General features: G+C 34.4%; 2 protein-coding genes and 1 long non-coding RNA gene across 3 annotated transcripts; 2 read left to right on the forward strand and 1 right to left on the reverse strand.

The window, feature by feature from the left end:
* Positions 1-1735: 1735 nt before the first annotated feature.
* On the reverse strand, positions 1736-36176 carry LOC117322088 (bromodomain-containing protein 3-like). Its single transcript, XM_033876835.1, has 24 exons — positions 35788-36176; positions 29707-29843; positions 29242-29350; positions 28668-28847; positions 27825-27971; positions 27435-27503; positions 26981-27307; positions 26191-26433; positions 25755-25850; positions 24491-24592; positions 20147-20449; positions 18547-18988; positions 16923-17093; positions 16491-16616; positions 15941-16066; positions 10629-10711; positions 8440-8821; positions 7831-7941; positions 7354-7602; positions 7047-7156; positions 6753-6887; positions 6333-6424; positions 5590-5734; positions 1736-5274 (listed from the first exon to the last, which is right to left on the reverse strand). The coding sequence occupies exons 2-24, from the start codon at positions 29724-29726 to the stop codon at positions 5209-5211; spliced, it is 3834 nt and encodes a 1277-aa protein (XP_033732726.1). The 5' UTR covers positions 29727-29843; positions 35788-36176; the 3' UTR covers positions 1736-5208.
* LOC117322090 lies at positions 20587-22765 on the forward strand. Its single transcript, XR_004531455.1, has 2 exons — positions 20587-20878; positions 22492-22765. It is a non-coding gene; the product is annotated as an uncharacterized LOC117322090 (long non-coding RNA).
* Positions 36177-36352: 176 nt separating the features above from the next.
* LOC117322089 (WD repeat-containing protein 5) lies at positions 36353-53141 on the forward strand. Its single transcript, XM_033876836.1, has 14 exons — positions 36353-36484; positions 38155-38317; positions 38938-39034; positions 40188-40261; positions 40823-40912; positions 42951-43040; positions 43217-43300; positions 45604-45659; positions 45857-45903; positions 47070-47145; positions 47748-47781; positions 48087-48161; positions 48627-48714; positions 50985-53141. The coding sequence occupies exons 2-14, from the start codon at positions 38171-38173 to the stop codon at positions 51083-51085; spliced, it is 1059 nt and encodes a 352-aa protein (XP_033732727.1). The 5' UTR covers positions 36353-36484; positions 38155-38170; the 3' UTR covers positions 51086-53141.
* Positions 53142-62830: the final 9689 nt, after the last annotated feature.

Here is a 62830-nt window from a genome sequence, read left to right on the forward strand (position 1 = left end):
AATTTGGTCCGAAACATCCTTGGGGGAAGGGGAACAGATTTTGCATAAATGGTGATTCTGACCCCCGAGGGGCCAAATATGGGAAATAGAGGTAATTCCTCTAAATCTCTACTAGTCATAAAGTTATGAATGGATTTGAACCCAATTTGGTCCGAAACATCCTTGGGGGAAGGGGAAGAGATTTTGCATAAATGGTGATTCTGACCCCCGAGGGGCCAAAGGGGCGGGGCCAAATATGGGAAATAGAGGTAATTCCTCTAAATCGCTACCAGTCATAAAGTTATGAATTGATTTGAACCCAATTTGGTCAGAGATATCTTTGGGAGAAGGGGAACAGATTTTGCATAAAGGGTGGCTCTGACCCCAAAGGGGCCAAAGCGGCGGGGCCCAATAGGGGAAATAAAGGTAATTCCTTTAAATCGCTACTTGTCATAAAGTTATGAATGGATTTGAACCCAATTTGGTCAGAGATATCTTTGGGGGAAGGGGAACAGATTTTGCATAAATGGTGGCTCTGACCCCAAAGGGGCTAAAGGGGCGGGGCCAAATATGGGAAATAGAGGTAATTCCTCTAAATCGCTACTTGTCATAAAGTTATGAATGGATTTGAACCAAATTTTGTCAGAAACATCCTTGGGGGAAGGGGAACAGATTTTGCATAAATGGTGGCTTTGACCCCAAAGGGACCAAAGGGGCGGGGCCCAATAGGGGAAATAGAGGTAATTCCTTTAAATCGCTACTTGTCATGAAGTGATGAATGGATTTGAACCCAATTTGGTCAGAAACATCCTTGGGGGAAGGGGAACAGATTTTGCATAAACGGTGAATCTGATCATAAAGGGCCAAAAGGGCGGGGCCCAATAGGGGGAAATAGAGGTAATTCCTTTAAATCGCTACTTGTCATAAAGTTATGAATGGATTTGAACCCAATTTGGTCAGAAACATCCTTGGGGGAAGGGGAACAGATTTTGCATAAACGGTGAATCTGATCCTAAAGGGGCCAAAAGGGCGGGGCCCAGTGGGGGAAGTAGAGGTAATTCCTTTGAATCGCTACTTGTCATAAAGTTATGAATGGATTTGAACCCAATTTGGTCAGAAACATCCTAAGGGGAACAGATTTTGCATAAATGGTGGCTCTGACCCTAAAGGGGCCAAAAGGGCGGGGCCCAGTGGGGGAAATAGAGATAATTCCTTTGAATCGCTACTAGTCATCAAGTTATGAATGGATTTGAACCCAATTTGGTCAGAAACGGGAACAGATTTTGCATAAATGGTGACTCTGACCCCCGAATGGCCAAAGGGGCAGGACCCAATAGGTGAAATAGAGGTAATTCCTTTAAATCGCTACTAGTCATAAAGTGATGAATGCATGTTCTATAAACAATTCTTGAGGTCTTTCAGACCTTAGAGAGTCTGGACTTCATTAATCTTTAAAGCAGTTCGGATTCCCACGTTATAATCATATATGGCATTGTTAGAGTTTTACAAATAAAACAAATTGAATATGAACATTATTTCGACATTTGGTCTAATCCAACCAGGTCAGCGATACATGCCCCATGGGCCTCTTGTTCTAATAAGGTTAACTGCTCCACAACATATCCAGTATTGCCCAACACTGGGACTGTAGCTTGCCTGAAATACATTCATGTTCAAACGAGAGCTTACATTCTCCTGTCCATCAACATACTGGGGTACATGTACCCTTTAAATATACAACCAGCAAATGCAAAAGCATAGGTCTTGAAGTACTTTATTTTTTTCATGTAATATTGACATGATAATTGATTAATGTGATCAACGATTTGAGATTACAAGCTGCAGCAAAACAATCAACAGCATATGATACACAAGACTGTCATTTGACACAATTCTGCCTCGACAGAACACACAAATATGCAAAGTTATAGATAATACAATCCTGTGACTGAAGATGTTTATACACCAGAATAGTTTGTACTTGAACATCAGAAAGAAAGCATTGGGGGGACTGACTGATTAACCCTGCAAGGTTCCGTTTTCACACAACATACCAGTGTTTTCTTTTTCATTAAAAGTTGGAACAGTGTCAACAGCTGGTACGGTTAATTCATGGAAATATGTTGATAGAGGCTGGACCAGCCAGTGAAAGGAAAACATTTTGGATGACTAAATCTCATGTAGACATATTCAAACTGTTCTTGAATAAAGATAATAAAAGAAAGATACCTTCTGAAGGAAACCATAAGCTGACATGTTAAAGAGTTCAGATATGATTGAATGTATTCTAAAACATTATATATATATTAGCTTGACAAGATCTTTGGTAGGTAGTTACTTCTATACAAACTGCTACATGAGAGAAATCGCGAGACTAAACATCAACTTCTAAAACATTTCTGCATTTAATAAGGAATTGATTGCAAGAGTTGAAACCTTTAATTTGAACAAGTGTTATATGAAGAAAATTGATACTTTAATCCAAAGTTGGAAATATATAAGTTATAAAGCTCTCATAATGTTAAACTACTATTTGGGTCCATATTTTTGTTAATATTTGAGCTCAAAATTTACATACATGGACATTTTCATTGCACACGAGTTCTGATGCTTAGGGTGATTTTAACTACATGTAATGCTATGAAATAAAATTCAATTCTAGACAGAATCACTCAATATGTAATCTTACATTATTATGCTCAAATGCAAGTGGAAATGAATGCATTCTGAACGATGATGAACTCCCACTTACTACATGTTTGGGACTCAAATGGAACGAGTCTTGCAATGTGACCATTGGTGAGAAAGGATTACATGGGTATTTACAATCAGCTGCTGTCAAAAAATATTGGAATAAATTACACAAACAAAATGTACATGTACTGCACCTTTTTTGATTCATTTACACCTAGTGCTATGAATATAATATCTTATGATAATATGAAGATGTTTATGAGATATTTACATCACCACTATGAATAAACAGTCATACCAGATTGACTAAACCACAACTCGCATATAAAAATGATTAAATTGTTAAAAACTTAAACTAAATGAAAGCATGAAAATGTTGCTATAAATCACAAAAGGAAAAAGCAAAATTTCCAAATGTTGGAACAACTTTTAATGAAATAATGATAGGATGATGGCTCTCTCTTTCCACTATATCAACATTTATAAAATGAAACCTTATATAAAGCAGTGCAGTTCTGTAAATCCATATTTAATCATGAAATTAATTCACAGAATGACTGAGCATATTTCATTTGAGACAAGATACAGTTTAAACAGAAACTTGCAGGGATTTTTAACCTTGTTTATTATACCTATGTGGGGAAATGGGGCATAACTGTCTCATAAGTAGAAGCCATGTTAAATCCATGTCTACCTACAACTTGTGTTCAACTGGTTCCAATATTTAGTTTAATAGCACGAGGCCTCAGAAAATGTGCCTACAATTCCTCCAATAAGACTTATTTTGGACAGTCGTATTTCATATCATAGGAAACGTTTACTACATCATTATGACAGTTTAAACAAAACCACATCAAAAACTGAATTTCTTTCAAGAATTAAAACTTATTTTGTCAAAAGTAAATGCCAATTTATGCACAAGATAAAGTAATCCTAGTGAATTTATAATGTATGTGCCATCATTTATTTGGAAAACAGAATTTTGGCTTTAAACTAAGAATGAATAACAGGAACCACTACAAATAATTACGCAACAATTCTCAGAGATCAAGATTTCATATATTAATATTTTCAATCTGTACATAAACATCTCTCTCTGGAGATTTTGAATTCAAACATATCAATGTTCTAAACTTCAAATGATCGAAGTTTAACAACCTAATTAATAAAATCTGTCCATTGATATATAATATTTATTAAGTTTCCTGAACCAGAGGAAATATCTGTTCCCACTTATGCTCAATGAACCAGCCATTCATCTACCACATACATCATACACATATAAAACTTGATGACAACATAAAAATTTACACCAGATATGAATTTTGAAAACCTACAGATTAGTCTGCACTCATTAATTTGAACACTTTCACATTCCATAATAATCTGGATTACATATCTCCCTGATTAATGATTCTGGTTGTGGATTTGTTCTCATAACAATCCCATTCCCAGACATTTTCTTCCAGATGTTTCTTCTTTGGAATGTTAGTGACCAGATTAAACAGTTCAGGACTCTAGTGGATTTAAGAATGCACAACATTCATTTTTTTTGTTTATTTTGTTTTGTGTGGGGAACACAATATGCGTAAATTGTTGCTTGATTTATGTATAATAATGGCAAGATGCCCTTCCCAGAGATTACATTTAATATAATTTATACTGAACGAGTGACAACTTCCTCATCTAATCATGAACGCCTTCAAATGTATTTCATACACAAGACAGTCATGTTTTCTACAGAAGGAACTTGTGTCGCTTTTAGCTTCCCAATGAAAATATACAATAAATGACATACAAAGTTTACGACACACGAGTCTCAGAGTTACAATAGTATAAAGACTTTTATCTACTATTACATACAACATGTGTAATCACACTGAATAAAGTTTAGACTGAACCAGGTTATAAAAGCACCATTCTTGATATCTATCTAGTCTTCAACAAACCACATCACTATAGTATTAATAATGTCCAGTACATCTTTACCAAACCTTCCATTCGTATATACAGCATCAAGATTTACAAGCTGTTTTCTGTTAAAAGGTCATAAAATCATATACGTCTGTTTTGCAGCATAACAATGTTTTGTCCATGTCATAATCAGACAGGCAAAATTTAAACTGCAGACAATTTCTATACAGATTCAGTCTTGTTTCATAGAGAAACTACAATTTCACACACAGGCGTTCAATATTGCTTGTCACGATGGACGGTGCTTAGTTGCCATCATGATTCTTGTTTGATACGTGTTATCACGTTTCCATAATACATTCACTGTCATCAGATCAATCAAGTTCATGTCCATAGTGGCCAATGTCACAGACATCATGGGGCAGTGTTAGAGCCTGTCAAACTGCACAACGTTCAAACACTCTTAATGCACTGTACCACAGAAACCACCAATCTGACTGAGAGAGCTTATTAGCAACCAGTCTGCTTTAAATCTTAAAGCTTGAATCGAGTCTGAAACATGTTGATGATCTCAGCAGCTCACATCATTGTCAAGTGCCAATATTTAGCTAACAGCCATCATCACAGCATTTCCTCAAATGATGCCATTAATTCACTCTGTGCATTCATATCTATCCGATGGGCCATCTGTAATCAAGAAATGAAAATCAATAAGGTTGATTTAAATTTTCAAACTGTGAATATCTATATTCAGATTCCCCCATTAAACAATTAAATATTCCCCCAAGCATAGCTGTAAAATCCAATGTTCTGGGCCTTTTTCCTAGGTTCTCACAATAAGTACACTGTTTTATTACAAATTGTTTGGCAGTTTAGTATACAGTATCAAGCCAACAGTATTGATACAGATAATTACTGACTAATTTAACGATGTTCTGTGTAATAAAAGGGTAGTCCAAAGGTGTTTTTGGTTTTAATTTGCCAAACTTCAGTTCAACTTACAGCCTCTCTTCTTCGCCTTTCCTGTTCCTTCATGCGTTCTCGTTGCTTTGCTGCATTTCGTTCTGCTTCCTTCTGTTTAAGTACCTCCTCATGCAGAGCTTGAGCTCGTCTTGCGTGTGCTAAAGCATCTTCTTCCTCTCGTTCCCTGATAAACAAATAATAATTCAAAAATTGGATAATTGTAGAACATAAATATGTCACTCTCACTGGGATAAATGTTTAATACACAAAACCAGATGTTGTATTAAAACTAGATGTAAGTTAAGTGGAAATATATAGGTCACTGACCTAAATTTCATGCAAAGAGAATGAACTGTAATTCTATTTTGGTTATGGTCATATGATTACAAAAGTAAAAAGACATGTTCTATGATCTTACTTAAGTTAATATTGTTGTCAGGTATGGAGGACATATAAAAGATGAAGATGATAAAGATGGTGTGTTTGTCACTGTTTGCTACATGCTTTTTTTCCTTTAATTTGTGGGAAATCCATTTTGTGCAATGTGTACATGTTTTTAGCAATAAAAAAGCAACAACTTGTTAAGGTCAAGAATAAACGCTTTTCACAATGTATCAATGAAGCTTGAATAAGAACAAGTCCTGTATGGTCATTATGTTCACAAGATTTTTCCCATTGATGATATGTATTTTAAAGTACAAAGAATAACTGACCCCATTACTTCTCATCAAATCATTGATCAATTTGATTAGTACACCTGAAGATTATTGGCAGTAACTCACCTTATTTTTTCTTGTTCCTGACGATGGCGTTCTTTTTCAGCATTGATTTTTTGAATTTTTATTTGTTCTGCTTGCTCTTTAAATGCTCGTTCCTGTCAAAATATTTTATTTATTAATATGTGTTTCAAATGCTTACATGGGAAGAATTTTTTATCTTAAATTATTCCAAGAACAATACATATTCTATAATTTCTTACGATTGAAAATAAAAATTGATGATTTTTTCACTTTTTCTAGCACTGTCAAACAAGTACCAAATTTTGTAGAACAAATATGCTGAAACATGGTTCATACACATTAACTCTGGTAAGACTGGCATAGATAAGGTATAAAATTCAGTCTTTTATGAATATTAACATACATATTTATTTTAAACATACTTTGGTAATAAACTTATGACAAAATGATTTTATTCCATACCCTTTCCTCTTTTTCTTTGGCTTGTTTTTTGAAGATCTCGAAGCTCTGAGATGTATACTTTTTAGATGAGGAGGGTGCAGCTCCCATACTGGCTAGACTTGTCCAAGACCCAGCATTCTTGAGTTTTAACTGGTCCTGTTGATGTTAAAAAATGTTGGAATAATATATGTATTTTTTTGCATTATCAAATGCAATCAATCGCACAGATTTAAAAGCTAAGAAATAAACTTTTGAGTATGGGCAGCGCCCTTTGTCTATGTGCCAAATGAGCTTAAATTTTTTTTTGTCTCTCACCTTTTTAACCTGAGAAAGCATGTTTTTGTCTGGCTTACGACCAGGATCGCCTCCGCCTGGCATTGTGTTATTGCTGCCCACTCCAAATGATATACCCACGCCACTGGCAGCTAAAATGCATAAATAATTCTAATAATTTTATGGAACATATACCTAAATCATGCTTTTTTCAATCAGATGTAATACACATTTCAACAATCCTCTGAGGTTGTGACCAAAAAAATGGTTAAGTATCAATATAAACAGTATTCTATCTTGACATTTGATCTTATGCTTAATATGTTAAAAAATGTTAGACAACACTTACAAATGGTTGCTCCTGGAGGTGCTGGGGGAGCATTCTTTGGTGGACTATGCTTGGGACTGTTGCTTGAATCTTCATCACTAAGGAAAAAGCGAGCCATCTGCTCCGATCCTCGAGACTGTGACCTCTCCATCAACATTGGGGGTGACAGTGGCTTGGAGTCAGGGTATGTCTTCACAGGGGAACTCACAATGATGGGGGGCGACTGTATGGGTGATGGTCGAGATGCTGCTGCTATGTGATTTGCTAATGCTGAAATAACAAGTCAAAGCAATCTTCGACATCTTCTACTTAGACCAGTCCGGAAAATATGTCAAGTTATAAAGTAGCATGCAATAACTAAAATCATTATTTTGATACCAAAAAATAAAGACAAATACAGCAACTGACAATGAGAAATTTGATGAAAATCATAAAAGTTTACTTTAATTACATGGACGAGACAGATCTGCATTACTTTTTGATGTATGGTATACTTACAGACTGGTTTGGAGGCTATGGGTCTTGACAGTGGCTTTGCTGTGGCCATGGCACTAGGTCGACTAGGCTGCTGTGGTAGTGAATGAGTCACTGGTCTGGATGGCGGGGGAACTGTTAATAAAATTTAAGAATTAAGACAGATCAAATTTTCAAAACCAGGAAAGGTACTAAATATCCAATTTTTATTTTGGTTGCAACCAATGTCACAGTCCATACATGAAACAGCAGCTGAGAAATTCTCAAGAAATTTTCTAAAATCAATTTGAGGTTATACTGACCTCATTTTAGTAAGCAACACACCACCTTATTATTCTGTATCTATTTTTCATGTATGATGTCCATACATGAAAGTGATTGAGATATGGTCCTGAAACCTTGTCAACACAGACATGAAAATACCAGCACTATTAGGTATCCCTCTCTTAATGAATGGGTGTATAAAATTATCTTTAAATCAGAGACTCAATATGGTGTTTTATTTATTGTGAATGTAATGTTTTGGAAGAGTTAAGATTGAATACAAGAATTCTTTCTTCAAGAATACTCACAAATAGTAAATGATGCTATCAATGAATTTTTCAATGTTTAAAGGCTTTTATCTAAACCTACCTCTGCCAGGGGAAGCTGGTTTTTGTTGTATGACCGACATCGGCTGACCCACTACTGATGTGGGCTGTACATGAGGTGGGTGTGGTTGATGAGCTATCTGATGCTGTGTAGAAGGGGGGTAGGCTGGTAACTGGAGAGGGTCAGACTTTGTTCCCATTCTGGGAGGCATCTGACCATATCCAGTCTCTGTAGGAAGGGAGGAGAAGTGGTCGTTTGGGGGAAGAGTTTGCTGTCCTGGAGGAACCACAGGAGGCATTGATGGGCGTGTCTGTACCAGTGGGGGCGGAGACTGCAGTTGCTGTGGCTGTTTGGGCGACATCATCCCAGCACCAATAGTAATCTTCACTGGTGGCGACATGGGTCCAGAAGCATTTGGTGGCATCTAGAGAAGTTTGAGATCCATTTTTAGGTCAGATAGATTATTAAAAGACTATCAAGACATCAATTTTCGATCTTCATTTAAAGGAATGAATATTTCTCAAATGAATATGCTACAAAATCTAATTGAATGAGCCCAAAACACAAATTCAAATATTTGGTGTTTTTAGCAAAAAAAAAATAAAATTAATGGAGAAGTACAAACTATAGTCGAACCACACACAATTTAGTTACTTAGATGTGAAATCTGAAAGCTACTTAAATCATATTCCATTACCTTGGAAGGAGTCAATGAACTTTCACCAAATGGCATGACCCCCAGTACGTTCTTAGCTATCTTTTTGAACAATTACAGCAAGGTAGATAACATCCTAGTGATATTTCAAACAAAATTTTCAAAAAAGATAAGAGATCAGTACACTTCAAGCTTATTTGTATACATGGAATTTGTACATCTTCAGTTTGATTTCTAAAATAAAACAAACCAGCAAACATACATGAAGCTTTAACTCTTGCTTTGATGGAAATGCCCAACTCAGAAGTAAAACATATCTACACAACAAAATGTTGTCAGTGATCAATATCATCTGAGGAATACCAGTAATCAGGAGTTACTGAAGTAGTCTTCAACTCATTTAACACAACTTAATATCATGATTGATCAGTCAAAAAAATGAAGGATCTTGGGACAAAAATCAAACAATGAAATAAACAAGAGAATAAGTTTCAATAGCCAAAATCCTGTCGGGGACAACTTTTTATCACGATTATAAAGCTTACCAATTTCATTGCAAGTTCCTAAGAAATTGGTTGAAAATGCAGAATGTATCCAGACAAAAAAATTAAATGGCGAATAAACAAAGGGCGAAACTTTTGCAAGTGTGAAACACAACTGCACATCACAATCATAATGCATACCAAGTTTCAAAGAGATTGGTCAATAAATGTAGACAGAAATCAAACACAAAAACAAGAGGCCCATGGATCTTACAGAAATTTGAGTTTTGAAATTCTAAAGTTAATATAATTAATCCTTTTTTGGCCCAGGGGGTCAGTCAGGGCCAATATTCACGTAGTTTACAATTGGCATCACATACGAATAATTCTAACCAAGTTTGTATTATTTCCATTGGAACAAATAATGCTCAAAAATGTGATTTCCCTGTTTAAACTATTGTAAACTGTATCCCCTCCTTAGGGGGAAATGCGAGACCCCAGGGTCATCAATTTCACAATTTTGGTAAAGGACTTCAGACCTTTCTATCTGGGAGTTGAGAAGATGATTTTACAAGTTTTTGTCAATTTAACCATTTTTGGCCCCGTCCCCAAGGCCCCTGGGGGGGGGGGGGACCATATAATTCACAATTTTGGTCGACCTTTGGCCATGAAAGCTTCCTGCCAAATTTCATTGAATTTGGTCGAGCACTTTTGGATAAGAAGTCGGAAATGTAAATGACAGACAAAATGTGGTTAGAATAGGTCAATTGAGACATTGTCTCAGGTGACCTAATAAACAAAGGGCTACATAAATACCATTCAGGGAAGCACAACTACACGTTATACTGTATACTAAGCTTCAAAGAGATTAGTCAATAAATGTAGATAATCCCGAGTTTTTGCCAGCAGGACTACGCCTACCATTAATACTATCAAATTTGACAGGTGTATAAAAAGTCCCCATGTGACAAGTTATCAAAAGGCAGAGGAGAAAAGGAAATAAAATCACTACTTTGTTTTTGCAACAGCATTCCATAACTTTATATTATTTTGAATGATGTTCAGTGTCTAGGATGATATTGCAATATACGTACCTGTCGCTTATTGAATTTCCCTTTGCCTTGTTTCGGAGTTCCGCCCCTTTTTGAATGACCCTTTGTCCTCTTGGTAGGTGATCCTAAAATAGTGAATATGATTTGCTTCTTGGTAACATGGGCATGGGTTTCCTTCACAACACTGGTTTTCAGGTAGTAATCCAGCTAGTCCACTTCATTGTTTGCTACATTTTTCTGATGTTACTTTTGAAGAATTGAACCCTGTCAAGAGGTTACAGCATTGTAGTTTGGCCAATGTGCTGTGTTTCAGAATGTCTCTCTTGAACTTTTGGTTACTTTGTGTCTATTGTGTTATTCTCATGATTACTATGTGGAAAATGTTACCAGGTTGAGATTAAATTGATAAAACCGTTTTCCCATAAATCTGTCTTTCCTGCTGCAGTGATATTTTTAATTTATTCCTTAATGGAAATTGTGATGATGGATTTATTATAAAATATTTGTATTCAGTCCGATGTGCTTGAGCAAAGAATTAGTTTACCTAGTCTGAAGTTCATGGCTATTTTCTTTTAAGTCAAGTGAACAATATTTACAAATCAATTACATTTTTCAAAACTCGCAAAGAGAACTAGAAATGTGAAATTGCTTATCCTAGTATTGTTGATGAGACTGACAATTTGGAATAATTTCTGTTACTATCAGAATGGTGTTCTCAATAACTGTTCAGGAAATGGTGTTCTCAATAACTGTTCAGGAAATCATTAGATATGTACTACAAGTATAATGTACTATTATGTACATGAATTTAAGCTTTCTAATCAATCATGTTTTTCTATATCTATTAATAGTTCAAACTATTGAATTATAAAGACTTAAACTTACAAAATGTCAATTTATTTAACTTCATTTCAAAATCATTGGTCAACAATTGTTTGAGTAAAAGCAATTTAAACACATAATGGGCAAGTTTAACTTAATGTTGTTCACTGCTGGCATCTTATTTGGGAAAAAGAAAATGAATTTCTTTGTGCAAAATGTTTGTCTTTTGATTTCTGTAGTATGTCTGCTGTTTTACTAAAATGAAGAAATGTGTAAAACTCCTTGCTACAAACTATGTTTCAAGATTGTGACATTAATTGGATTCTACTTTGCTTGTGTCCTCTATGAAGCTGGAGATATTCACTCTTTTAGAACTGGTTTATTTTTTAAGCATACATAAACCTTTCTTATTACATACCTTTTTATCATTTAACACCTAAATGGACTTCCCTTTCAATTACGTAATGTGTTAACATTCAAGAAAGCATTGGTCGTTCGAGAATGTTACACAGCGTGGCATTTTCACCGAATAATTGTGTTACAGCACCATTTTTCTGGTGACTGATGCCTAACAGATGTACTCTAAAAATTCTACAATTTTGAACAGGATTCAATAAAACTTGAATTTTTTATCATTGTCAGAGAGCATCCTGCACTTAAAGCAGATTCTCTTGTTGTAATTTACAGTATCTATACATTATTGTTTTAAGCCAGAACTTTTGGGTCAAAAAATGCATTCTACTTTTCAAAAGATAAAACTACTAATCTGTGGTTGTAAAGAATGTCCTAGTCAATCTTTCTCCAACAGGTTTGCTTATTGCTCATCCAATACATTAAAATTTTGTGTTTTTTTTTTTAAGATTAACGACTGAAGTGGAATGCGACTTCATATATGTACCTTGTACTAGGCATGCCAGCCTTTTCAAGTCCTCATGGTTTAGTTTCCGATATGTCATCACTCTAAAATTTCTAGGGAAGAGGATGATAATAGGAGAGTACAAATAGTGAATTTTCTTGTAGAAAACTTGCATCTGATTGTAAATCATGGAAATACTAACGCAATTTGTGCAATAAACAATCGCAAATATCTACATCATATGTGTTTATTTACATACAAATGTATATACACAACTCCATTCAGATTCTAGGAAATGTTAGGATATTGGGTAGTTAATATTTCAATCATTTGTTGACATCAGAACTTGTTCCAAGTTTAGTCACGAACCCCAGAGATGTAAAATAGGCTGTATATATTTTTTTTAGTTATTTCTGTACTTTTTGTACCCAATGTTCTCTTTGCAGCTGTATTTCGCTGGAAAGGAGAAGATGACTGCAGTTTCCCATGGCTCAAGGTAGGATTGGGATGCCTGCATACAATTTTAAAAGGGAGAAATGTGTGATTCCATTCCAAAACGTGCATTTAAAAGATGTGTACTTGTAAGATGGGACAACATCTGTCAAAGCATTTTTAACCTATCCTTCTCAAGATTCTCCAGTTGTAATATTTATAGGATTTTGTCTCTTCTTTAAATCTTTCATGAGGGTTAGTAACCCTTAATAACACCAAGTCCTATCATTTTGTTGTTGTACATTTGGTTCCAGCTGTATATGTAATGTGTGAAATGCAAGGCCTGTACAGACATCCTCCAGCATGTCATCTGTATACCGAGACAATCCATTTTTCTCTTAAAGACATTTTACGAAGTATTTTAGAACAGTTTCCTTTATAGCTTGTAAACCACATTGTTGTGCATATGTATTAGTTAATATTATACATATTGTATAGATTTAATATACACAATATCGTTTACACACAGATCTGCTGTATATCATCAATGCAAAGTGGCAGGAAATAGTCAGCATATTGGCCAATTTAACTTTGTAATAGCTTCTATTGTCCACCGCTTTTTAATTGAATCACACAGATTTTTCTTCCTGATTGCAGAGTTTTTATCTACATTTGATGTTCATATATTAAATTCAGAATCATTGATTAAAGTAGTTTTTTTTGTTTTTGAAGACTTGCTTAAGATTACATCATTGCTCTTCTTCAAAGAGAAGTTGTAATGGAAGAGACAACGATGCAATACTGACATTTTCAAAACATTGTAAAATTCTATCTCTGCTATGCATAGCTTTGGTTAAGCTAATGTCTGTCTTTGTTTTCGAAAAGTCAATGAATTTACAGTTGAACATTGCATGTCCTTTTGTCATTTAGACCAATACATCTTTTTCAGAGACAAAATGTTGCCACTCCAAACAATAGTTCTCTCCTTTAACCTAATTCCATGCTATTATTATGAAGAAAACATTGCAAAGGAAATAATGAGCATGCATTCAAATTTTTGGTACTTTAATAATTGAATGTCAAGATCCTGCAAAAATTCTATATCAAGATGGTGCAATTTCTTAGTCGATATGCATGCAAACCTCTTCTGTGCACCTATAAATGTTTAAATACATTTTCAATATGATTTTATTACAATTTCGACAGACAAAAGGTATGCAATATCCTTCTGCGACAAGCTTCATCTACATACCATATAGCTTCACTTGGACAATTTCTCTTTGGTGTGATAATGTAGACACACCTATCTACATCGCCACAAATGAATACCCCATCCCTATTAAAAAGTAGCCAAGGCAAAAGGAAGATCGACCATGGAGTGCAGAATGTTTTCTTATTGAGGCACAGCCACAAAACAAGCTGCTAATGAAGAAGGACAAAAAAGTAAAAAAAAAAACTTATTTAAATGTTTATTTATTTCACATGAGTCAATATGTACTAAAGACAAGATGAGATATGCAATTTACTATGTACATTGATGAGACGTAGGACTACATGGCTTAAAAAAATTACAAAAAGAACCTGTGTATACCTAGGTGAAGTTATCACCAATCTATGTACAACTTTTGTAGAAAATATTAAAATGAGCACGTCACAAACACAGTAAAACTACTAAAGGGCCACAAAATATTTATTAATAATCAATACTATTGGTAGAGACCTTTAAACAAAACCATTTAAAAATCTTTCATGCATCATGTTTTCCAGACATTTCTTTTTTCCAAAGAGATAGATCTATGAATTTATATAATGTAATACAACAGAAAGGAATGCTAATAGCATGATTCTAGCCATGGAGTGCAAAGATGTGTTGATTGCTCAAGATGAGGCCAGCTCACTTATGCTTCTTCCCATCATTTACTCATCTTGTTCCCATCATGCAAGACTTCTTTAAGGTAACATCACTTTGCTTATTGAACTAGATTGTTGCATGATTCCATCCCATCAACAGAGGACAATTTCCAACTTTGATTAATTATGGATTTTCAAAGCCTAACGTTCTTTTTACTAATAAAGGTACTTTTCAATGCATACTTCATGCTTTTTTCATAACATTTAACAGATAATTGCTATGTTTTACATTAAAATGAGAGCAACTACAAGTCTTGCAGGCTGAACGAGATTCATATTTGGCAGGGAATAAAATTCTCCTAAGATCAGTACTGATGAGATATCACAACAAATGAGAACAAATGAAAGATGTGTTGACACTTTGCTTGTGTATGAAATAATGGGCCCATATTTTCACAATATTAGGTATAATAATTTTCCAATAAATAAAAAAAAGTAGCACTTTATCAACAAAAAGTTGCTATACATTGCTACCTCATATATATTAAAGCCTTGTTCATTATCAATAAGAAATGCTTAGAATGAAAGTTTACTTGTTTCTCTATTTAAAAGATTTTTCACATATAAATACTGTGATTGCTCTTTAAATAATATCAAATTATGATAAGTGTTCATTCTACAAACACAAAAAAGTATGTCACGTCACATCACACAATAAATAATCCTAACAACCATACACATTTCTCTTGCATACTCCAACTAACAGCCAGGTTACAATTGGGAATTGTTCCACGCATGAACACAATGATAAGCACCATATTCAATGACACACATACTTACATATAACATGATCTTTAAATGAAACCTTGTACATTCTGAACCTGCATTTTGTACATGATTGACTTATGTTCAATGGCTCATGAAAATGAATGAATGGGATGATCAATGTCCTATGGTATTTTAAAGTATTCAACACCAGCATGTTTTGTGTGACTGGCCCCAACAATTAACACATTCTGCACTCTAAGCCAAACCAAATACAAACACCTTGTACTGTCCATTTCAACAAAAGATGCAATATTATTTATCAACAACAATGGATTTCAAGACCCATTTGGTGCGAGACTGCAGTTAAACTGAATGTCTTCTGCAGTCAAAAATATAAGAACAGGACTCATCAGAAGAGACTTTATGTGGTATATAACCAAAACCACTCTTGATGATTACCATTCCATCTTCGCAGGTTCATGTAGAATTACTTGTAATACATGTCATCCTGCAGCATTGCCCAATCCCAGTTCACCTGCCCTGCTATGTAGCAAGGCAGGGCCATCAACAAACCCCTTACTCATGACCCCTAGAGCAAGCCAAGACTGGATAGAGGTGGTCTAACCTGACTCAGAGTCGCTGGAATCAGAAGAACTGGATGAGCTACTGTCTGTACTGGAATCACTGCCGGACGAACTACTGCTGCTGGCACTCAAGCGACTGGCCCCACCATCTGCTGCATTGCCATCATCTAAGTGACCAAAAATAAAATTGTGGTATTAAACACAAAACCCCAAACCCAACAATCTGAACTCATGAAGGATGCTAATGGAATTTTTGGTATTGTTTGTATGATTTAAAGGTTAATTCTTACTGGTAAGAAACCATTCCACAGTAGCTATTTTGTTAAATAAGGAAATGGAATCTGTTACAGTTTCATGGTGTGGTTGATATTTGATTTCCCTTTCCATATTGAAAAACAGCAAGTTGCACTCCACCTTTCATTAATAAGTTTTGTAATATTACACTTGGAGAAAAAAGGAAGAAATAATTGCAATAAGATGCACAGTGACAGCGGTGTCTCCTTTTTTGTGTTTGGCGACAATAGATAGACCTCCAAGGCCAAGAAGAATAATTTTGCTGATCAATATAAAAATTGCTCGACTGAAACTTACCTTTTTTGCTACCAGTTTTCTTGTGGGATCCTCCTAATTGACCCTGTACATCCTGCAACCGTTTTTCCAACTCCTTCTTCTTTTCACTCTGGGCTTCTTCACGTGATTTACCAGCTCCTTTTTTCGCTAATTTAGACCAAATTTCAATCAATTATTAACCACTTCAAGACACTAAGAATCACTGTAGTCAAAGAAAAGTAAAAGCTACACGTTACATCTTCATATTAACACTGCCAAATCAAACTCAAATTATTTATTGAAATGAAGATCTTTCCATACTTCTAAGCTGCATACATACTTTATCAAAAGTTTTAATAGTCGACATAATTTTAACTTGCAGGTTGGCTCCTTATTCAGCAGTCATTCCAATTTTTTTTTTTTTTTTTTTTTTTTTAATGAATTCAGTTCTACCCTCTTAACAGTCATACTTACTGTATGTTTTTCTTGTTTTCTTTTTTAAACAAGACATCACATAAGCTTCTAATTCCCGTAATGTTGAAGGTTTTAAAGTTTCAAAGTCTATTTCTATTTCATCTGGATTGGAATCTCGTAAGGACGGTTCTCTGGATTGTATTATATACACTACTCTTCCTAATTTATCTCCTGCAAAACAAGATGTTGAAAGTCGGAACATTTTTGAAGCAGAACAAAACAGACAATTATAAATGAGATAAATATTTTATGTTGCCTAACAATATTTGTACTTTGGCCTTGGTAGACAAATAATGTATTGAAAGTTTCTTTTGTACTTGAAAGTTTCTTTTGTACTAGATTGTAATATATATCATTTTTTATTCAAGTGAGTTTCATTTAATGAGATCTTGAATTTAAGGAAGATTATAGTGCCAACTGACATTAAAATGAAATTTTAAAAAAAAGTTAACCGGCGAGGTATGACATTACATTCTTCGATAATCGACAGTTCTTTCTTATTAACTTTAACATAATCAGTGAACATTATTGTGGTATGGTCATGACAAACATTTTTTGGAAGCCAAGTTCAATGATCTGTCGACAGCCATGGTCATTTAGGGCCAGTATTGAATGCAGAGTAAATATGATACCACAACCATTTTTTACTAGAATGTTTTATGAAATTCCAATTTTTGAAAGTAATTGTACATTCCTGGATGGTAACAGATGATGCATATGCTATTTTCAGGAATTTAGTAACTTTGAAGAAAATGTTGTTCATAGTTTCAGGCTTAACATAATGGTAAGTTGAACATTAAAATGGATTTTCTCTCTAAGAAAATTAAACTGATGTAGAATTTTTTCAGGAAAGTCTAGAACATCATTTAAAAAATTTCAAAAGAGCCATATAGGTGGGAACTGAAATTTGAGGGTCTCTTATAGGAAAAGCATTGCATTAACAATTTCTTTATGCCCCAAGAGCATACATAAAATATACACCCACCCACCCACCCCACTTTTGGCAGCCAATCAAACCTGCACCAAATATTAATGCTGCTGCTTCTGACCCCAGTTTTATTTCTTGAACTTGAGGAGCTAACTTTACATGATGAATTTAAGAAAAGGTTTGCTTCCCAAGATTTCATTAAAATGCTTCCCCAAGGATGATTTTAAGGTAAGAATTCCCCTTTGAATCCTTAAAAATTGAGGAACAATGATGAAATCACAGCTAAGCCGAATTGCATCAAAATTCAATAACCCATGTAAAAGTAGTATTTCAAAGAAAATCTTTACAGACGACAGATGCTGTGCCATGCTGTGAGCTCACCATTCCTTCAGACCAGGTCAGCGAATATGGACAACAAGCTAAATGTAATACCCCTTTCCCTGGGGATATGGTGTAAAAGAAACTAAGCAGAATCATGTTTGCTGAACAAGATGTCTACCAGGTCTGTAAAATTTGTTAAAGACTGTATTATCTAAAACACTCAACAAAATCCTGCAACCAAATTTCAATCCATGATTAAGACATTTAGGTTCTTAAGCAGAACCTGCTGTCCAGTATTTTTGAAAGCCCATTAACACAAAAAGATTACATTGGACCAATTCGTTTAAAGAAAAGTAAAATGACTCATGAACTCACCAGGCAACTTATTTATATCCAAACTTAATTGTCTTTTTTCATCATAAGTCATTGGCTTTGCATTGTCCTCATCATCACTATCGAATGCTGGAGGTGGTGGTTGTAACTGAGACACAGCCACCGTTGCACTTTTATTTTTCTTGGAACTATTTTGTGAGCGACCTGCTCGTTTGCGTTTAGATTCAGAAGGTGACTTTTGTTTATTTGCCTTTGTCTTTACAGTTTTTGCAGGCTTTGAGGTGTCTGCAGCCGGCAATTGCACAAGTTGTGGCTGAGATGGCACATTTAAAGGTTCTGTCACTTTGTCTTTCACTTCATCTTTAACTTTAGATTTCTTTTTAACAAGTCTTTTCTCCTTTCTTTCACGTCTTTCAGTCTTTTGTTTTAATTTTTGCATATGTTCTTCTGTTAATTGTTGCAACTGTTCTTGTATATGCTTCATCTGAAATAGAGAAAAATTGAGTTGATAATCTGTTTACAAAAATGGGATGCACAACTACATGTTATACTGATCAAGCATACAAAGTTTTGTTGAAATTGAAACAGTACTAAGTAGGAGTTGTCCAAACAATATTATGGGACGATAGATGGATTCCAGTATAGCGCTAATATTTATAATAACTAACTTTTCAATGAAAAAGTCTTGTATTGGTATTTCCTGAAAACTTATTTTCTATAGGGCCAAATGAAAGGATATTCTCAAACATTTATTTCATTATTCAGTAGTTTTATGTATCACTTTTATCATCACACCACATAAATCACAAGGTATTCATGATTTTTTTTTTCCAATTCATTGATCATTGATAAAGTTCCTCCTTAGAGATATTAGTACAATGTATAGAGAAGGTCAAAGATGTTAAATTCCGGAATCTTTTTATTTTTTAATTTTGATTCCAAATACTGTACTCAATATAAAGTAACTGTAATAAAGTAAGAATTAATCTAATGGCACCGTTTCTACTTATGAACTCAATTCATCAAGACATTTCAGAAAATTGCAGCCACCCACAAGATGTGAAATCAAAATGCCAAGAATGCACAAGTAATAAATTTGTGATAAATAAGGTAAACTCATACCCAAACTATGAAGTCCCACCGACATGTAATGTAGGAGATAGCACCTGGACAAAATTTTCGATAATGTAGGCCAAAGGTCAGGTCTGAACGACCTACTTTTGACACATGACACATACTCACCTAGGTGAACCCATGCCTTCAGTATAAAGTTCACGACAAGTGGTATAGGAGATACAGCCAAGACAAATTTTTGCTTTGAAGTAGGTCAAAGATCGAACAAAGATCAACACGTAGATTCATGACATACTGTCTGAACTAGGAACATATTACCAAAGCAGGAAGTTCCAGTGGCTAGTAGTGAAAGAGATGAGTCTATTTTATATGTTGATATAGATCAAAATGACACTCTGACCTACTTTTTGCACATGGCAAACCACCTCACCTAGGTGAACCCATGTCCTAAGTATGAAGTTGCAGTGACAGATAGTGTAGTAGATAAAACACAGAAGGTGAGGAGGAGAGCACAAAACTATAGTACCCCTTCTTTGTGGGAGACAAACAAGAACCATTGATCACATACCGTTTCCTGCATTTCCTTGATCTTTTGCTCTCGCTCCTCTTCACTGTCGTCATCATCTGTCGGAGATTCCTCTGCAGATGAACTTTCACTATCACTTTTTAACCCCCCATTCCCTGCAGTTTCTGGTAGGTCCGGAAGTTCAGGCATTTTTGCATATTTCATTTCAAAAACATCCTGTAGCTTCTTTGCCATCATAACTACATCACTATCTGGGGGGTTGTAACGATAACAGTTTGTGAAAATTAACCGCACATCCTCTGCAAACTCTGATGGACAGGAATACTCTCTTGTTTCCAATTTTTTCTGAAAAGAGATTGCAACAATAGTTCACATTTTGTTAACACATCACATCATGATCTAGTTTGGTAGGCACAGCAAGATGCTGTACTTTTTAAAGTGGAATAGAATAAACAAATAAATTCCTTGTAGCCAAGAGGAAATGATACAAACTGCACAAAAATCTTTGCTATGTGAAACCATAACATTACATACATACAAGTCATATCTAAATAGGCCTGGACCATTCTTTCTATGCCGCAATTCAAAGCTTGGATTATCTTAACAAGCAGTGTCCACATATTTGATTAAATGAAACATCAAGTTGTAGCCATGTCATGAAACAGTCTTACTCTCAGAAAGCAGACTGGGATTATACAAGGCATTTTCTCTCACCTGATTGATTAAAGACTCAATCATTGCAATACAGCTATGATCCTTGCCCAATATTTTCAGGTTATGAAAGACTGGCCTTGTGGAGATGTTCTTATCAATTATTTCTGTATATTAAACACTTGCAACCAACATATTGATACAAAACCTGTCACAATCAACAAATCTAGGATAATTTGAAAGGATAGTTTAAAGTTATTACAAACTGAGAAGCAAACTTGTAACACCTAACAATAATCTACAACAAAAATTGACTATCTCACAGATCATATAATTCCCAATACCATTACATTGGTGATGAAAATTGCTTATAATACAGAAACAAGAGATCCCAGAGGGATCTTGGCGCCCACCATTGAATGATCTTCATAGGTTCCATGTCAGATTGATCTTTTCTCTACTTTTCCCTTCATTTTACTAATCTGTGCAAATCAAGACATCCCTCCAGTACTTTTCAAACAAGGGAATCCTAGCTATATAAGAAAGTTGAGATTTAACAATAATGGCTGTTTGTTTGCCAGGTTGTTTTCAGGACAGACTGGTCCAAAAATGCAATACAAGGAACCAAGGGGAACCTACTTATGAAATTTGAGAAAGATCCATTCAGTACTTTGAGAAATAGAGATAACAAACTTCAATTGTCAAAATCCAAGATGGCGGTCTGTCGGCCATGTTGTTTTCCGATTGGTCTCAAATCGCAATATGCATAACTAGGCACCAAGGGAAACCTTCATATGAATTTTAAGAAAGATCCCTTCAGCACTTTCTCAGAAATAGCAATAACAAACTTCAACTGTCAAAATCCAAGATGGCTGCCTGTCGGCCATATTGTTTTCCGATTGGTCTCAAAACGCAATATGCATAACTAGGCACCAAGGGGAACCTACATATGAAATTTGAGAAAGATCCCTTCAGTACTTTCTCAGAAATAGCGATAACAAGAATTGTTTACGGACGGAGGGACGGAGGGAGGGAGGGACGGACGGACCACGGACCACGGACGCAGGGCGATTTGAATAGCCCACCATCTGATGATGGTGGGCTAAAAAATGTAAAGGTTCAGGTTTGTTTTTCTGCTAAATATCATAATTTTTTTAAAGTAAATTTCTTTTCTTTACTATATCTCTTATCTTAGAATTATATCTCAAATCTCAATGTATAACTTAACACTACTAAAACATGATTTCGTTGTCCCAAATTTTTTTTTTTTTAATTTTAAAATTTTAAATTTTTACCAGTATCAGCCAGGTGGCAATTTACCAAAATAGCCAGGAAAAACGATCCTTACTTAATCAGTTGCAATAAATTTACAGCTTGATGCATAAAGCCAACACCAATTCTAGAACAACAGATATCCTGATTTAACTGCATTGATGAGGTATTATTACCATTAATACACAAAATGTTCCACAGATTTTTTTTTTGGAAAAGAAAACACTTCAATTTGGAAAGAAATGTGCTTCAACTTAAGCCTTTAATAACAGCTAGTGGTTGGGTAAAGGGGAGATAATTACACAACAGGCAAACATTTAATACAGAATTAAAGTATAGCCATGGCATGAAACAGTCTTACTCTCAGAAAGCAGACTGGGATTATACATGGCATTTTCTCTCACCTGATTGATTAAAGACTCAATCATTGCAATACAGCTATGATCCTTGCCCAATATTTTCAGGTTGCCCAAGTTGAGATCTTCTAACCAATAATTTTTTGGGTACATAAAACAGTTGTTTGCAACTTTGCCAAGTAAAAACTGGCTGAAACTATTATATTGATACCATCAGAAAATCTAGGACAATTTAGAAGGAAAGTTAAGTTTTAACAAACTGAGAAGCAACTTTTGGCACCTAACAAAAGGTGGCATGACCTATCACAAAATTGATTATCTCACATATCATAAGATTCCTTATACCATTAAAAAAAAAAAAAATCTTAACACAACTGATTGACAACTCAAAGCCTGGTGTGACGAGGTCTTATTACGAAACATGTTTCACTGTTTTTTAAGCGATAGAATACTGATCTTGACATTATCAAAACTTTGAAGAAACCCTACTACCATTTTGAAATCAAATGTTTAAAATTCTGCCATATAAAACATTCAGTAATGGGGGATAATTTCACAACTGGCAAAAAGTTAATACAAAATTAAAGTATAGCCATGGCATGAAACAGTCTTACTCTCAGAAAGCAGACTGGGATTATACATGGCATTTTCTCTCACCCGATTGATTAAAGACTCAATCATTGCAATACAGCTATGATCCTTGCCCAATATTTTCAGGTTGCCCTAGTTATGATGTTCAAACCAATAATTTTTTGGGTACATAAAAGTTGTTTGCAACTTTGCCAAGTAAAAACTGGCTGAAACTATTATCTTGATACAATCAGAAAATCTAGGACAATTTAGAAGGATAGTTAAGTTTTAACAAACGGAGAAGCAAACTTTTGGCACCTAACAAAAGGTGGCATGACCTATCACAAAATTGATTATCTCACATATCATAAGATTCCTTATACCATTAAAAAAACAAACAATCTTGACACAACTGTCAATCAGTTGTGTTAAGATTTTTTCCTGTTGCTAAAGCAAATAGCACTTCTAAAATGTCAGATTTCTCAATCTAACTCAAAAGCCTGGTGTGTCGAGGTCTTATTACGAAACATGTTTCAGTGGTTTTTTTAAAGCAATAAAAGACTGATCTTGATGTGATCAAAACTTTGGAGAAGAAAACCTGCTACCATTTTGAAATCAATTATTTAAAATTCTGTCATATTTTGGAAGAAATGTGCTTCAAATTAAGCCTTTAATAACAGCTAGTGACTGAGTAAAGTGGAGATAATTACACAACAGGCAAACATTTAATACAGAATTTAAGTATAGCCATGGCATGAAACAGTCTTACTCTCAGAAAGCAGACTGGGATTATACATGGCATTTTCTCTCACCTGATTGATTAAAGACTCAATCATTGCAATACAGCTATGATCCTTGCCCAATATTTTCAGGTTGCCCAAGTTGAGATCTTCTAACCAATAATTTTTTGGGTACATAAAACAGTTGTTTGCAACTTTGCCAAGTAAAAACTGGCTGAAACTATTATATTGATACCATCAGAAAATCTAGGACAATTTAGAAGGATAGTTAAGTTTTAACAAACTGAGAAGCAACCTTTTGGCACCTAACAAAAGGTGGCATGACCTATCACAAAATTGATTATCTCACATATCATAAGATTCCTTATACCATTAAAAAAAAATAATCTTAACACAACTGATTGACAACTCCAAGCCTGGTGTGACGAGGTCTTATTACGAAACATGTTTCACTGTTTTTTAAGCGATAGAATACTGATCTTGACACTATCAAAACTTTGAAGAAACCCTACTACCATTTTGAAATCAAATGTTTAAAATTCTGCCATATAAAACATTCAGTAATGGGGGATAATTTCACAACTGGCAAAAAGTTAATACAAAATTAAAGTATAGCCATGGCATGAAACAGTCTTACTCTCAGAAAGCAGACTGGGATTATACATGGCATTTTCTCTCACCTGATTGATTAAAGACTCAATCATTGCAATACAGCTATGATCCTTGCCCAATATTTTCAGGTTATCGAAGGCTTAAATTGTGTCTTGCGAAAATAAGGATGCACACAATGTACTTACTTTAATTGAGCCTAGGTCCATAGGCTTTTTAATAATTTCATGGTAATCATGAAGACCCAGAAGATTGGCATCCACTGGCTTATAAAATGGCCAAGCATAACTCTGTGAACAAAGAAAATTGGAATATTACACATAAAAGTAATTATTCAAACTATCATACTTTCATAATAATAAAACCTAGTTAAAACAAGTTTGAACAGTCTTCATACCATCTTTTAAATGTTGCTTCAATTTACATTCCCTAATCAAATTTGGCCAAAATCTTTCCATTTAGTATATGGAATACAGGTTGTCAACTTCTTCTGTAATCACGACGTCTTAAGGTACCACAACCTCCTCATTTTATGACGGGGCATAAAAATAGTATAACGATAAGTTATTTTATGTGCCGTTGTCGTCAGTGTATTCATTTGTTAAAATAGTCTAATGCTCAGAAATCGGCTGTTTATGAGGGATCGTTTACCCTGACAACAAAATGTTGGACTCAGCTTTCACTTTCAATTCCTGTGGCTTTGTTTGAAATCAAAAAATGATTGTATACAATTGAATAAATTCTATCATCAAAATAAAACAAGAATACAAGCAACTTTTGCACTCAATGGAAAATGACATAACAAATGGGTGACACAGTGAGCAGATTTAGTCATACTTTCTGTCATTCTTCTGAAGGATTTTGCAATATGAATTGTAGATATTCAGTATTACAAATTTCTACTAATTACACATGATAGACTGCAGGTATTATATCCGGCAACATGAAGATTTTATTTGATTTAAACATATTTTTATTGTTCAATATAACAACAAGGATAAGGCACAAGTTATCTCAATTTAGAAACGCCTTCTCCCAAAATACATTGTATATCTATAACATATCTACAATAATATACACTATCACCAATTAAGTTTTCTAGAATTAGATATTTGTTAGGAAGAGGAGAGCTGAAAAGCCAGGAAGAAGAAAAAGAATAACAAAAAAAAGGTGGGGGGAGGGGGAGGGGTCTATTGAAGTGAAGTATTTTTAAGTGACCTTAGAACCGATTACTATTTTTAATATAGGTCTGTACGGATTTAAAAAAATAAGATTTTATAAGCATCACACTGTCAAATCGTCATGTTATTAAAATGGGCAACGACAGCCATGTGCGTGGAAAAGCATCAATGTGCAAAGGATCAATCCAGCAGCTAAATTTGAAATAGTACAGAAAGGTATTAGCTAATGGATATACTTTTATATAAATATCTTGATTCTATATCGACTTACAGCATGTTTTTTTGCAAACAATTCCTTGACAAAATTACTGCAATACTTCAATTGTGGAGAGAGCTTTCCCTTCTTGTTCTTCAAATTGTGCTGTGCCTGTAAAAATTGGAAAGAAAAACACATGATATGTCCATTTCAATATTAAAATGTCAGATCAAAACAAAATCTTCCAAACTGATGGATTTCCCCAAAAATCTTATACTCGTCTTTAGTCATCCTGCATAAATACATGAAATTTCCTGACTTATTACAAACAATTTCAATGTCTTGTTTAAATCACTTTGATGTATATATATTTCTATCTTTTATTTAGATTAACCATAAAACAAGGCTAATCTGTGGCAGTTATTCTGAAAGCCTATCAATATTTCCACTATAATGTCCAATGCAAAAATTTGATGTTCAGGACAGAGGAAACCCTTTTGTCAAAACTTACCTGTTCTCCTACTGGTTCTTCAGAGGGTAAATCTCGTTTAGGTTTTTTGATTTGCCTATTACTTTCCCTCCTTGCAGGGGTAACCTTTGCTGGTATGACCTTTGCAGAGAAGACCTTCGCTGGAGTAACCTTTGGAGAAACAAGCTTTTCTACTTTGGGACTTGGATCAAATACAGGATCATAAGGTGAAGAGGACACGACAGGGGTAGTTGTGTCAGCTTTTCGTTTTACTCCTCTTTTTGTCTGAAAATACAAAAATAAGAATATCATGGTGACAATATAAGTTGAAGATGATCCAATAATTTAAAGAGTGATCAAAGTGTTGCACTCTGTGGCAAGTAGAACTGTAATGCAAGGCCAATATTTCAATTGTTTGCAGGAATAGATATTTTTTGGAAAACATGTTCAAACATCTTTTATAGGGCTTACATAATAAAGTGATGAATAATTGATGACATGAACTGTACTCCCTTCAAATTTGCTAAATAGTTTGGTTTTAAGAAAAACGTTCAGTTCCTTACATACCTTAGAGGTATTCATAAAACATCTATCCCATCATGAGTCTAATGCAATTTTACCATTAATTCAGTCTCCTGAACCCCCTTACTAGGTATTTTGAATTTGCAAGAAAGATTTCCTAAAAAGTTTGTGCAATTGGTCAGTCAAGCATTTTATAAAAGCAGATTAGGTTATTTTTTAATTTTGAGATGCATATTTCTATGCATTTTTGGCTCTTCATACAGGATCCAGTGCACACTTGTCCAGTCCCACTCCCAAAACAATGGCATACCTTGATTGGTTGTGATGGAGGTATAATTGCTGGCTCCATAGAATTGTGTGTTGAGTTGAACTGTGTTGATTCCATAACAGTGTTAGTTGATGTTGTTGTAGTTGATGAGATGGATGCTGGTGCTGCAGTGACAGCTGTTGTGGAAGATGGGGCCACAGCTGCAGTGGTTGGTTGTAAAGTAGATGAAGGGGTGGGTAAAGGAGGTGGGGGTACAGGTTTAGCTGGTTCAGCATCAACAGGTTTGGTACTAAGAGTTTTGTTGGCTGTAGCACCAGAAAGTTTGGCAGACTTCGGAGTTTTTCTTGCTTGTGGGAGAATTTCTTTTTCCTGTTAAAAGTAAATTTGTATATATATAAATATTACTAGTATTCAACCTAATTAGTGAGATGAAAAAAAACTACTACATGTTTTGATATTTGATGCAATGCAACAAGGTATTTAGACTATCACTTACTTCAGAGGGCATCTGAGCAACCTTCTGTAGAAAAACTTTTTCTAGCACTTGGGCCATGAGTACAATATCCTGAAATTAAATGTACATATATGAATAAGCTATTATTATAACAAGAGTACCACAAAACAAAATAAACAATTTTCTGAATCAGAGAGCATATCTCAAACTGACTAACAGAGAAAACCGATATACAGGAGAAAATTGTATGCTGGATGAACTGACAGTGCAATACCATCCTTGCCTACTTATTGAAGTCTATTTAGCATGAAACTCATCTATTTTTTTCTTCGATTTGAATGATTTTCTTCCTGTTTGTATAAATCTTGAATTAGAAATAAGTGTCAGATGATCGTGACCAAAAATGTATTATCAAGGAACATGGCTACTTACCTCTCCAGGTTTATTGTAAATATAACAATTTGTAAACATCTGGTTGAAGTCTTGTATGCATTCTGTGGCAGAGAAGTAGTAATTAGTCTCCAGTCTCTTCTTTATTGATCCTAGATCCATAGGATGTTTGATTATCTTGTAGTAATCCTGTGAACACAATTTGATATATATGTTTTACTGTATTTCATTTTCTACAAGCTTTCTGCGCGTCAACACTTTTGATACTACTTTGAGCCAAATATTTCATAAAATAGCAAAGATCTAATAAGGTTGGGAATGGGACCATATCCTAAAATTGTTAAGACTTGTCAACATTCCCCCACAATTGATATTGGAAAAAAACACAAATTTTGGCCCAAGGCACCTGGTATATCTTGACCATACACAAATCACATTGTTTATAACAGAGAAGAGAAAATAAAATTGATGTTTTTAACTATACTTAGTTGGTAATAGTATTGTATTATTTTCCTTACAAGTATTAATTGCCTGTATGTCTGCAAAACTTAACAGCATTTAACTAGTTTAATATTTTGCAGTAATGTTGTCTTTAATGAGCTGATCACATGTAAATATTGACTGCACATAGCGGCATGTGCAGAAGTACAACATAATCTCATCAGCCTCTTAAGTTATCAATTTATTGGGAAAGTGGACAAGAACAAGAATATCCCCAGCAAGTGAAAACAGAATACAAGACTGGGATACTGTAATTTTTCCCTTTTTTGACTGTTGACACTAAAGGATGACAGAATTTTTCCTATTTTGACAAGTATCATACCTATCAATGCTATTTTTTCTGGCACTTTACCTGAAACATGCATCTAATTTTTTTTTACTCACTGGCAAGTTTAAGGAATCTGCATCTACAGGTTTATGGAATGGCCAAGCATACTGGTGTCGCCACAGAGCCTTCATGACTGACTTTTGAAGATATTGCAGTTGATTGGTACTACGTCCGTTACTGGTCGAGTTCTGATTGACAGAACTTGGCGATGCCCCATCATTCATATCGGAATCGTTCTGTGGAAAAGTTAGAATGATGTCCTTTAAATGATGCACAAATAGAGAAGGGATATATAATGCATAGCACTGATGACAGAAAGTTTGGTTTTAGTGAAAAAAAATACATCCATCCCCCTCACAAATTAGAGACGATGCAAAGTAGATAACATACGACAGATTAGTACATGCCTACAGCTTACAATTTGAACTGTATAACTTCATTCATACAAATAAAATTATTCCCAGAGGGCAAAATCAAACTGAAATTTGGTTCCAATCGCTAGTTTATCATATCCAAAGAGAGCTATTCAAGTTTCCAACGCTGCCATATACAGGTTATATAGCCTGCTCTTTTGGCTGTTGACCTAAAACTAAAGAGAAAATGTCAGTTTTTTTTAGGATTATAACATACCAAGCTGTTTTCCATCTTTATGTCGGTAGACCTTTCAGAATCACTTGTGTAATTATATTCACTGGCAGAGTTGTGCCTGCCAGGGCTAAGAATGGAGTCACCTCCTTCCCTGAAACCATGAAGAGGTAGCAATGAATTTTTTTTATATTACAGAGAGATTGATGATCACTCTCTTTTGATATCAACACAAAAGCAAATCTTGAAAACTGTTAAACTACATATTCACAAGTATGAACCTGCCTTTGCATTAAAAAGATTACCTTTACCTTTGATGTATCTTGTCGTAACAGTTTTCCAAATTGTGCTTTGAAATGCCAGTAATAACTGATGAATTATGGTACCAAGAATTTACCTTCAAAAAGAAAAGCTACTGTTGTTGATTGGTAACTATCGCAATGACAAATTCTAAGGTACCTTGAAATTTCTGGAGTGAAGAGCAAATGATATAAATTACATATTTATTACCTAGTCATGTCTGTCTGCATTATCTTCCTGCCAGACAATGGGAACTGTCAGGAACACTGAATTCCTCCTGGGAAACTTTTATTTTCCCAGTCATCACAAGTCACATTAGGCTTGTGGAAAACTGTAAAACCATCTATCTGCAATGAAAATAAACACAAGGGTATTAAAAATAGGATGCTGTTTAGACATAAACAAATGTTACATGTATGTCATTGGATACCTTAACTGATAGGACTGGATGTAATCAGGCTTTTTAAGCGCTTTTGGAGGCCAATAATCAACTGGCTCCATTCTAAAATGAACAAATCAAAGACATACTTCCTAATATCTGCTGTTTACTCCGGAAACCTATCTTTCCCAACTGATCATTTTCTCCCCGAAAAGGAGACAAAATAAATCCATCACAAACAAAGGATACAAAGCCTTAAAAGTTCAAGTTTACAGACTTACAGCAAGGAGTATGATATCTTTCATATTCACACCACTTTCTGTAAAATCTTGCTAACAATCTGTTTTCCATTATGGTCGTTTTGGTCGGCAGTGAGTAATTTACTTGTTAGTATATTAATCAGTATAATCATCAAAATCATTTAAAGCCAAATCTGAACAAATTTCCTCCCTTTTGTCGCCCTATGAGCCTAGGGGTTAAATAAGCCCAACTTATTTCAGTCCAAATTTGATTGAAACAGCCAATTTGCCTTTGAGACCTCATTTCTCTGTTCCCGGAGGTCAAACCAGCCCAATCTATATAAATCATTATCCTTCTCCATGCTATTTCTTGCATATTCAGTTAAGGAGGAATAGTGTTTTAAAGTAAAATTTCAGCTGTCCCTCTTTTAACTCTTTCCGTACTTACGACGACTACAGACGTCACAAAAATGTGCTCTTGTATCCTTCATGACGACTACACACGTCGCAACTAACATGCCTTCCATCCTTTGTGAAAACATCGCGAAAGATGTTGATATCACTTGCTGGTTTAGCATAGTCATACGAAGGAATTGACACGAAAATGATATTTTTAAGAAATAAAACCAATGTAGATATCGTATTGATGAAATATTTTACGTACCAGAAGCATATTCATTCGTTAAGATTGTCTATTTCAAAGAATTCCGCCGGTTCATGCCGGGTTATTTACATAGCTACAAAATGGCGGCCACAAATTTACTTTCGTTTTCTGCGAGATTGTTGATGTGTTAAACACAATAAAGCTATTAAAAACGATAAAATATATATAATTGAGTAAACATTTATCATCCAAATAAGTAAGAAATACGTAAAATATTTTTACACACCGAAAAAACGATGTTTTGGCTGCGTGATTTCTTGCACACGTGTGACACATGTGCCGATCAACATGTCATTTCCCGCGATTCTGCCTGGTGATTTCGTCGTATTTTAAAGGAAAAATTGGGTAAAAGAGTTTCTGTACTCAGTACTCGTTCCATATGATAAACTTCATTTAATATTAAGCATCATACAACAGTGAAAGATCAGTAAAAGATCGTTTTATTGATGTCTAATGTGATAGCCATATGCTCCAATACACAAAGGACCTACCCAACATCCACTTCCGGTAGCGACCGCGAAATTTGAATGAGTACGTAAAGAGTTAAGCCCATTCCCCTTTGTACCTACGGTTCAAACCAGCCTTGTTTATATTAATTATGATTATCCTTCGCTTATGATGTTTCAGATCTCCTTGAATTCCACTTTGATGTTAAAGAGTAGCAAATTGAAAGTAACTTCATGCACAGTCAGCAGACAATGACTGACGCAGCACAATGACTATAGGTCATCCTGATCCTTTGCATTATCTTGAGCCACTTGTTACCAAACTAACATCACCACAGATCATTCATTAATCATATATCAAGGAGCAAAAAGACAATGCCAGGTTATGCTAGAATTTGCAAGCAAAAACCGTTATAAATATGTAGTGATGTGTCGATGATCGGGAATGATCGATTAACGGTTGATTATTGTCAACCGATTACGATCATCGATCATGTTTTGTATAATCGATTAATCGAGTCCCTATGTTTATATACATATGCCATCAGAATTTTTATTGTAATTGTTAACTAATTATATTTCTTAAGACACTATTCAGTTAAAATTCAATATTCTTTATTCACATGAGTATGGCATCTTTGGCTCTAATCTTTAAGCCCCTCAGTCTTGAAAAATCATTGAGGCAATGTAGTTGTCTAGTTGATACTCATAGGGAGTCATAGCTCAGTGAACCATGATATTACTGAAATATATTTTTTTAAATGTATATACACGCTGTATGTTACATCAAAACAAAACAAAACAAAATGATAATAAGTGTTAACTTACAAGCTGCAATCATGTGTGTATTTTCTTGTCATAATAAACTTGTAAAGTTTTATAATCACTAGTTTGTTAATTTCAATAGGATGTTTTAATGGCATTATACATTCTTTGACACATAGATATAAATAGCAAATGAATAAGTAAGTGTCAGTTGCCTTCTCTGGCTCAATTTTGTTTGCATTTTTAATTTCAAACAGACTAATCAATAACAACCGATAATAATCGTATAATCGGTTACAGAGATCATCCGATTACAACCGATCATCGGTTGCCGTGTTCAACCGATTACCCAACACTATAAATATGAAACTGTTCAGAATTCATCCTGCAATGCACCTTATTGAATGTTTTGTTTGATATTTACTACTTGAGTCTATGGGCCCCCTCCTAGTTCTAATTTAGAACCAACCCGATATAGTTTCCAAGTAACTTTTTTACCTTCCACTTGAAAAGGTTAATTTTTCTACCAATCACTTTTAAATTGTTCCAGTTAAATTAACAATATATTCCTATGTAGCACGTCTGCAACTGCCAATTCATTGATTTGATACTCTTGTCTTCCATGGGTATCCACTGTTTTGTTCAATGTGCTATAGCTAAGGTAATTTAACAAAAGCTTCCCATCTGCAAGATGCAAGCATATAGTACTATAAATTAGCAAAGATGTTGAAGAGGCAAAGGAAGACAGTCTGCATGTGTTTTGGGAGGCTGTTAATATAATATTTGTATTGGTCTCCATATAATAGAGTGAAACTGATGTTGACTTCATGCTACCTCACAGATACATACTACTACCAAAGACAAACAGCAGATCCCTCACCTGGTCACAAAATGCTGGCAGTTGTACGAGAACCAGTCATCCCATTTTGATAGACTGTCATGCCTTGGCCAGAGGACCAAAAGCCCTCCTCACAGTCAAATGCTCGACTAAAGGCTAAAAGTGAGGTTGTGTCAACCAAGACATAATTAGGAAGATATTTGACAGAAGAGAAAATAAAGCTCCAAGATGTGGTTCACCTCTTATCATCATGAAATGGGGGCAGCAGGTACAATTCTTGTGCCCTACCTGTAGTTTTTGGAACAATGAATTTTAAAGGTAAGGTTTTAAAAAAATTCCAGAATTAAAAAAATGGTCCTTTCTTTAATTTTAACCACTTTTTTAGCAAAATTATAGGGAAATCTTGTCCAACTTATCTGTAATGTTTTCTATGCTGTTGGAATGCTTTAAGCAAAACTAGTGATTCAGTTTTAATGGAGGAGCTGAGCCTGCCTCGTTTTATCCAGCCATGGATATTTTGTTGTTTACAAAGGCACTTTCTCTTCACAATAGTGTAATATGTGTAAAGTTCCTGGTCAGGACAGAGTAAGATTCCTCCCAAACAAATCTGAATGCATATTGGTTACCTGTAATGTTTTATGTTCAAAATGATATGCACTGTTGATGTGAACCTGTTCAACCATGAAAACAAATATTGACTACTCTTCCTGGGTCAAAAATTGGTACCAAGAGTTATATAACACACAATCCTCACGTTACATGAATAATGTTATTGTGGTCAATCTGATCATAAACAACAAATCATGACAGGTACCAAAGAAACATTCAACCAGCAAAATCTGTTTTTCCAGTTGTGTTTTGATTGGTGTGTTGAAAGGTCATCACAACCACCTAAAGACCACTGTCAGATCATCTGTAGTGTATTTAAGAGGTATTGCCGAGTGCAATGGCTGACACTATCAGTTACAAACAGGTTATTCAATAAACATACACAGAAACATTTTCACACAAATATACGAAGTTATTCACTGACATTAATAAGGGATAAAACAATGGAGAAATGAGGCAAAAGTAAATTTTGTTGTTTTCAGTAGAAGTCATCACATATTTCGTTGGTGTTTACAGGGCTCCAGTATTCTCATTTAATGAAAGATAAATTATTTTCTTGCCTTCATAGAGTGTTATTCTACCTATTTAGCTCAGGCGCCACCTATAGACAGGTATTAATGACCGGATGCATACAAAGCTTGGTCATCTCAGCTACTGTTTTGGATAGTGGACATGGAAATGAATGTTGTTTTGTGATGTTTCTTGCCAGATTTCTCAAAAAACTTGGATCATACATACCTACAGGTAACACATCGGAAGGTAAGAAAATAATTTATCTTTCATGAAATGAGAATCCTGCAGCTCGGTGAACAATGACAAGATATGTAATAACCGATCTGCCAACATTTCCCTATTATCTAATACTCTATCAATGTCAATGAATAACTAATTTTGTGTTAAAATGTTTCTAGGCACATTTTCTGAATAACCTGTTTTCACCTGATGGTGTCAGCCATTGCAGTCGGCAATACCCCTTCATCAGATTCCCCCATTTACCTGTTGTCGCGCATTTTTTCCCAATCCTAAAGCCATAGGCCCCATTCCCAAAGTAGTGAAAAAAAGCCCTGGATGTCAATCAATTTCCTGACTTAACCATGTATCTAATTATTGCAATTAACAATAAAGCATGCAGTACAACAGCTATTTAAGAAATCTGCCTTTCTAAAAATAAAACCAGTTTCTGTACAAGGTATGTTTGTGTACACATTTTTATGTCATCTGCAATCATTTGCTCCCTTGTTTTCACAATTGCTTTCTCAGTACCTGTAAAGTATTTATTCAACACAGGAGTCTCGACACTCCATCAACAAGAAAAAACATGGTAATCCATATAAAAATGTTTTCTCCCTGCGATGTGAACCACACCATAAACCAATACAAATGCATCCCTCAAAAGTACAAGGACATCTTAGGGGGGGAAACCTGCTGAATGAAACTGTTTTTATATCAACATTCTCTTAAGATCTACAATTAGTAGGCTAGTTGAAAGGACTTTTGACAAGACCAGATAACAAGCGTATTATCTATACAAACACTTCCTTCGATAAATGGCGGCAAATATTCCCCAACTTAATACAAACTGTCACAGTTTTGGACACAAAATGAATCGAAACAAAAATTGAAATTTTGTGTAATATTTCCTGATGCTAGAAAGGGGAAGCAGACATGCACAATTTAGCAGCAACCCCTGTAGATGCATCACTTCCTCTCCATAAAAAAAAGACAAATAATAAGGCACACACCAGAACATAATACCATTGATCATCATAAGACATTATTAGCGTAATACCACCATACAGACGAAGTGGATCATGTGCTAGTGAATCAGAAACACTCTCACGTGGTTCCGGAACTTGTAATGCAATGGGCAAGGCGGGTCTCATGCAACTTCCAAATAAAAGATAAACAGCAAATAATGCATTGCTATGCGGACGAAATCAATTTAACTTTAATGATCTGATTAAAATAGTATCCTTAGTCGCATACAATACTCAAAACTTGCTAAGAGCTATTCCGTCGTTCAGTCATGTCGGCGATACCAACAATGTTCAGTATCATTCATATTTCCGTTACACGGAACGATGTTTATTATATAAAATTGAACTTTAATTATATAAGTTTCCGTTTTGTTTTAATGACAGCGGATTCATAGATAGTTGAAAGATGTTTGGGTCTAGAATATTAGTGTTTCTAACCGGTATATAGGATTATTTTTGAGAAAAACCACGGAGCCCAAATGCGAGACTGTATTTTACAATGGCGGCATTGCACTAGGAGTGTCATAGTCACGTTTTTAGAGCCATTGCAACGAGTTCCAGAGACACTGAAAATCAAAAATTTACGCTAAGTACCCTGAACTGTTGACCGGGGCATTCTGCTGAAACCTTTGCAGTGTCGGATGGCTCTTCAAGACCATTCTATCCGCTAGATTCAGCAAGGATCCATTATCATCCGTCAATAACATTACCAACCATCCCGTTGACTAAATAGTTTATATACCCACAATTGAAAATGCGACAATTTCATTGGTCAATACGCGTCACATGATTTTGGCCTGTATCAAAATATCCTTATTTCCCCGAAATGAACACGTTTTAGAAGATACGAAGTATATATTAGTTATCATGGAAGTTTAAGTCTAATCTTTACGTCAAATTCGATAGTTATCCTAAGTATATTCGACATAAACTTCGATGCTTTCACACGCACAAATGAAGACTACGTCCGATACCAAAGTTGGTCGTACATGATTGGTCAACAAAATCACATGATAATGTTAAAGTTTCAAAAAGTCGACCTAAAGTTAAATTGTATTTTCGAAATGATTCAAAAATATTCTATGACAAAGAAATGTTTCCCTAGCTAAGGAGAACGCATTCTCTCATCTTAAACTATTTCTTACAACAAACCGGTAAAACAAAAATGATTGCGCATGCGCTATGCGACATCCCATGTGCAATGGAGAACAAGAGATAGCGGGATTTTGCTGATCACAAACTTAAACTTATAACATTGATATTGCAATTCCTTACATTTCAAAAATTTAACGTAAGTTACCGTAAGTTTCTTTATACTTTGAAAGACATGTTTCATCATGTTAACATTAATTTAAACAGCATCACACCTGCTGTTTTACCTCTTGTTTACATTGATTTCAAAAGACTTCAGGCCCAGGAACTTGAGGAACACGTGCATTTGTTTTTGGTTATGACTTTTGAAGAAAATGGGACTTTATTAAGTAGTTTATTTACTGTTACATAATTGTGTAACTTTCGTTGTATCAAAACTATAAACTGATACTACAACGTATCATAGATTGATTTATAGATTTAAGGTAGAGATACTGTAGACATGTATCGTGATATTTTTATCTTGTCATGTTTTGCAGCTGTTTTATTTTTTCCTTTAGTAGTGACAGGAGAACCCATAGTATACACTGGTGCTTGGAGTAAGAAATGATATATTGCATATTTGTACTCTATGAGCCTTGTATTACTATTTAAAATTTCTTACCAAAGCACCTGTGATAGTATGTGCACAGTTGCAGGATTATCACTTATATCATGGTCAGGATACATGTATTGTACATTTGAGGTTATTCTATGGCTTGTCAAGTTGTGTCACATTTGCATGTTAGCCTCATAACATAGAATATGATAGATGTGATAACGTAGCTCTAGATGAAGAAGGCATGATTTCTGACAGATGGTCAACCGTCGTCATCAGAGCTTTGGTTTGGTTTGTTTTTGTTTAACGTCCTATTAACAGCCAGGGTCATTTAAGGACGTGCCAGGTTTTGGAGGTGGAGGAAAGCCGAAGTACCCGGAAAAAAAAACACCGGCCTACAGTCAGTACCTGGCAACTGCCCCACGTAGGTTTCGAACTCGCAACCCAGTGGCGGAGGGCTAGTGTTAAAGTGTCGGTACACCTTAACCACCATGCTACAAATAGCGGATATCATGTAACTTTTCAGTAATATTTGGTAAAGTTAAACATTTCTAATGCAATTTAGCAATGTATTGGCCAACTGTCACATCTGGAAATCTTTAATTTGCACATTCCAATATATATTATACTACTCCGAGTTGTCTCAGTAATCCACCATGATATTTCTCAGAGAATCGGAGGATATCAATGCTGATCAAAATAAGGCATCTATGATCATGTATGGATGAAGCTACTCTGACAAAAACATTATCAGAGATCTTTAACTAGTTTTTTTTGTATGTGTAGAAAGCACATCTTACTTTGTGTTATTATTCAATTTCAGAATGTTTGACCTTGCTCATCGAGGCATTTAACTCTGAATCTGGTTATCTTTTGAAATCTTACAAGTAATGTTAAGTGCAGCCAGTTTTGTTTGTTGATCATGCTCTTGATATTGTCTGTCGTATTATGTCAGCAATGTGATATATGCTGTGTGTCAACCCCATTGGAGATGTGCCCTTGTCTCAATGGGTTATCAACATTAAAAAAAGTTATTATAATCCATGTGATTGATTTCATGCATGGTTATTTGTATATTGAGGATGGTCCCTGATCTCTACTCCACAGAAATCACAAACTGCCCCAAGTAGGGATTCAATTCAGCTCTGAACTAGGATAATTTTTGATTCTCAGGAAACAGATCAAGGACCAACTTGTGGTGTCTTGTTGTGTGGTATGATGATATCTTCCATTATGGCTTTTAAAGAAAATTTTAATAACTTTACTTGCAGGATATCGAGTAGATAAATGTCTACACCAGAAGGCAGCAAGATGCCTGAATCTGGGGATATAAAGCCACCTGTTACTACTCAGCCTATCACAGGGGCAGTCCCTTCTGGAGCAGCTCAAACCAGCACTGTCTCAGCACCAAAACCCTCATCACAGGCACCTCAGGTAATTTTCTGTTTTATTCACACCTGACCTAATATATTATAATCCATATTCGATGGTGGCAAGGGCATATATATATTACAGATATAGAGATTTTGACCAAATTTGGTCTAGTTGTGCATAGATAAGATGTTGAAGTCATGGTATTGACAGGCAGATTCCAAAATGTGAAACACATTGAATCATTGCTATGAAGATTGTTTAACCATAATTGCTGAAATATCCAAGTGAGCAATGTATGCAGGCATTCTGGACCTCGTAATCAATGGTTTTCTTATGGCGAGATGTGGATCTTCTTGCATGCTTTGGTGAACTGGAAACCTAAGGTCCCTTGGTGGTTTGTAGTGTAAAACATTTACTTTATATTGTCCAAGTGTCAAATTAAGAACTTTTTGGTGATTCATGTTGTAAAACATTTACTTTATATTATCTAAGTGTCAAATTAAGAACTTTAACCTGGCCCCAGTTTCAAGACTTAAAAACTAAAAATATTCTATAGCATAACACATTAATTTGTTTTGAATTTCCTCAATTTTATGGATGTCTTGAAACTGGGGTCAATGCTTTTAGCACAGGGAATATGAATCCGATTTGGATATAACTTTTGGTTGTTTCTTGTTTAGAAACCAAACTACACCTTGAAGTTTACAATGGCTGGCCATACCAAAGCAGTTTCATCAGTCAAGTTCAGTCCTAGTGGGGAGTGGCTTGCTAGCTCATGTAAGGACATGTTTTTAAACTTTATATATTCTACAACAATGCCAAACAATTTATATCAACTTATATTAATCTGACTTAGTGTTATATGTAAGTTAAGGATGTAATTCTTCTCCTTTATATTATCACTACACAATCGTTAACTTAATTGCAGGGGTCAACATTAACTTTTTTCTGCACTTGTCCCTTTGGACAAGTAACATTTATATTCACTTGTCCAAATGGAATTATCACTTGTCCCACTTGAAAATTTTCAATTAAGTTTAATGATGTTTTTTCAATGTCTGTGTGTCATGCAGTAAAATGATCACATTGCAATGACAACTATATTACTGATATTTATTGGTGTTTTGTCCAAGTTATATAATGAAGAAAATAAAATGCTACTGACTGCCTATTTTCGATTTACAGAAACTAAACTAGTCTTATAAGAATAGAAATAAACTGACCAAAACATGAACATAATTGTAGAAATGCAATAGTGCATAAATATCTGAAATACTATATTTGCTAAATCTTGCAATAAATAGCGAGCCTGCATCTGTTGCCACTTTAGTCCTTCAAATTAACTTGCAATTTCCTTGTACGCTTTTATTCATATTCCTTTTTTTCCAATATGCATATTCAATTCAAAGACACCAATGGGACCGATTGAATATTTTTGAAAAACACAGAAAGTTTAGTTATCATCTGCATAGTGTCCTGAATTAAACTATTTTCATTATGAACAAGTCACTTCCAATGTACACTATCCATGTTTTCGTTTCTTTTTTATCATAGGTATAAGGTGAAGTCTTGTGAATGTTGATTTCAGAATATAAATAAACAACATGAATACAATATTTGTTACTTGTCCCATCGGACAAGTGTTTTGATACTTTCACTTGTCCGACAGCAATTTAGTCTGGTACCGGACAAGCGGACAAGCCTTAATGTCGACCCCTGAATTGGTGTGTAGGATGCTTTGAACAGCAAAAATGGTTCTATCTTCCACGTCATGATGAACCCATGTTAAGAGTTTACAATGTTCTTTAGCAGTAAATTTTCGGAAATAACCAAAAAAGTGACAATTCTTTAACAAGATTGAATTTAATTTTCACATTTGACCTGTATGTTAACATTTAAAGCTAATGTTTTTTTGTATCATTTTTAACAGCCGCTGATAAATTGATAAAGATTTGGGGAGCATATGATGGAAAGTTTGAGAAAACGATAAGTGGGCATAAGTTGGTGAGTACAAAATTTGTTGAGATTTCAGTAGTTCATGTAATAGTTATATTTCCACAAAACAGTATTGATACAAGTGATAGAAATCTGTTGAAATTTATTGGTTGATCATCATATTTGTCTTTCCAATCAATGATCAATTGAAATTTATTTATTTTTAATTATCTTTCTTTGATATACAAAAGTTTTTGACATTCCTTCTTTAGTGCATGCTGCGCCATTCCAGTCATTTAGACGATTGTATTTTATATGATATAAGCAACAACCACATCAGTGATTGATTGTGAGAAGTTTTTCTCACATGTTATAATAATCAACTAATATTCTTTCATATTAATATCATGATGTTGAGCATTTCTGATAAAACTGGATTGTCGATTTCTTACTCGATTAATTGGTCAAACATCTCAAACAATCAGACATCACTAATTGTTGCTCGGTATTGAATTAGGGGGGGGGGTGGGGGGTTTAATAGTTAAAAAGTTCAGTTGAATTCAAGGTCTTCTATTCATGTATAGCCTTGCATGTGAACAGTCATTGCCTATTTCATATTTTTGTTCACAGGGCATATCTGATGTAGCTTGGTCTACAGACAGTCGCCTTCTTGTCAGTGCTTCTGATGATAAAACACTCAAGATATGGGATTTTGCAACAGTAGGTATATTACTATTATGCATTACTGCCGTAAGATATAATGATTACTTCTACATCATTGCTATCCTTTGAGGCAATGCTTTGTTATTCAATACTTTAAATTTATTTCATTGACTTATTTTTCATTTATTGGTGTTTTTGTGCTGTCTACGAAAGCAGGACACATGTAGGAATCACAATGTTAGCGGTGGTATCCGCACAAGAGGTTTCCTTGGGCTGATCAAGCCCAAACTTCTTACATACCTTCCTTACCAAAAGTGTTTGCATGGGATTGCTTTTCAGGCCTGCAGGATAAAGGTCAAGGTCACTATTATAAATAGTAAATGTGTTTCCAGGCGATAACTGTCATGTGTATTATCTGTCTGGAATTCAAAATGCTTTATGAGCTTCAAACACACACACAAAAAACTTTCCCTTTTGTTTACATTGTATCACTTTCTTCATAATCACCCAACCTGCTGTGCAGGCAACGCATTCACTTCCGTGAAATTATTGTTTTTCCGTCATGTAACTTAGGAGCTGAAGCGAGATGGTATTTCGTACACCCTTAAAATTTTAGAACTTCAATTGGAGGTATTATAGTATCTTGTTTTGTCTGGGAAATTCATCTCTCTTTGGTTTTTACTGATCTCTTAGGAACTTGACAGGCTTTATCATGATATATGTGCTTTCCTGAGCAGCATTTTGATTTCAGGGTTCTTATGATTACATTTCCAAATTTCATGCATCTAGATACAAGAATGTAGTCCCTTTGACCGGGGTAATTGCATATTGTATAGTCATGTAGTGCTAATTGTTGAGACAGCAATACACTGTTTTGACAGAATTCTGGTTTTTAGCTCTCTGGACGGAGTCCAGGAGAGCTTACGCAGTCATTCTCATGTTTTTGCCGGAAGTAGAATTATTAAAATTTTGTGGACAGAGGATATCAGAAACAGTGGGACTGTCAGAATGGATTTCAAGACACATGATTGGGGTCGACACGAACTAGATTTGACAAGAAATTTGAGTTGTTAAATGTTTTCATTTTCGAGTAATCGTCAATTTACGGTGTCATTTTGGACATACTCGGTGTCACAGGGACATGCCGAACGTTATTCTGAGGAGTTATGAGGCAAAGTTCCTATATCAACCCACTGTAATGTGTATATAGTAATGTGCTGCAACACACGTATCCCTGTGCCGCTGCAAAAAATTGCTGCTATGCGTGTTACGTTATACACATTATGTCGTCTGCTACAGTGTACAGAGTGTCTGGCGAGGTATACGTATACGTCCCTGGCAAACACTGATATGAAACATTACGTTTATATCAACTTAATTTCTTGAAGGCATGGGAATGGAGCCCTATCTCCAGAGCTATTACTTAGTAATGAAAAATGTCCTGTTACCCAGTGAATAGCTTTTAATCACTAATAACTGTTGACAAATGTGTTTTGGGTATAAAGTGTACCTTGTGTAAATATGGTAAATATCAGATAATTTAAATCAAATTTGGAGAGAGTATAGGTTTCTAATTGATTATAGTCATATGCATATATATTGATGATTTGTATTATGAAGTGATAATGTGCAAGCTGAAAGCATGTCGCATTGATACTATATCGATGACCAATTTGACCTGTGACCTTTGGTGACTTATAAATGTATATGATTTCTCTAGTCATAAACATCGGAAAACGGTGAAAATATTATGAGATGAAACAGGAAATAATGCTCTATAAGAGTACAAAATTTCATTGAAAACGATCAATACTCAAAGTCAGGAAAATTCATTGAAAAAGTTGAAAATACCAAGAATATATAGCAAAATTTAAAAAAAATTGAAAGACTAAAATTGGCACGTAACTGTATATACAAACAAGCTGGATTTCAAATCAACGTCCAGAGAGCTACGAGGCCCTTGGCCTCTTGTTTCAAATGAATTAGGTAACCGTAACAAAAGTTTGTATTTTGTAAAACTTGTAACCATAAAAACTTGTAGGTGATTTGATTCCAGATGAAGTGTTGTATTTTCATTTTAAATTTACTATTTCAGGGGAAATGTATGAAGACGTTGAAGGGCCATAGTAATTATGTATTTTGTTGTAACTTCAACCCCCAGTCCAACCTGATAGTTTCAGGATCGGTAAGTGATAACTTATCTTACATCTCATGTTTTTTCACAAGAAATTTATCTGCATTCTCGTTCTGAAATCAATGAAGAATTTGGTTTAGAAATATCCCAAGAATCTGAATTACATAACATAGTTTTTTGATTTCAGAAGTTTTCAATGATCATCACTCTTTATTGTATGCTTTCAGTTTGATGAAAGTGTAAGAATATGGGACGTAAAAACTGGCAAATGTTTAAAAACGCTTCCTGCTCATTCGGATCCAGTGACTGCAGTAAGTATAGATATTTTTGCTTAAGGAGAACCGGTTTCCAATTCCACACTTTTTCCAATTAATTAAGATCTTGAGGATCTTGAATTTTTTTAATTTCATTTTTAAGTCAAATGTTCTTAAATTCACCAATGATCTTGTACGATATGGTGCATTTTCCCAAAACTTCTCAAAACCGATTGCCTCTTGATACCAAACGAAATGGCAATGTACGGAATTGATCTTTCTTTATTAGTGTAATAAACAAACTTTCCAATACCGATCCCTCTGATTTTGTGTCCAGAATTCGTTAAAATATACCCAAGATCACTTCTGTAAACCGGCCTTTCCTGAATGAACATGACAGGTGCCTGGCAAACCGACCACGAAATCAACACCGGTGGCGTTTGTTGTTGTAAACTTTGTATATATGTGCAGTAGTTGTATCTACGTAAAGCAAAAGATTGTGAGCACACTAGCAGCTTCATTCCTTGAAGGATTATGATCAAACTTCACACGATGATAAAAGACCATAATATCTCCAACAGGTTTGAGTTTCAGGGTTTTTGGGTCCGCTATTACGGGGGCGGGTAGGGGATATGTATAGCTTTACCAATACCCAGTATGCTTGTTTGCCTCAAACAGGTTTTTTTGCAGCTGACTAATTCATACACAATGATGAAGCTAATAGATCATGTTTCATTTTGAAATGCAATATCAACGTCCTGAAAAAAGATATGAACTGGATAATTTTTCAAATTATTCTTGCATTCTAATTTACAATGAAATAGATACCCTTTATCGTGTCCCATAAGGACGGAGATGTAATGACAGGCTGTATGCAGTTTATTGCTGGAATAAGTGAAGTGATGTATGGCATACGTTTTGAGATCTGTATTAGAACTTATTTAATTAGTTCAATTTTTTAGCTCACCTGGACCGTAGGTCCGGTGAGCTTATGTCACGCGCAGCGTCCGTCGTCCGTCCGTCAACATTTGCTTCAAATCGCTACTAGTCAAAAAGTTCTTGTTGGATTTTGACTAAATTTGGCCAAAAACATCCTTGGCAGAAGGGGAACAGATTTTGCATAAATGGTGACTCTGACCCCCGAGGGGCCAAAGGGGCGGGGCCCAATATGGGAAATAGAGGTAATTCCTTTAAATCGCTACTAGTCATAAAGTGATGAATGCATGTTCTAAAAACAATTCTTGGAGTCTTTCAGACCTTAGAGAGTCTGGACTTCATTAATGTTTAAAGCAGTTCGGATTCCCACACTATAACCATATATAGCATTGTTTGAGATTTATAAATAAAACAAATTGAATATGAACATTATTTTGACATTTGGTCTAATCCAACCAGGTGAGCGATACAGGCCCCATGGGCCTCTTGTATTGATTATAGATTCATTAATTACATAATATTAACACTGCTTCAAAGATACAAATGTCATCCAATCAGTATTATCTTTTCTCCTAATTGAACCCCACTCTAAAGCGACAAAATATTCATATATACCATGCATAATCTGTTTAGAGAAATTCCCCTTTACCACAAAAAGCCTGCCAACTTACTCTCTTGGCGATTTGATTCATGGGCCAATTTAACTGTATAGAACTTCAGCAAAAAGTGTTTGTTTTGGATTACTCGTAACTAATCAGCTTTACAGTTTAAAGGTCAATGCTGCTATTACATAGAAATCATTTTCATCACAGTAACTCTAGCTTTAATGGGCCTGTCAAACTAAAATAATGTTTAGGTACAAGGATTTCTGTTGCTATAAATAGAAGATCATTTCCACATGATGATCAGGCATATGGACCAATCAGAATGAGTATTGATGATCAATGCCTTGGTTCAGTAGAACAGACTTCCATTATTACCTTCCATATTTTAAAACGTAAACAGGCAAATGCTACTGGTCCCAGAGGGCCTCTTGTTTTATCAGGAGACCAAAATATGTTTAAGGATATGAAATTAGGTCAAGTTTACTAAAAGAAAAATTTCTGAGAACTTTCATCTGTTACCTGGTATATTCTTGATCATTTGTCAACAGCAAAATGAAATTTTACAATGTAAGTTCTACCTACCTGAAGCTTGTGCTAATTTTCATTCAACCTTAATATGTTCACCAGAGTGCGTACAGCATTGAAATCCAATTATTCTGTTTATAACACCAGTACATTTCTATTACGTAAACTGTTACAAAAAGGTCTAGTATAATAGTTGTAATCATGGGCCAATTTGAAGGTTTACACTATTTCCTGCCTTAACTGTATCTTTATAATCATAGGTTTCTAAATACCATGCTTTCTTTAAATTTCAAGGTACATTTCAACAGAGACGGCTCATTGATAGTGTCCAGTAGTTATGATGGTTTATGGTGAGTATACATTTGTGTATATATTTATGGCAGGCACATTTCTTGCTTTATTATTGCAATTATTCAAGTCTATCCGACTTTAGAGATGATTCTTACACAAGTTATGCAATTTAACTCTTTAATATTCAATAAAGTTTAAATTTACAAGAACTTAGTAAGGCATACACAATACATATGTTCCTCATTTGATATTTCAGTCGGATATGGGACACAGCATCTGGACAATGCCTCAAAACATTAATAGGTATGTGAACCTCTGACAATATATGATAATACCTAAGGTAGCTGTTTCCCTGCTCTTATTTAAGGGTTCAGTCACACTTAATATACAGTTTAAGTATGGGTTTGAGAGATATTCTCATTGGGGAATAGACCTGGTCTCGGTGGGATCTACATCTCTCATACCCATACTTTTAACCATTTCATTTTACCGAAAATATTTGTAAAACAGGCTGTTAAGCTGTGTCCTATTATTTTGATGGCAATTGAAACAAATTCAGCCGAGACAAACTGCAGGGACGGAGATATGGCTTGATAAATGATTTACCATTGATGGTTGCATGGTTTTCTTTCTGATGAAAGTGTTCTCGTTACCCATACGCATCTTCATTTCGAACTTAAGCATAACATTTTCTTCATACTTAAATAACCATGCAGTTCTCCATCTCGGCTATGTTCTTCCCTGTTGCCTACAAATAATACAAAAGAACAACAACTAATGCCTTCACGATTTTTGTGTACACAGTATATTTTAGATCACCTTCATCCAATTCAGAAAGCTACAACAGTGCCAAAATTAAAAAATGATGATAATGATAAAAAAAATCATAATAAAACTCTTGTCTGCACATAGGAGGCGGATTCAGTATCAAGTATTGCCATCCTCTCTCCTGGGGCCTGTTTGTTAATGCTGACGGACCGGTTTGTCTGTTTTCAAATGTAATATTACAGGCATATATCTTGACAGACCTGCAGATACTGATGAAGGCCTTGAAAGTCTTTGTCAAAGCTTGTCAGAAAAGAACAACAAATCAACAGGTCTATCCTTATTTCATAAACTGTGGTCCAAACGTTTGGACCGCAATAAAAGAAAACGACCCTGACTGGCATGTTCGAAACACCCAAAGTGTAGGTGTGCTTTAGTTCTGCATGGCGGTTTTAGTTCCTAGACTAACAAACAGGACTAAAACACAGCTAAGTGTAGCAGAGGGAAAATGGGGATTTAGCTGATTTAAACAATGCTTTTATGTAGAGGAAAATGAAGAAGTGGTATATCAACATTTATGAGGATATTCTGTTGAAACGAATAAAGAAAGCTTCATTGTTCCAGGTGATTTGTTAACAAGAGCTATGTGTTACATCTCTCTATGAATGTCTTAAAAGTATTAAACAGGAAGGTTTTGTTCACAGATGATGATAATCCACCGGTATCCTTCGTAAAGTTTTCTCCCAATGGAAAATATATTCTTGCAGCAACATTAGACAAGTAAGTTCTCTGCCATTTTCTCGTTAAAGAATGTCAATATTTTGACAGCCTAACAGCAGGGTACAGTCCTCCTATGATCTAAGATTCTACTGGTTGGCCGATTTATTATCCAACATATTATGCCCACTGTGACAAGGCACCTGTCATAAGTTTCTTACTGTGTAATCCTCTAACATTGTTGGAGTACCCAGCAAGGATGCTTTTTAAATTATTGTGCATGTGTGTTTATGTTATGTTTTTCACCATATTCAAACCTTTCAAAATGACAGAAATATTTCGCTGTTTTTTGTTGGTATCAACCAGTTTGTGTTCACCTTTTAAGCATAATATTACGTAGGGCCCTAGAGACAACATCAAATGAAAAGACCAAACAAATCGGTGATCTAAAGAGGTGAACAATTTATCATGACAAGCAGTTCCAATAATATCTCTAATACTGTTGAGAAATAGGCCTAATAAGTGTCTCTCAAAGATATTAACAATTATCGCTATAACAAAGGAAGTAGCTATATATTTGTTTATACTTCCGTATTGTTACCAGCTAAGTGTGTAGCTGTTGTCACTCATATCATCTATTTATAAGCTGTGAATTATTATTTCAGCACATTAAAGTTATGGGACTACAGCAAAGGAAAGGTCTGTATTCAGTAAAATACCTAATTAGCTTTATTCTTAAATAATATTTCAATTGTCCGATTTACATTTAATTGTTTTAGGAATAAAACATAAGTAATGGGGAAAGTGATATTGAAATTCCTTACGTGAAATCATGTCAAAAGTATCTACTTGCTCAATAATGGTTAATTTTCAGATTCTCTATGATCATTTATAAAATGCTATAAGAATTTTATTCATATGAAATGCACTATTTTAAAATGTAAAAGTCCAGTATCACTAACAACAGTTTCTATTTCTTACTCTACCCTTTCCTTTTTGAACAGTGTTTAAAGACCTACACCGGACACAAGAATGAGAAATACTGTATATTTGCCAATTTCTCTGTCACTGGAGGCAAAGTGAGTAAACTGAACCAAACGATGTTTTACCATAAAGGATTGGCCATTTAATAATCACTTGATATGAATTATGAATATGTTTAATGTAGTGTTTAATGACTTGGTCCTTGATTATGGATCGAAGATTTTGTAATGTAAACTGAACCAAACAATGTTTTACCATAAAGGATTGGCCATTTAATAATCACTTGATATGAATTATGAATATGTTTAATGTAGTATTTAATGACTTGGTCCTTGATTATGGATCGAAGATTTTGTAATGGATAATAAATCTGTGACCATGAACAATTACTAATTATGTATTCGATGAAGGATGATGAATCTTTCGTCAATAACTAAAACTTCATGTGTTACAGGATAGTTTGGAACCATGACCTGTGACTTGTATGCAACATTCAGATCTTTATTGTGGGCTTAATACTACATCTTTATGTAATTTGATTGGTTGTTTTAATGTTTCAGTGGATCGTGTCAGGGTCTGAAGATAACATGGTGTATATTTGGAATCTCCAGTCAAAAGAAATTGTACAGAAACTGCAAGGCCATACAGGTACAACTTAACGAGATAAATTATACAAAGGAGTAAATTTTCACATTTTCAAGGCTTCAGTACATTGCTTTCAGATTATTAGCCCACCATCATCAGATGGTGGGCTATTCAAATCGCCCTGCGTCCGTGGTCCGCCGTCCGTCCGTCCGTAAACAATTCTTGTAATCGCTATTTCTCAGAAAGTACTGAAGGGATCTTTCTCAAATTTCATATGTAGGTTCCCCTTGGTGCCTAGTTATGCATATTGCATTTTGAGACCAATCGGAAAACAACATGGCCGACAGGCAGCCATCTTGGATTTTGACAATTGAAGTTTGTTATCGCTATTTCTGAGAAAGTACTGAAGGGATCTTTCTCAAATTTCATATGAAGGTTCCCCTTGGTGCTTAGTTATGCATATTGCGTTTGGAGACCAATCCGAAAACAACATGGCCGACAGGCAGCCATCTTGGATTTTGACAATTGAAGTTTGTTATCGCTATTTCTGAGAAAGTACTGAAGGGATCTTTCTCAAATTTCATATGAAGGTTCCCCTTGGTGCCTAGTTATGCATATTGCGTTTTGAGACCAATCCGAAAACAACATGGCCGACAGGCAGCCATCTTGGATTTTGACAATTGAAGTTTGTTATCGCTATTTCTGAGAAAGTACTGAAGGGATCTTTCTCAAATTTCATATGTAGGTTCCCCTTGGTGCCTAGTTATGCATATTGCGATTTGAGACCAATCGGAAAACAACATGGCCGACAGGCAGCCATCTTGGATTTTGACAATTGAAGTTTGTTATCACTATTTCTGAGAAAGTATTTAAGGGATCTTTCTCAAATTTCATATGTAAGTTTCCCTTGTCGCCTAGTTATGCATATTGCATTTTGAGACCAATCTGAAAATAACATGGCCGACAGGCAGCCATCTTGGATTTTGACAATTGAAGTTTGTTATCTCTATTTCTCAAATTACTGAATGGATCTTTCTCAAATTTCATAAGTAGGTTCCCCTTGGTCCCTTGTATTGCATTTTTGGACCAGTCTGTCCTGAAAACAACCTGGCAAACAAACAGCCATTATCGTTAAATCTCAATTTTCTTATATAGCTAGGATTCCCTTGTTTGAAAAGTACTGGAGGGATGTCTCAATTTGCACAGATTAGTAAAATGAAGGGAAAAGTAGAGAAAAGATCAATCTGACATGGAACTTATGAAGATCATTCAATGGTGGGCGCCAAGATCCCTCTGGGATCTCTTGTTATATATCAAGTGCCTGTAGTTAATCCCAACTGCATTTACACTTCTATTTAATCTTCTATTTAAGATTGTAATAATCCTTTCAAAATGAGTTGGCGAGGATAGGGAATAGGGATATATTCAGACATATGTACATCACCAAACAATGTCCTTACTCTACCAACTTAATCAATGATACAGTTGTCCTGGAACTGCTTACAACAATCATCTCTTGTACAAATAAACCTTCCAACCACCTGGTGTAAAAAATGAGGTCACTGTTACTATGAATGATTATTGATGTCCTCATTCTATCTACTCCATTAATGATCCAATACACTTATTCACAACCGTCATCTCTTATATTGTACGTATACTAGATCACATTTTAACCACCTGAAGGAAAATTGAGGTCACTGTTACTATTATTAGATTTTCGAGGTCCTTGCTCTGCTTACATAATTAATTATCCAATTTTCCTGAAACTTTGTACACTTACGTATCAGGAATTGCGAGTTTCGATCAGAAACTTGTACCAGTTCAGGTGTCACTCACCTGACCTCAAAATCAAGGCCACTTAATATATATGTTTCTGATATCATTGCTCTACCAACTTCAGTAATTTTTTCAAAATCCTGGGAACCCATACACTTAAAACCATCATTTTTTGGGAAAATTTTGGTTTAAATCTGTTCGGGTCAATATTGAGGTCACTGCTAGTATAACAAGATGTTTGAGGTCCTCTGCCAACTTCAGGAATTATATATCTGATTGTTCTTAAACTTCAAACTCTTACAACTATGATCTCTTGTGAATTTCAATCTCTTGGGAATCTGAGGTCACTCTTAATATAAATAGATTTTCGTCATCCTCGTTCTACCAACTTTGTTAATTATCAGTTTTATAGAGTTCTATTACTTCCAATTATTATGATTATTATTTATTATCTCTTGTTAAATTGGCTATTAAATAACGAGGGGATTTCTATTGCTTAAGATACCTCGTTTTAACAGAATTAATTTTAGTTTTGTTGGTTTCTTATCTTACAGATGTTTCACTGTGCTGTGCCTGTCATCCAACAGAAAACATTATTGCATCAGCAGCGCTAGAGAATGATAAGACAATTAAACTGTGGAAAAGTGATGTATGATGCTGCTGAGTGTTAATCCATCAGACTTAATCATGCGATATTCATGGTCACACATCACACAACCAGCAACAAATGTCTGACAGAACAGCTAAATGAAAGGACATCACATAGACTCACACCAGAGTATGTCTGACAGAACAGCTTAATGAAAGGACATCACACAGACTCCAGAGTTTCCAGTTTACTGTATATTATTTGCAATAAATTCAGTGCGCTTGCTAAGAAGAAGAATATTAACAGAAATCTAAAACCAAGTCTTTTAACAACTACTGCATAGTTTCTTAGTTGCTATGAAAATGTGCTTTTAGAATTTCTCCATCTTTTTCTTTTTTCTCTTTTTCAGTCATGAGAGTCAAACAAAACCATATGGTTGAGGTGGGTTATCTCCCCTATGGATTTTACAAAAACAATTCATTGTTACATTGTGGCACATATCGGCTGTCATTCCTTACTCTGTGTGAGATAAAGTCCTCTCTTCCGTAGTAAGAACGCAATCACTTGATCACTATGAGAGAAACTTTGATCTTACATTGTTTCAAGACTGTATTTTTGTACTCTCCGACTTCATTAACTGCAGTCAGGAAGGGAATTGTCTCTGCTCAATGCATGAAAATTGCCATGATTGTACATATGTGTAATTTATAGCTCCAGACCCAGTGTACATATCGTGTGGAGTTAACTTGTAACAAATCTGTTCTCCCGAATATAAATGTTGACTTTTGTTATCTCTGAAGTCAACTCTGCATGGAAGTAAATACAAACTCTATCCTTCATTTGACTTTTGTTGGGACATTTATAATGGTTTTTGTTTGAACAGCACAAAGAAATTAGGATCTTTTCATTTTATAACCAAAACTTTGGAAGGATGTAACAATCTACTGCTAGTCATATTTGCTGTTATTATTGACAAGATATTGTCAAAAATGTTATTTTGATTTTTTCATGCAAGATTTCTTAAGGAAAGAGCTTGCCCAATCCCTATTCAGAAATCATAGAGTCAAGAGTTAGCTGTTCATCACATACTTTCTATTACAGAGTGTATTGAATATTCAATTGCAAATGATAGAAGTATGATAAATTATAGTAAATTATATTTGTAACAGGATATTTTTGAAATTTAGAATATTACTTATTATTCATTGAAAAAAGTTTGGAGGTTAAATGATTTTTGAGTTGGCGAAACTTCCATTTCACATCATAATCAGTTCAACTATGGTATGTTGGATTATTATTCGGACCCGATTATTGATTGTATTGGCCACTACTGTTATTGCAATGTATAATAACATACAAGTATAATATAAACTATATGGTGATATCAAATATTTCCTATCAATAACAAAACTAAGTTATTAAGCGAAAATGATGTACTTGCTCTAGTTGGATTTTTTCTGTACACGTGGATTTAGGTGTTACAAGACAAATTGTCTGTAGTAAACTTTAGGTATGGGTGGAGTGTTAATAAAATTAATTGTCAAGGGATCATAGAACTAACTAAACATTATCACAGTTTGTTTTTTGCTCTGACATAGAGACAAGAGATATCGTGAAGTAATTGCAGTTGGATATTAATAGAAATATTTTTAAGATATCAGAGATTGCAGATGTAATGCTGAATATTTGAAATGAGGTGGGGCTCAAAAGTGAATTCACTGAGCGGACTTATTTGTAGTAAAAAAAAGAATGAAAATTTGTTTTGAAAGTTCTGAAATTCTGTTTTGTTTCTGATAATTAGACAGTTCTCAGTTCTGTTTTGTTTCTGATACCTCAGTGGTAATAAGAATCTTCTCAAATTTTGTTTTATTTCTGATAATTGGATCAGATAAGGTAAACACTGCTGTTGGATATTATTGTTGTTGCAGATTATTGAACTAATACATGTCAATGGGCAGCTGAGGAAACTTTGTGTATTCCCTCAAAATCCTGTGTAATGCTGTTCATATGGTTATTGTTGTCTATTTGTGGTCATTTTTCTGTTGTTTTTTTAACAATTTGTAAAGATAATGTGTGTATGTATAAAACTGTATAAAGAATCATTAAAAAATCAAAAATACCAGACAGTTGTCATCTATATTGCTTTGATCTCAAAAGTTATAATTAAACTGAAGGTCTTTTGCTTGACAGACTCTAGTCTCTGTGTGATCTCCAGTAATGCTTTTGACTGATAACATTATACTCTTTTTTTTTTTTTAAAGAAATATTTATACAAAACTACATGATTGTACAATTATATTCAATAGTATTACATAAATTTAAGAAAATATCGTCTTGCTTCAACTTTCACACAATCATTGGTTGTGTTTTTGGTGAATTTTCCAAATATTACATTTATATTGTATTTAAAGAGCAGAGGAGAGAAGAAAAGAAAATGTTGATAAAAGAAGGAGTAAGAAAACGGAGGACGAGTAAGAAAAGGACAAAACATAACAGATCAACTAAGCAATCAAATTTTGATATTTACAGTATAACCTGTCTAAACCAGACATCACTGGGACCAAAAGTTCCAGCTGGTTTACACAATGGCATTATACATCCACCTTAGTATAAGTAACTGAAGTAATTTAGTACAAAGCCTAGGTTGTGTACAAGCCCCTCATTAGTTATTTTGATTGTCACCTTTCAAGACGGTGATTACATGCACTGGATTTTTGACTTTAAAATGAACACTAAGCCGTGAACACAGTCTTTCTTACAAATATAAGATCTCAATTTGACGGAGGGAAAATCTTAATTCAATATACCGGTAACACGGTAAAGTTTTCGAAAAGAAATGACCTTGATCCATGTTCAAGGTCACATGGTTCAAATTGTCAAAATACTCCAGCAACTTTGATTAACCAAAAGGCCAAGAATTATCTAAGAAGTGAATACAAGTAGAATATGTTGGCCGGTTTGACCTCTTTACCAGTAAATGGTGGTCATCGGTCAAAGACCAAACAAATACCACTTGGGGGGAAAAAAAAACACCGGTAAGAGAAAAAGTAGACGACTGCAAGAATGGTCACATACCTCGCTCGTCCAGACCACATGGACTAAAAACCAAGACATTTATAGACACGTTTTAGCCAATTAAGCAACCTGGTCCCCGTTTCATCAACGTCCATTAACTTAATGAAATTACTAAACTTAATGAAATTACTTTACTTAAATTTGCTATATGAAAATAAATAGGATTAGGATCTTCTTAAATTCTATAAGCTTTCCTATAGAAAATTTAAAAGTTAAAGGTCTGATAAGGCGAACGTTGTGATTAACCCAGATTTGACATACAGTCGTCGATGAAGTTAAAAGGTCTGAGATTTGACATACAGTCGTCGATGAAGTTAAAAGGTCTGAGATTTGACATACAGTCGTCGATGAAGTTAAAAGGTCTGAGATTTGACATACAGTCGTCGATGAAGTTGAAGGTCTGAGATTTGACATACAGTCGTCGATGAAGTTAAGGGTCTGAAATTTGACATACAGTCGTCGATGAAGCTAAAGACGTTTGTCCTTCCGGAACATCTAGAATTATGCTCCTTGTACTTGTCAAGAGATCTTCATGTAACTGTTTATTTTCAACAGAAAAAAATAACCTATTTCCCGATTCTAGCTGTCCCCCCACCAGGACCTTCATAATAAAGATACATTTTGGGGATTTTTCTCCTCAATTTTCAAAAATACATTCTCATCTCAAAATCTTTAATCCTCACACTCGTTGTGTTGATAAGCTTAATAAACATAGAATTGTTTAACATTATAACATTTGGAATCACGTTTCAAAATTATGTTAACCTCTCTCGCGGACGATTTCTCCTCGTTTCGATATTGATATGATTTGATAATTCAAATATAATCTGAATTCCATTTCTCACTGATCGAGCTAGATAACATTGTTTTCTGATAAAGTTGTCCTCAGCCTGGTCCGCCACCACGGTCCCCTACCGCCCCTGTCCCAGTAAGGGGCCAGCTCCTCTGTCTAATGCCACTGTATTTTGTACTCGTTATATCGATTTGGAGTCCGAATTATGATTTCGTTATTATGTTGATATTCTTTGTCGTAAAGGATTTACCGGAGCAATTCTTGATAGCCTCATCAGTCTCTCTGCTGATATTCCTTATCCGCCTCTTTTCCTTCCGCACTTGAATTAGAAAATAATACTATATATCTTGAAAAAAAAAATCATAACTGAGCAGAAACTCCGCTTGTTAATTTCAGCCCCAATAAAACAGAAACACTGCTTATTTCAAATAACAATACTAAACTTTAGATTAAGATTTCGATAATGTTAATATCGTGGGTTTTTTTAAACTCTAAAGGGACCGGTCATGTTGAGAATATTTGAGAAAATGTTATGAAATAAATGCTTTGAAAGTTAAATCTTCTTTGAAACGTAAGACATTAAAAAAATAATTTATCTTACTTATATATTACCACAGTGCTTGAATATTGTTGCGAAGTATCAGACAGATGTACGATTGCTGATGCAAATGATTTGAAACACTCGAGCTAAAAGCAGTCCGCATTGTCACCGATCTGCCTTATTTTGCTGCTAGAGCATCTCTTTACTTTGAAACTGGTGTCCCAAATACGCACCTGCCGCAAAATTCAACCTTTTTTTTTAATATACAATTCTAAATATGACCCCATCTTACCGAAGAGACATTCTTCATCCCGTAGCCGCGTCCCTAAATGGCATTGTAGCTTCTGTCAGGACGTTTAACAATGCGAAAAGGCGAAAAGTGCAGTTTTATTTTCTCAAATGGGCCTTCCTTTCAGGGGCGAAAAGCTCACTGTTTCAGCATGATTTGTTTTTATCATAATACACTTTCACACTTAGTTTTGTATACTCCTGTAGTAGTTACCATCAAGCCCCAGGTAACACTCGGTGATATCCTGGCACTATTAGTCCCATGTTTTCAGTTGTTTAAACATCTATCACATACCATGTACTTATGGTTGATTTCTCCTTCCAATACATGCTTTCTCGAATTACGTTTATAATAGTATGGTACAGTTTAAACACTTGGTTCCTTTAATTTACGTGCACGTAGCTGCAAGTGAAGTATTATTTCTAGGTCACCAGGTACATGTAGCTCTCCGTTTTGATGCGGGTGTCTCATTTCGGAGAGTTGCATATGAAAATTTCTGGCCAAAAAGTGTATTTTTTGCCATATAGACACTTTGTTTTGTATTTTATATAAATGTGAAATGTTGATAGGGATCCGAGCCTTAAGTTGTGAGTACAATGTGTGGGTTAGCCAGGGATACACCTTTACACCAATTGCAAATGAAGGACATTGTGGAGAAGGAATGCTCCATATATATATATGTGGTACAGAGGCACGAACAATACATTTCGGACGGAAATATATATATACCTGTGTACATTTTCTGTATTGGGACCAACTTATGTTAGTTTAAATGATTATGATATCTAAAAGTACATGTAGCATTTTTATATGGCCATCAAATTAAAGACCAACATCATACATTCTTGTCAAGTTCAGTTGTGATGGTCATTTCACATTTCCCGATATGGTCCATAATACTGATGCCTTCAATATAAGGCATTATCAAGCAAGTTTGCTGTATATAACTTGTTTATCTTCTGTGTTTTTCATGTTTATAACTTATATATCTTTTGTGTTTTTATTTGCTGTAAATTGGTCCGTCACTTTAAATAGGGCCAGTATGGCGTAGTTCTCGCTCACCTTTGCTAAAAATTACTTTTTAATTCGATATTTAATATTTTATGATTTTGGCGCAAACAAAGCTCGAGGTATGGACCAGATTGTGTAGTTGCAGATGTGATAGGTTGATAGTGTTTTATAATCTTTAACTTTAGCAGGACAAAAAGAATATTTCCTCTTATACCGCACGCATGGAATTTCATCGCCAGACCCCTGTGCCAAACTCTATCAAAAGCTTTTGATATATCAAAAAAAAATCATACATGTTTGTTTATTATTTTCTAATGCTGAGCAGATATTATGATATACAAAAAATGTATTTCAATTAGCTGATAAACAGTCGAATGTCCTTTAACAAAACCGGACTGATATTTATGAAATAAATCATTATCTAGTAAATAGTTATGGAGGTATTTATGTATAATTCTTTTAGTCAGTTTACCTACAGTGCTTAGTAATGAAATAGGTCGATAATTAGAGGGTAGAAATCTCTCATCTTTCTTAAATAATGGTAGAACAGTAGCCAATTTCCAGGCGGAAGGAAATTTACATTCTCTTAGTGAGCGATTAAATAACATGTGAAGTGGTTCACAATTTGTTTCTGCAGTGATTTTCAACATGTTTTGGTTTATAAAATCAACCCGTTGCCTTGTTCAATTTCAAAGTTTTCAGAATATCAAGAATATCGGTTCTGGTAATTTTTATTGTATGAATTGATGGATTACAGCGGGATTGGTAACTATGGCTATCTAGATCGTCACCAATATTTGCTATTTTGCTTTGCCTTCATCATCATGTACTAATGAATTATTGTCAGGATTATACAGTGTAGGAAGTAGGAATAGTTTCTGAGCTTCGCTGATTTCCCAGTCAATCGGCGCATAAGTCGCCAGTAAGATTTTGAATCAGAGGCATCTAGTAAATCTATCAAACCATTAACATTGTCGAAGAAGGATAACTTAGCTTGCTTTTTCATATTATTAACTTTATTCCGTTGATCTTTTATTTTTTTCCCCAAATTATTAATATTTTTATTTTTTCGTAAGGTATTGTGTAATCGATTTCTTTTTCTTATTTCAGGTCTAAGTTCGGATGTAAACCAGGTTTATCACTTTATCTAATAGTCACTTTTTTCATTGGTAAACTAGTTTTAGCAAATTCTAAGAAATTTAGATGTAATAATTTTCAAGCTTCATCTAGACTAGAAGCATTGTTTAAAACAGCATCCCAAGGAAAGTCTCTAATCAAGGAACTAAATAACACAAAATAAAATCAAGATCTACAAAAATCCAAACATTACGTTTTAAAGTATCAGGGTTTTTGGGGCTAATTCTAAAACCGCAACAGTACTAGGGAGCTCCATAATTTCATTGGCAACCGGCAAAACAGAGAATTCAATTACTGTAACATTGCCACTAACAAGAACAAGGTAAATCAGAGTACTAGTATTTGTAGTAATACGTGTTGGTTCCGTTATTACATTGGTCAAGTTAAAGAGCATGACAATATCGTGGAGCTTACTATTAATTACAGAAATAAAATCAACATCGATATCGCCTTGTATCACTATATATTAGTACAGAAATAAAATGACCTATCAATACAATTTTGAAATTCGTCCTAAAAAAGAACGTTTGATATGCCCGGCGGGCGATAAATTGTACACAATAATATAGTACATGACTTGCACACCAGATCGTTATTGAAGTGACTAAGTGAAAGAAACTTTATCGTGACTGTATATCGGCAAAACTACACCAAATTACAAGTGACATAACGAAACATTACATATATATTTACATGTATTGACCAGTCTTCACACTAAACTGATGAGCGACAGAGCGAAGTTATTATGATTATATAATGTTGACAAATATTGACCAAACTTTTCACCAAAAACGATAACTCGCTTAATTCGAACACTCGGATAACTCGAAGTTTTTTCGTGGTCCCGTCGACTTCGAGTTAACGAAGTTCCACTGTAGTTTTTTTCAGTGATTAATTCTAGCCAAGTTACTTCACCACTGTTAAATTCCTAATCTCGTCTTCTATTGTAGTGAATGTCATTAGATACATAAACCATCACACCACCACCCTAGCTGTTTCTATCAAGTCGTACAGGTTAATAGAACCCTTCGACGTGATAGGTTTATGTATCTAATGAAATTAGAGAATAGTACTGTTATTAGACCACGTCTAGGTCAAATCTATCATGTCAGATTGAGAATGAACAGTAGTTCACTGAATGAATATTAATTTAAAAGAAACTTAATTCCTTCACCTCTGTGTACCTGTGGTCTAATTGAGGATACTTATCATTTTCTCTTAAAATGTGATATGTTTTCCTATCTACGACATAAATATATAGACAATGATAAAAAGTGAATTTATCGTAATCGTTATAGTGATATCTCCCATTAATTACAGTGATATCTCCTCTTTATTAGAGTGATATCTCCTCTTTATTATAGTGATATCTCCTATTTATTATAGTGATATCTCCCATTAATTATAGTGATATCTCCTCTTTATTATAGTGATATCTCCCATTAATTATAGTGATATCTCCTATTTATTATAGTGATATCTCTTATTTATTATAGTGATATCTCCTATTTATTATAGTGATATCTCCTATTTATTATAGTGATATCTCCTATTTATTATAGTGATATATCCTCTATATTATAGTGATATCTCCTATTCATTATAGTGCTATCTCCTCTTTATTATAGTGATATCAACCTATTTATTATAGTGATATCTGCTATTTATTATAGTGATATCTCCTATTTATTATAGTGATATCTCCTATTTATTATAGTGATATATCCTCTTTATTATAGTGATATCTCCTATTTATTATAGTGATATCTCCTATTTACTATAGTGATATCTCCTATTTATTATAGTGATATCTCCTCTTTATTATAGTGATAAATACCCTCTTTATTGGTTTAAACATATTTATTTGCCTTTAAATGGTTCATAATTATAGTGACAAATAGGATTTGGGCACAAGTTCTCAAACTTATCGAGGCCCTCTCCTGAACATACATCAAATGTTTACAGTGTATAAAGGCTGCATATAAGCTATAAATAAATTTGTAAATACTTTACAGTGAATTAGAATTACAATTTCAATTTCAATTTCAATTACAATTTCAATTTCAATTTCATTTGGACCTTGTTATCTCGAGCTCTCCTGATTGCCAGAAATGGGACTGTATCAATTTTAATAATATAGACTCAATAATAATTAAGTTGTGTGTTCAATTTTTTAGGATTATACATTGCTTATGATTTCTGGATATGTGATAATTCATGTTCAAGATAACAAGGTCCGACTGTTATTATTTGGATAAATAGCACTGTTGAAAAGGATAAGCAAAGGAGAAAAAGAAAAAAAAAAGATAGAAAGAAAATAGTTTAAAACTGGTTGTTGACAGCTGTTTCGATGCCCAATTTTTTGCACAACATTTTTTACCTGGTTGCCGCATGAATTGATTAAAAGTTGTATTTCTTAAAAAAGATGTTGAGGTGCTAAAAACGGTCTGTATCTTTAATGTATTTGCATACGTAGTTAAAAATCTCATTATTCAGGTCTTCAGACAGATTTGGGTTTCCCCACAACAAGGTATTTATATCATATAACAAAAAGTCTGGAAGATTTAAACTTCTGAGATTGTTTAGTAATTGATTTCTAGGTAGTGTATATAAAGGGCAAGAATAGAAGAAATGAAAATTGTTTTCAAAATCTCCGCATGAACACGACGGATCGTTAGTTAAATTGGCCCTAAATAGATCATCCTGGAGAATACTGCATTTATTTCTAAGTCTTGTGTGTAAAATTGTGAGTTTCCTGTCTCCCATAGTGAGTTTTGGAGTTGAGATTATATCAGGTTTTATTTGATTTTTAAAGCAAACAAGAGAGTTAGTGGTTTTTAATGTGGGGGCAAGGGAATTCCATTGGGATATAGAAGAGGGTATAAACGATTACCTAAATAATTCGGTCCTACATCTTGGGATTGTAAAGTCGTTTAAGTTTCGAGTGGAATATGCAGATGCTACAGAGCGCAAGTTTGGTAAAAGATCTGAAAGATAATTTGGTGTCATATTGTTTTGAATGCGAAATATAGTTGATAGTTTTAATTGTTTACGACGTTCTGACAGTAGTTCCCAACCTGTTTCATAATATAAAGATTGTCTTGATACATAAACAGGTAAACCTGTGACTATTCGAGCGGCCAATAATTGAACTTTTTCAAGTTTCTCTGAGTCCTGAAGAGAGCAACCGTCCCAAACTACAGATGCGTAATCACTTTATTATAGTGATATCTCCTCTTTATTATAGTGATATCTCCCATTAATTATAGGGATATCTCCTATTATTATAGTGATATCTCCTCTTTATTATAGTGATATCTCCTCTTTATTATAGTGATATCTCCTCTTTATTATAGTGATATCTCTCATTTCTTAAAGTGATATATCCTCTTTATTATAGTACTATCAACCTATTTATTATAGTGATAAATACCCTCTTTATTAGAGTGATATCTCCTTTTTATTATAGTGATATCTCCTTTTTATTATAGTGATATCTCCTATTTATTATAGTGATATCTCTTATTTATTATAGTGATATCTCCTATTTATTATAGTGATATCTCCTCTTTATTATAGTGATATCTCCTCTTTATTATAGTGATATCTCCTATTTATTATAGTGATATCTCTTATTTATTATAGTGATATCTCTTATTTATTATAGTGATATATCCTCTTTATTATAGTGATATCTCCTATTTATTATAATGTTATCACCTTTTTATTATAGTGATATCTCTTTATTATAGTAATATCTCCTATTTATTATAGTGATATCTCCTTTTTATTACAGTGCTATCTCCTCATTATTATAGTGATATCTCCAATTCATTAGGGATATCTCCTATTTATTATTATGTTATCTCCTTTTTATTATAGTGATATCTCCTGTTTATAACAGTAATATCTCCTATTTATTATAGTGATATCTCCTATTTATTAGTGATATCTCCTATTTATAATAGTGATATCTCCTATTTATAAGCGATATCTCCTGTTTATAAGTGATATCTCCTATTTATCATAGTGATATCTCCTGTTTATAACAGTGATATCTCCTATTTATAACAGTGATATCTCCTATTTATCATAGTGATATCTCCTGTTTATAACAGTGATATCTCCTGTTTATAAGTGATATCTCCTATTTATCATAGTGATATCTCCTGTTTATAACAGTGATATCTACTATTTATCAGTGATATCTCCTATTTATTTTAGTGATATCTCCTATTTATCATAGTGATATCTCCTGTTTATAACAGTGATATCTCCTATTTATTATAGTGATATCTCCTGTTTATAACAGATATCTCCTGTTTATAAGTGATATCTCCTATTTATAACAGTGATATCTCCTATTTATAACAGTGATATCTCCTGTTTATTATAGTGATATCTCCTGTTTATAACAGTGATATCTCCTATTTATTATAGTGATATCTCCTATTTATAACAGTGATATCTCCTGTTTATAACAGTGATATCTCCTATTTATAACAGTGATATCTCCTGTTTATAAGTGATATCTCCTATTTATAACAGTGATATCTCCTATTTATAACAGTGATATCTCCTGTTTATAACAGTGATATCTCCTATTTATAACAGTGATATCTCCTGTTTATAAGTGATATCTCCTATTTATAAGTGATATCTCCTATTTATCATAGTGATATCTCCTGTTTATAACAGTGATTTCTCCTATTTATAACAGTGATATCTCCTATTTATTATAGTGATATCTCCTGTTTATAAGTGATATCTCCTGTTTATAAGTGATATCTCCTATTTATAAGTGATATCTCCTATTTATCATAGTGATATCTCCTGTTTATAACAGTGATATCTCCTGTTTATAACAGTGATATCTCCTATTTATTATAGTGATATCTCCTGTTTATAACAGTGATATCTCCTGTTTATAAGTGATATCTCCTGTTTATAACAGTGATATCTCCT

This window comes from Pecten maximus, chromosome 2 (genome assembly GCF_902652985.1).
Source record: "Pecten maximus chromosome 2, xPecMax1.1, whole genome shotgun sequence".
Taxonomy (NCBI): Eukaryota; Metazoa; Mollusca; class Bivalvia; order Pectinida; family Pectinidae; genus Pecten; species Pecten maximus.

Bases quoted from the DNA above. Each gene is read 5' to 3' on its own strand.
- LOC117322088 (XM_033876835.1), bottom strand. From the start codon at position 29,726: ATGCAGACAGACATGACTAG. The intron at 27,308-27,434 runs GTAAGTGATAGT...TACTTTTAACAG, and splicing joins TTGCTCAGATGCCCTCTGAA to GAAAAAGAAATTCTCCCACA. The intron at 20,450-24,490 runs GTAAGTACATTG...ATCTCTTTTCAG, and splicing joins TGGACCTAGGCTCAATTAAA to AAAAAATTGGAAACAAGAGA.
- LOC117322089 (XM_033876836.1), top strand. From the start codon at position 38,171: ATGTCTACACCAGAAGGCAGCAAGATGCCTGAATCTGGGGATATAAAG. The intron at 45,660-45,856 runs GTGAGTATACAT...TTGATATTTCAG, and splicing joins AGTAGTTATGATGGTTTATG to TCGGATATGGGACACAGCAT. The intron at 45,904-47,069 runs GTATGTGAACCT...TTTTGTTCACAG, and splicing joins ATGCCTCAAAACATTAATAG to ATGATGATAATCCACCGGTA.